Raw genomic sequence first — 72089 nt, 5'->3', positions numbered from 1 at the left:
ATGCAGTGTTTCCGAGGAGTCGGGTTAATTCAGCGGCCCACCACAGAGACCTCCGAGGCTTTGCCAGCAGCTGGGGTCATCGTGCACAGAGGGTGTGGAGCGACGCTGACACTTGGCCTGTGCAGTCAGCTGTGATGCCACGGGGGTGTGGAAGAGAGTTTCGGGACCCCAAAGCAGACACAAACTTTTGTTTTATTTTCAAAGCCCCAGTGCCTGAAGGTGATTGCAAGCACGCGGTATTCTGGGACTGGTAGTCCCCAAAACTGAAGCGAGCACCAGCCAATCAGCCCCAGGTGAGACCAACTATCGTTTGAAGGAGGAGCTCATAAGAATCCTTGTGGGAGCTATCGAGGTTTAAGGACAATGGTGTTTGAAGAAGGCACACGCCGAAACCGGTCACGCCAAAAGCCCTGAATAAATTACCTGTTTTGGAGTCCAAATGTGTCCTGAGTGGTCTTCTTGAAAGGGGAGAGAGTGAGTGCAATTCTAGCGCGGTTTCCAGTTACGCGCACGTCGGACCATCTCATAAAGTGGCCTAGCTGAAATAATTGGAGAGTAATGCAGTGTTTCCGAGGAGTCGGGTTAATTCAGTGGCCCGCCACAAAGACCTCCGAGGCTTTGCCAGCAGCTGGGGACATCGTGCACAGAGGGTGTGGAGCGACGCTGACACTTGGCCTGTGCAGTCAGCTGTGATGCCACTGGGGTGTGGAAGAGAGTTTCGGGACCCCAAAGCAGACACAAACATTTGTTTTATTTTCGAAGCCCCAGTGCCTGAAGGTGATTGCAAGCACGCGGTATTCTGGGACTGGTAGTCCCCAAAACTGAAGCGAGCACCAACCAATCAGCCCCAGGTGAGACCAACTATCGTTTGAAGGAGGAGCTCATAAGAATCCTTGTGGGAGCTATCGAGGTTTAAGGACAATGGTGTTTGAAGAAGGCACACGCCGAAACCGGTCACGCCAAAAGCCCTGAATAAATTACCTGTTTGGAGTCCAAATGTGTCCCGAGTGGTCTTCTTGAAAGGGGAGAGAGTGAGTACATATATATATATATATATATATATATATATATATATATATATATATATATATATCTCTACATATCTATTTTTTATTATGCATTTCAATCGTTCATTTGCTAGTTGGAAGTCTGCCATAATAAAATTATTCGGCCTACATATTGTTAGAGAAATATGTTAATAAAATTGGTATATGTGTTACATCCCATACATTTGAATTTGTTTTCTTGCCTTGCCTTTGGGTGTTAAGAGTTTGACCGCCCTAGGAAGTGCTGTGCAAAAAGTATACTCCATAAGTTTGGATTGATAATTTTTTCTAACCTTGGGGGAGTGTCGGTTATACTTCGACCCAGGGGAGAATTGAGTTGAAAATCTGTCCTTTTTGTGAAAAGCAGATTTTAATACATCTTGGCGTCATGACTCACAGGATAGAAGGGGTGGAATTAGGGGAAGGAGATTGTTTGCCAGAAAATCAAAGGCTGACTCCCAACTAATAACTGAAATTTCCGGATGGGAAATGGCCCCGTATGAGGTGCTTGCCCATGAGTGGGCTAATTGTGCTGGGTTGAGTGTAAATCGAAGTGCGTGTTTGGCTGATGCTGAACCAGCTCAAGTGGTTGCGTGTTTTCAAAAAGCGCCTGTGAAGAAAGGAGAAGAACTTCCTACTTTAGGAATGAGGGTTAGGATTCTCCTCGATGCTTACAGAATTATGCATGAAAAATACGTTAAATTGCAGTGTGAGTGTGAGAAATTAGAAAAACAGTGTGTTGAGAGTAAGAATACTTCTACGATATTAACTTGTCAGAATAAACTATTGATGGATAATCTAGAAACTTATCAGACTGTAACCGAAAAAGCCTCAGTACGGATTGCTAAGTATAAACATAGGAAGAGGAGAGGAAGAGTTAACATGAGGAAAGTGTGTTTAGCTATTTCAAATGCTGGAATTGATTGAGATCCTGAAACGTGGGATGGAAAAATCTGGGTTTCTTCGGAGCTCTCCGACTATAGCGGAGATGAGAATAAGGTTGAGGAGCCCGTTCAGATTGAGAAACAGAATGAATCAGTGGGGCGTAAAGTGGTTCAAGCGCATCCTATTATTCGTCGAAAAATTCAAGGTGGTCCAAATTATCCACAGGGAGTTTCAATGGATAGCATGGAAGATTTTATTCAGCAGGAGATTAATGATATTTCAGATCGGTTTCGGTCGAAACCTGGGGAATCTCTACTTACGTGAATGGTTCGATTGTTTAATCTAGGCGGTGCAGGTGTGATACTAGATCACGGAGATGAAATAAAGTTCTATACACTGAGGGGCAGATTTACAAGCCCCTTGCGCCTCATTTGCGCTGCTGTTGCATCACTTCTGTAACGCAACGGCAGCGTAAACCATGCACCACGTTGGGCCCTATTTACAATGTGACACATCTAGGGAGATGCGTCACGTTGTTAAGCCCTGCGCCACATGAAACCTGCATCAGGTTTCATGTGGACGTTCTGGAGCGGGGGGGGGGTCCGTTTAAGGAATGCCTCGGAAAAGTGCCTGAGTGAAATCTACAAGATTTCACTCAGTCACTTTTCCGACGCTGCTGCGTCATTACCTTGCACCTGCTTGAAGCAGGCGTAAGGCGTGACGCACCATGTTAAGGATAGGCAGGGTTGGAACAGTGCTAGAGTTGCATTGCACCCGCAACATAACTCCAGCACTGCGCCAACCTTACACCAGCAGATGCGACACGCATCTATTTATCCTTGCCCCATGATGCGCCGCATTGTAAATGCAGCGCATCTCTGGTGGTGCAAGGGTAAACCTGCATCACACATCTTTCCTGGTGCATCCCTGCTTATTTGCAGGGATGTTTCAGGAAACGTAAATCTGCCCCTTAGTTCAGATTCTACAGTGCAGGAGCAGTTTAGGAATTATACTAGTGATGATCAAGTTAGTTTGTTACAGTTGGCTGTAATTGGATGAAGCCACAAATATCCAACAGAATCAGATTGGCCGGTGAATGAGAAAACTTGGTATACTTTGAGAGATTGTATACAGAGATTGAAGGAAGAAGTGATGAAGTCTTCTATTTTTCTAGACCATGCACACAAACTGATGGATGGAGTATTGAACGCATCAGTGCAGAATAGAATAATTCGTAACGCTCCTCCCGCATACAAGCAAGTGATGATTACTTTGTTGATAAATCAAACTGGTAATACTTTAGCAGAAGTGGTTGAGGCTGTTCATGAGTTGGGAGAGTTAGGTGAGTGGATGAAAACTGAGAGACCTTCAAGGTCTGAGACACGTACTGACAATAACAAGCTGTCTAGGAGAGATCTGTTCATGGCTCTATTGCAGGTTGGAGTGGAGAGAAATGAGACAGATGGGATAACTACATCAATTTTGTGGCAGATATATCGAAAAAGAGGTTTGGATAGAAAGGAAGGAAACAGGAGAGTCCATAAGCAAGATAAGGCGCAACAATCGCCAGATGGCAGTGAGGGTGAGATACCAGAAAAGGAGGGGGAGAAAGCTGCCCGCTCAAACAGGAAGATTGAGAGAGACTTAGAAAGTGATAGGCTGGTAGAGAGAAGAAATAAAGAGGATTTTATTCCAAATAGGTACGAATCGATGTATCCTGATTTGACTTGGGCGAAAGACAGATATAAGGCAGACTAGGAAATAGGTCAAGCTCCAGTGCAAAGGTGGGCTTACAAAGACAACAGACCTTATGTTGATATTGAAATTTATTGGAGACATCGTAATATTCAGAGGGCCCGAGCTTTAGTAGATACCGGAGCAGAAGCCACTCTGATATCTGGAAATCCCAAAAAGTTTACTGGACAGTATTTCACTATTACAGGTTTAGGCGGCAAAGAGACCTCAGCAGTGCAGACTATAGTGCACATGAAAATAGGGAGAATACCAAAAAGAGAATATATTGCATTGATTGTGCCTCTCTTTGAATATATTATTGGAATTGATATTTTGAAGGGAATGACTTTGCATTGAGAAGATGGACATTAGCAGTTTGGATCGAAGCAGTACAATTCAGTTGGTGTTGTGAGGGTCGGTCATTTGAAAATCCCCCCAGTGAAATTGCCTCAGGCTACTAAAGTGATTCATGTGAAACAGTATAGAATTCCAGGTGAACAAAACGAAATTAGTGCGACTATTCAGGATTTGTTAGAAGCAGGTGTGATAACCCCGATTACATCTGCTTGGAATAATCCTTGTTGGCCCGTGCCCAAAACTGATAATTCTTAGTGCATGACAGTTGATTATTGTGATCTGAATAAGCATACACCTCCTTTGACTGTTGCTGTCCCAGACACAGTTACTTTGATTGAGAAAATACAAAAACATCTTGGTACTTGTTATGCGGCTGTTGATATTGCTAATGCTTTCTTTTCGATACCAATAGCCCCCGAATGTCAAGAGCAATTCAGTTTTTAATGGGGCGGTAGATAAATGACATTCAGAAATTTACCTCAAGGGTACTTCCATAGTCTCACGATCTGTCACCGGCTGGTGGCAGAGCATTTAGATGAAGTGTCAGTTATTCCTAGAGTACAGTTTTGTCATTACATTGATGATATGATGATACAGGGAGAGACGCAGGAACAAGTTCAGGTTCGATTAGACAGAATTGTGGAGCACTTACAAAGCAAAGGATGGGAGATCAATCCTGACAAACTACAGGGACCCTCTCAGAGTGTGAAGTTTTTAGGTATCCAATGGCATCAGGGACATCGAGAAGTGGTGCCCCAAGTGAGACAGAAAATTAAACAGTTTGCGGTACCGGGAAATAGAAAAGATACTCAGAGGTTCATTGGTTTATTCAGTTTTTGGAGACATCATATTCCCCATTTGAGTCTGATTTTGGTCCCTTTGTACAAAGTTACACGAAAGAAGAATGTGTTTGTATGGGATGAGCAGCAGCAAACGGCATTTGAATCAGCAAAAGAGGCAATTCAGCATGCTTTCGATTTGTGGCCAGTGAGGGATGTAGATGTTGATTTGAATGTAACAGTGCAGGGACCATATGCTAATTAGAGTTTGTGGCAAAAGCAGGGAATAACCAAAGTACCTTTAGGGTTTTGGACGAAGAAATTGCCAGACGCTGGAGAACATTATATTGCTTTTGAGAAATAATTGCTTGCATGTTACTGGGCTCTCGTGGATACGTAGCAACTAACCTTAGGAAGTGATGTGATTTTGAGACCTAAGATCCCGATACTGCCGTGGGTGATGAGTTCCCCTAAAACCCATAGGATTGGACTTGCACAGGAAACAAGTGTGATTAAGTGGAAGTTGTACATACAGGATAGGGCCGGTAGAGGTCCCAAAGGCAACGAGGTTTTGCATGAGAAGGTGGCGCAGGCGCCAATGGAGGAGACAGAGATATTCCATGGGTTGCGCGGTGTCCTGTGCATATTTTGAGGTTGCTTCCTGCAGTGTGCTCTCCAGGAGACCTGTGGGGTGGAAGGAGTGACCGATTATCTAGACGATTTCCTGTTCATATGGAGTGATGGCATGCAGGACTGTAATCAGGCCCTTGCAGACTTCGAGAAATTGACCAGCCACCTGGGGGTTCCCCCTGGCGCAAGGTAAAAAAGTTGGCCCGGCGCAGGTCTTAACTTTTCTGGGGATCAAGCTTGATACCATCGCAAGGGAGTCCAGACTGCCTTCAGACAAGGTTTGGGACCTAGAGCAACTTATTCAGTCAGTGTTTGGGCAGGACAGAGCAGGGTGTTTGCCAGGAGGCTAGCCAGGGCCACTGCCAAGGTAAAAAAGAAGCACCACATGGTGAAACTAAATAATGGAATGAGACAGGACCTGGTCATGTGGGCGGAGTTCCTTGCCAATTTTAACGGCTCTGTAATTTGGAGGGTTCCTTGGGCAGGCAGCCCTGACCTAGCACTATTTACAGACGCATCAGGCAGAGATGGTTTCGGGGCCATCCTGGATAGGGAGTGGTGTGCTGAAAAATGGCCCAACTCTTGGCATAAGTAGAGGATCACGGCCAACATCACAGTGTTAGAGTTGTTCCCAATTGTGGTAGCTTTTCACCTGTGGCCTGCAGTACTGGTGGCTAAGAGGGTCCTCTTTTGGTCTGACAACCTGGCAGTAGTGCAGGCCATCAACTTCCAGTCAGCGAGTTGCCCTCTGGTTTTGTGCCTCCTGGAGGAGTTGGTACGGGCGTGTCTGTACAATAACGTCAAATGCAGAGCGCAACACATTCAGTTCAGCGGTGGGATCCTAGGAGGAAGGCACGCCATCTCTAGATAACAGAGTATAGTCTTTCATAGTGTGGGCCAAGGACAACAAGAAGTGTCATTCTTGGATTTCAGGTCATCTTGTGGCAATTAGTCACCACGCTAGACTGTGGGGCCAGTCCGACCACACCAAATCCTTCCTGATCAGAGCAGCATTGAAAGGTTGGGCCAGGAACGAACCGAGGGCACTGGACAATAGGTCCCCCATAGACCTTGAGACCTTACAGGGGATGCTGGACTGGGCGCACTAGGCTACCCACTCTGCGTTTGAGGCAGCATTATTTGCGGCCACCTTCAGCCTGGCTTTCTTCAGGCCCTCAGAATTAGTAAACTAGTGGCTAGATCTAAGCACGACAGGTCTGGGGTGGCTTTGAAAATACAGGATACGGTGCTCTCTGGGTTCTTCCCTTAAAATAACTCTAAGAAGATCTAAGATGGACCAGTCCGAGGAAGGGAAGGTGTTCTGGCTGCACAGTTTGGGCGATGGCAAGTATTGCCCTGTGGGCCTGCTCGCCGCCTATCTGGCCCTGCGCCCGTAGTGGATGGGTATCTGCTTTTGCACGCAGATGGCATGCCCCTGACAAAGTTCCAGGTGGAACACATTATGCACGCATGCTAGGCGCTGTCCAGCACCGTGGATCTTGGCAAGCGTTTCTGCAGTCACTCTTTCTACATAGGGGTGTCAACAACAGCATTCAATGAAGGCTTGCCAGCAGAAGGGACCAAACAAGTGGAGCGGTGGGAATCCCAATGTTTCAAATGATACATACGGCCATGAGCCCACGGACGTTAATTTTGTTTCTGTCACGGAGTGCCGGGGACTGGCAGCAGTGTGTTTAGGAGTGTAATTTACTGTTTTCATGTTGATGTGCTGTGGTGTCAATAAACATTTTGCAACATCACATTTCTTTATTTGCCATGAACAAAGGTCTGAGTGATGGGCCATTCTGGCGTCTTGAGACTGGCACAGTGGGCTGAACGCCTGAAGTGGAGGCATGGTTTTTCCAACACCGAGATAATTTGGCTGGGGCACCCAGGCATGCAATGGAATGGGTTGTTGGGCAAACTGCAACAGTGCCTGGGGGGAGGCACCCATCTTCCCAATATCCTAGGTATACGTCTGGGTGGGAACGACCTGACTGCGCTGGGGAAAAGGACATTGCTTCAAAACATTAAAACCACAATGTGCAAATTGAGCAACCAGTTAGGGACATGTGAACTTTGGTGGTACGAGCCCACCCTTCGGTTCCGGTGGCATGGAGCTGATCAAAGGAGGCAATGGAGGCTGCGCGCAGGAGGGTGAATGGTGCTATGCGTAAATTCACAGGGCAGCAGGGATTTGGCTTCATTAGACATGGGTTGCTTCACACCAAATCCACAGGGTGTTTTGAGGACGATGGGGTACATCTGTCCAGAACAGGCATGGACCTGTTCTTGCTGGATCTGGGAGAGGCCCTAGAAATAGCAGGATGTAAGTAGGAATGCCGGCCTTGGTGGTCCCCGGAAGCTTGTTTCCTTTCCAGTAAAGAATTGGCTTGGTAGTTTGGTCTGCCCTGTTCCCATGATGCACTGGGCCAGGGACAGACTAATTTGCATGTAGCCAGGTTCTGAACTGGGATGGTGCAGTGAGCTAAAAAACGGTGATGGATCAAGCCCTGATCTTTTGACTGGGTATGAGTGTTCTGCTTAATTCAGATGCTCTGTCCATCACCACCCCCTTTTGTGAATCGCCTTGGTGGGCAGGCCTGGCTGCGACGGTCGCCACACCCAGGTCTATGGCTGAGTTACAGGGCGATCCAGAGTCAGAAAGGTACTCAGGGGTAAACTCTTCAGGAGCACAAAGGGCGCTGAGGCCTAATATACTCAGGAAGTCTTTGCGGTGGACCCTGAGGTGCGACGGCGGCTCGTCTGTCCTACAGACGGTTGGAAACCTGTACAATCGGGGGTCGCTTGAACGCTCCGCCCCTCGTAGGGGGGCGGGGGGCGTGAGTAAGGGTGTGGACCGATGGTTCACCAGAAATGGGAGGGGCTAGCCCCTCACCACAATTGCTAAGCAACGATTGGCTAAGGCTACGATGCAAGTTGGCCCATCAGGTGTTAGGCCACGAGGGGAGGCTTGCTTGTAAGATAATCCACCATTTTGGCATAGTTGGTATGCAAATAAACTTACAGCTATTTTTTCCACCAAAAGTTGTATTGTGTGCTTATTTATGTTACCTATGTGTTGCTGCATGAGGGCTGGTGAGTGTTGCCGATATTGGCACTATGTGGGCTGACTGACATCCCCGAAGAGGACCCTCATAAGAGGGCGGCACCTTTAGTGCCACAGGAGGGCACACTGGACAGCCTAATGTCTGGAGACCCCTTCAGGGTTCCGCTCATCACTTCCGACCGAATTGGGGGAAGGGGAGAGGTATAAGTTCCTCCCCCACAAACTTAAGACAAACTTAAGACAGACTTAAGACAGACTTAAGACAAAATCCTAACTTCTGTGAATACCAAAAGTAGTAAGTTCATTTTGTGAATGCCAAAAGTAGTAAGTGCATTCTGTGAATACCAAAATAGTAATACGTTTAGGATTGAGTCTTAAGTTCATTCTGTGAATCGGGCCCTTTGATTTCACTGCGTCACTTCTATGACCCTTTCTTGCGTCAATACTCCCCCCTTGCATACATTATACCTGGCACAGGTATAATGCGGTGCAAGGGTTTACAAAGTGACGCATCTACCTAGATGCGTCACTTTGTAAATATGGCACAACAAGGCGCATTTTTTACGCCACTGGTGCGTCACAAAAAGTGACGCACCGGCGGCATAAAAGTGACGCATAGCCTCATAAATGAGGCCCTATCACTTTTCTAACAAATGCCCCTCACTGCAGGGATATCATCTGATTTACTAAGGAAAAACACATCTGCATGTTACTGAAATACACCTTTTTGAATTTTGAAGAGACTTTATTATATTTTTACAAGTTTGTAGCACAATTTCTTAAAAAATGAACGTGTTCCTAAAGGTAATTGGTGCAGGAAACCTTCTTTTCCTTTGAGGCCCCCGGCATCTGAGAATCCCTGATCTATTGACATTGTGTCCCTTTCTGAAAACCTTTCCTGGGGAAGAACTCCCAGAGCACAAGTGGCCCATTCTTTTGGCCACCACACAAGATCACCTGAAACTTAGAAAACTTCTCAAATCCCAGGTGTTCCAAGAAGTCAAGATCCCTGGCGCTAGGAGCCCTTGAGTGTGCGTATAATAAATTAATTTATGCATTAACACTCAAAGAAAATATATGTTGATGCGCTCAATGAGCCCACGCAGGCGGCTTAGGCAATAAACTCCAAAGCCTTGCAAGGTATCAATACGTTTCTGTGGAGATTTAACATAACCCCCTTCTTACCTCACCGGAGCAGTGTGAATATTGGGATACACATTTGGAACAGTGCCACACTGCACAATTCCACGGTTCGTATCACATCACATATACTTCACTTTTTCGCAGTTTTATGAAACGCGAAATTGCCCCAAGGGCCAAATGACTTTACAGTGTTGTTTATCACAGCATGTCAAGTTTAGATCAGAGTTCGAGCCCTGTTCTGCAGGTGTAACACCCCCCCCCCCCGGCCATATCTCCACTCCGATCAACTCTACAAGTATGGGAAAGGATTTGCCAAGAATCACACAGTGCCTCGCCATGTAACAGCAAGCACTAGAAGCCATGTTAACAGATTACAAGGCCAGTCACCTGATTGATGTACCCCTCCCAGTCAGGGGGTCTGTGTCAGAGTGTTACCTCGCCCCCTCCAGCCCCCAGCTCACAGGGAGAGGGGCACTGTGGGGGAGGCCTGCTCACCAAGCCATGACCCGCACAACAATGGACGTCGGTCCGGCTTCACATCACATCAAAGTGCGCTGAAGCCTCTAAGGAGGCTGACAATACGGGGCGGTGACCTCCCCGAGCCTTTGGGCACTTCTAATCGGGTCAGCGGGAAAGCAGGCTGTGTGTTCAGGGTATCATGAAATAAAATGAAATGAAAAGAACATGTGTATAGCGCGGTCGCTACCCTGAGGCGTCCTAGCGCTGCGGACAAACGCTTTTTGGGGGGGAGGGCGGAGGGGACCTAGTCTGAATTGTTAAACAGCAGGGTTTTTAGCTTTTTTCGGAAGGACAGAAGATTGTGCTCTGAGCGTAGGTGGGGGGGAGGGAGTTCCAGATTTTGGCCGATTTGTGAGAGAAGGAGCAGCCCCCACATCTGGCTCTCTTAATTCTGGGTACTGTGACAAGGAAGGAGGAAGCCGATCTAAGCTGTCCTGTCTGTTGGGTTGGTACGGGGTGATCAGAGAGTGACTGATAGTGGCGCCCATTTTCCGGAAGGCTCGATGGGCGATGCACAGGCCCTTTAATGCAATTCTATCCCTGACGGGGAGCCAATGGAGTTTCCTAAGTTCAGCTTTAACAGAGGTTCGATGAGGGATCTGGAGGAGGGTCCGTGCCGCACAATTACGGATGACCTAGAGCTTGTTTAAGGTGGCCTGTGGGGCCCCTAGGTATTGGGCATTTCCAAAGTCCAAATGGGACAAGATGAGACCCTGGATTATGATCTGCCTGGCTTTAAATGGCAGTAGGGGGATGATTTTTCGGATAAGCCTGAGTAAACCAAAGCAGGTGGCTGAAAGTTTGGCTGCTTGATGTTTAAATCTGAGAGACTTATCCAGCCAGATGCCTAGGCTCTTGATTGTGTCCTTGGGCGTGGGGGGGTGTCCAAGACACGCAGGCAAGAGGGGGTCAAGAGTAGGATTGAGGGAGTGGCCTAGGAGCATCAGCTCGGTCTTGTCTCCGTTTAGTTTGAGACATGAAGATGTCATCCATGAGGTTACTGCTTCTAAGCAATCCCTAAGTTTGTTGGGCCCGGTATGGGGATGGTTCAGTGCCACCACTAGCTGAGTTGTGGCATCCTTCATTATGGTGTGCCATCCCTGTGTATGTGTGACTTGCTGATTATAGAATGTTATGCTTAGAATCCTATGATGTAGTTATGTTGATATTCTAATTGAGGGCCAGTACTGAATCAGTTACTGCCTGCCTGTGTCTCCTGTGGATGAGATCCTTACTTCTTGAGATATAAATAAAGAAACCTTATCATCATCCTGCATTTCCTGATTTACTGCTTCTTCACATTGGTGACGAGGATGGGATGAAAACTTGTCTTTCAACTTTCAATATTTATATTGAAGAAGAAAAGGTTTACTTTAAAAGAAAATCTCTCAAAAGGATCTCAACACCAAGCCTCACTTAAAGGTACTTTGTGCAACTGTAAACCTATTATTGGGCAGTGAAACTAGAGGAAAAGAGCATTCTTTCAATAACTTTCTTACGCTCTTCAGATTATTTTGGGTTTGAACAATTTTATTAGAGCGTACTTTTCCTGGGAGGCTTGAAAAGATCTGTCCGCTTGTTACTCCTTACGTAATGTTTTTTTTTAAAACGCGGAAGAGCGTGGCTCTGTGGTTAGAGGCGGCAGACCCGGATGCTGAGATCGGCCGTGGACCAGGGTTCGATTCCCCGCCTCGGCGGGTCTCGGGCTCAAAAATTCCACGGACTTGACAATTCTCGCTCCGGTGCCTACTCGACTCACGGGGTCACACTCTGCGACTCTGGGCAATAGCTTGCTTAATCTCCACTACGGCCCCTCGCGGCAGGATGCCTGGCTTTCACCTTGTGGATACCCTGCCGGGGTATCTCACAGGGGAATACCAGGACGGGTTCCCTAAGCAAGCGCCTTGATACCTTCGGGTGATACGTGCGCTATATAAGTCGCAATACATTTACATTTACATTTACATTTGCTTGACTCTTAAAGTACTTTGTCTTTTAATGTACATTCATCTCATTGAAGTGTTAGACATTGATCACTCGTGGAAGATTTTACTTGCTTTGGAGAGTGGTTTGTCACATGTCTGAGGGATGGCGGCAGAGTCACGTTTCTGAGGACTGGCGGCAGAGTCATTTTGGGTTGAATGACTTTTTATTAACAATTTTATGACTGAGAGCATAGCAAACTCATAAGGAAGCATCTTTTGAAAAACAAATAACTACCTTCACTCGCGCGTTCTCCATTCTCGTGATCAGTCACGCTCCAGGCTCTCCAACTCATGTCGTCATTGCGTTACCAAACAATGCACGCTTGCTTCTGACGCTCTACGTGAACGCTGCGTTCCAAACTCCTCTGCGCTGCGCTCCAGCTACGGCACACTTAGACGGAGCTTCTTCCTTGGCAACGTTTGACTTTGCTTGACTACGCCGCCTCGGAGTGAGTCTTCTCAATGACGCTTGTCTTTTCTCCTCACAGACTTGGACACTAGAAGGACGAGAGGAGGTAGTGACATTTTAATTTGAGTTTCACGAACATTTCCCAAAGTACTGTTTTATATTCGCGTCGTGAGATTTAAAGGCTCTTTCAATTTTGTGGCTACGCTGACACACTCAGCTTTATTGGTGTGTCTATGCTGATAAACTTGTTTCTTTTAACAAGGTATTTATTGTTATGCTGATACTGAACATAATTTTTTTTTTACATGCCTTTTAATTATTATTTATTTACAGGTCCATGGAAATAATTGTTTTATTTCATTTATTAGTATATTTTAAAAAAAAATATTTTTATTCAGGCCCCCCCCCTTTTATTGTACAGGGCACAAAATAATCAAGTTCATTATGATTAACATGCACCATTTTCATATAACAAACAACATACTATACAATTTAAAAAAAATTAAATTACATTGCAGGATATGTCGGAACAAATAAAACAATACCCTAAATTAAATTCCACCGCCATTGTTTTCAATGTCTCCTACCCAGGTTCCCTTTCCTTCCAGCTTTGTATCGGCTCCCATATTTCCATACCTAATTTCTTGCCTCTTCTTCCCCTCCTTGCATATATCGCTTTCTCTAAGTTATAGCCAGCTAGCAATTTCATTAGCCACTGGTGAAAAGTGGGCGGTACACGAGCGGTACACGATCTAACCAAGCCGTCGCAATACATAGCCTTAAAATAGCCATTGCCACGAAAATAAAGTATTCATACTGAATCTGCCCAGGTTTCTTCTCTATTCCGAGGAGTACCATTTCCGTCGTTAGGATAACCTCTATCCTTAATGCTCTTCTAAAAAAGACTTCAATTTCGTCCTGGGTAGACTTTAAGTGAGTACAGGTCGCAAACATATGCAACAAATCAGCATCAGAACTGTCGCATCTTGGACACGTAGTGCCCGCTACCCCTCCCCATTGCGCGATCCTGGCAGGTGTATGATACAGGAAGTAAAGCGTCTTATAGTGTTGCGCCTGGAGTGGTGCTGCATATAAGAGTTTCTGTCCCAACTCCAATGACCTGCGAAATGGTACCCCTTCTCTGCCCACCTTCTGCTCCCACTTGCCCTCATATTTTTCCAAATTGTCTACTTGATGGTCTATTAATTCATAGTAAAACCTTTTAATAGTACACTCTTTGCCATCCTGCACTATATCCAAAATGGGGTTTATACCAAAACCCATCGGCCCTCCAGTTTTTTTCGAGAGAAAACTCCTAACTTGCAGATATTTGAAAAAATGAGTTGAATCTAATCCGTATATTGCTTGAAGACTACTAAACTGCATTACCCCCTGTGCTCCTATCATATCCCCCATTTTGCTAATCCCGTGACTATACCATTCCGAAAAGACAACCCCGGAAAATATGTCCCCAGGCAGGGTAGGATTATTACTCAGCCTGGTGTAGGCATTGTACCTGCCTATGCCAAACCTTTTTGCAAACGAGGTCCAGATTTTATGGGCCGTCATAACTGTTTTAAATGTAGTTCTCTTAAAATAACTATGCTCTGTAAATTTCAAGAAACAATTCTGCGCATCATCTCCTAGCAGTAATGAGTATATTGCATAAGCTCCTAACTCGTCCTGTCCTTCGCTTTCAGACCCTCCGAATAGACATGCCATATACTGAAAGCACGCCGCCCAGTAATACATTCTCACATCAGGTAATGCCCACCCACCCCACTCCCTTGGAAGTGCCATAGATCTCAATGCCCTTCGGGTCTTTCCATGAGCCCAAACAAATCGATTTATCATATTCTCGATATCCTTAAACCACCTAGCTTCAAACAATAAGGGTATAGTCCTGAACAAATACAGAAATTTCGGTAGCAGCATCATTTTAACTATATTAATTCGCCCTACAATTGAAAAATGTATATTATGCAACCGGTCTAAGTCCTTTTTTGCCTTTTTTATTACTGGTGTTATATTTGACTCCACAAGCTTATCTAAGTCTGACATTATTGTTACACCTAAATATACACCGCTCTGCACCACCCGATGATCCAGACAGGACGTACTGCTATTTTTAATGATATGTGTTTTCTTCGTGTTTAAGGCATAACCAGACACCTCACCGAAAAACTGTGCCTCCTCCTCAACAAAGCCTATGGCTTCTGAAGGGTGAGGAGTAACAATAGCGACGTCATCGACATATGCCAAAATTTTACATTGTCCCCTTAGAGTACCTACTGGGCAGATCTTCTCATTTAAATCAATTTGCCGTATATATGGGTCCATATAGAGAGCAAACAGGAGCGGGGAGCATGGGCACCCCTGCCGTGTGCCCCTCTTAATCTGGAATGGTAGCGTGTACCCCGCATTTACTCGTATCCGAGCGGTTGGATCAGTGTATAGAACCTGGAGAGCTCTTACCAGACCACCCCAAACCCCACCCTTGCCAAAATGAGCCACAGAAAGTCCCAGGAGACCCGATCAAAGGCCTTTTCGGCATCTAGTAATATCACTGCGAACGGGTCTCCTGAGACCTCTGCAGCATCAAAAAGAGTTATGACCTTTCTAGTGTGATGTGTGGTTCCCCTTCCTGGTATAAACCCATGCTGATTAATGCTTACTAAAGTGACAATTACTTTCGCTATTCTTAGTGCAAGTACTTTAGAGTAGATTTTGGTGCCTGAGTTCATTAAAGTTATTGGCCTATATGACCCAGGTTGGTTGGCTGGTTTACCCTTTTTTAGTATTATAACAATATCTGCACCTGCCCAACTCTTCGGGATTGATGTCCCTGCCTGCGCTTGCTGCATTGTTCTACACATATCCTGCTTAATTACATCCCAGAATGTTTTATAGAATTCCAATGGGATTTGATCAGGGCCTGCAGCTTTGCCGGAGGGGAGATTAGTCAAGGCAAACAAAATTTCTTCCTCAGTAAAAGGTGCCTCCAACTTCCTTGCCTCATCTTCTGGTAGAGTATCTACCGGAGTGCCCCGCAAATACTCCCCTATTTTAGATATATCACCTGGTAACTCTTGATCGTACAAAGAAATATAGAATTTCCTGAATACTTCTCTTATCCCCTCCGGATCTACAAATGGTACTCCCATCTCATCAAGGATCTCCCTCTCCTGTCCTGTGGACACATTCTGCCTCGTGCGAATAGCAAGGGTGCGACCCACAGACTCACTAAATTCATAGCATCTTTCCCTATTCGCTAAGTATATTTTAGCGGCCTTATTAGCTATGCTTTCCTCAGCCTCCATCTTTGCTTTTGCTATTCTGACTAAAACTTGATCTAAGGGTACGCCCCTTACCACATTCGGAGTTAGTTCCTCCTCTGCGTCTACCACAGCCCTGACCAGCTCCACCTCTCTTTTCCTTCCCTCCCTCCGACTTGCCACGCTAAAACTTATTGTTTCCCCTCTAGCTGCCGCCTTGAAGGCGTCCCACACGTTCCCTACCATTGTACTTCCTCTATTTATGTCCAGAAAGCTCCCTATCCAATCAGTCATGTGTACAATATAAGCCTCTTCTTTTAGCAGCCCTCTCTCAAATGTCCATACTCGTCCCACTTCTTCAGTTGTACCGAGGTTTGCTGTTAAAATCAATGGGTTGTGGTCGGAAACTATCCGAGGATGCCTCTCGATTTTAATCTTGGATTGTGTAGACGTTGAAACAAAAAAGTAATCTAGTCTTGCACAGACTCTATGCGGGGCTGAATAGTAAGTAAATCCCTGCTCTCCAGTCCTTAAAGCCCCCCATGCATCCACTAAAGCATTGTTTCTTATTAGGCCACATAAGGAGCGCCAAACTCTCTTCTTTCTACCCTGGTACTGGCCGTTCAGTATCCCATCCACTCCCACTGCCCCATTGATATTAAAATCTCCAGTCAGGATAACAGTTGAGGACCAAGCAGCTAACTCCAGATCCATGAAATCGAAAATATCCGGATAGTCCTCCGTTGACCCATATAAACACCCTAAAGTAACCCACTCCTCATTAATTTTGAGTTCTATCAACACCCATCTCCCCCATCGATCTTCAACCTTCCTCCTTACCATGACATCTCTACGTTTTGACAATATTGCAACTCACCTATTTTTTGCCCCTTGCTTGGAGTGCGCCAATACAGTGAACCCTAACTGCTCTAATAGATAACCTTGCTGCCCCTCTATATGGGTGTTAGACCTGTCAGCCTTAGGGTGGTCTTTCCCCGTGACGTTTTGCCCTGGCCTCATTTTTTCCACCTATTTTTTTTGTTGGCCCTTAGGTCTTCGGGCACCTTTTCACAGCTAACCTGTGTTAGGGTGCAGGTGCTCTCTACTTTCAACATGGCTGCCACTGGCCCCTGCTACTGCAGCGTGGTCTTTTTAGTGTAGCACCCTAGTTGCCAGGAGCAGGCTGGGTCCCCATACAATGTTGCAACACCAGCCACCAGCCCCTGTCCATTGTTAGAGTGGGGAAGCTCCTGGAACCTTCCAGAAGGAAGGCGGACCTGACTTTTCCCACCTTAGAGAGTGGTCACCTGACCTGGGCATATATAAGCCAGGGAGGGAACTTTTTCCAGTCAGTTGGGGCATCACTGACCTGGGGAACCCACGAAGGAGTTTTAGGCGGGAGGGCCTAGTGAGGAACCTATGCTACTGGGAGTGACAGGATTTAGGTGCTGCCTCTTAAGCTCAGTGAGGTGTCCAAAGCTAGCCCCCTGATCTGGCCCAGTGGTAGGGAACCCCAGGGCCCATCTGCAGTGACTGAGGAGAAATTCTTCAAGCCCTCAACTCATTCCCCCCCCTTCAACTTCAAGAAACAAGCAACTAAGGGCGCAGAACCATCCAAGCGCCAAGAAACCTACTTCCTGGGACCAGGTACTGGACTGAGCTGCCCTGCGCATTCCCTGCCTTCAGCTGGGCCTACCTGTCTCCCCTGACTGAACTGTGTGACAAGCGCTATAATTTGCCCCCATCCTGCCTGCAGTTCTGACTAACTAACGTGCAGAGCGCTGTAATTTGCCCTTCTGTCAAGCGCTGTGACTCTGAGGCGCTTTTCACCTCAGAACACCTTCTGCTGCTGTTGCCCCCAAAGCGCCCACCTGAGCTGACTGATTTATTCCCCTCACGAGTAGCGCTGTGGCGCCCGACACTGTCTCTACGAGGCGCTAATCTGTTCCCCACTCACCACCGCAGCCCGGAGCTGTGGGAAACCATCTGAGGCCTTCGCGCTGCCCCGCGACGCCCCTGAGGTGAGGCTGCCTGGTCGGTGTGTGGCGCCTCGCGCCAGAGTCAATTGCCCTCATCGGTGGCCTCCATATGTGAGGAGAGGGCCGCCGTTCTTCGTCGTGCTGGGCCGCAGTAGGCCGAAGCCAAGCTGTCCCCGATCACGTGACCGGGGAGCTCCTCTGCCCCGCCCCCGGGTGCCGCGCTGCCATTGGTCCCGGTAGGCGCACCCTCGAGGTGGGCCACGTGGTTGGCTGGAGCCTCCCCGGCCGCATCCTGCAGCGTCCTCGGCCCGGAGCCTTGTCAGTAGGCCCTGAGTAGGCCCAACAATAACGCGGAGGGGGCCGTGGAGCCTGAGTGCCCCCTCCCCTTTAGACCCGCATATTGGCCTTGCCCCGGCGCTGGTGCCCAGAAGCCGCAGTGACACCGCGCCAGGCTGAGGGAGGCCCTGGGAGGGACGAACACCGCTTCCCTCTCTCCAGAGCCAGCATCTTCGCAAGGGCCCCGGAGGGCCCGAAGAATAGAGGTAACCCCCTGGGGAGGAGGGCGGTAGGCCGAGAGAGGCCCGAGGTCGCCCCTCCCCGGGGTTAACTGTGACTGGGCCCAGTTGGCCCCCTTTTGAATGTGCCTCACTATATCGTTTTACCTGCATATTTACAAGCCTGAATTACTCATCGTGACCATATTTACAACCCCGAAAGGTTCATCGTGTACTGTATTTACAAGCCTGTTAATGAGAGGCAGAGTCACTTCACTGTACTGAATTTTCTTGCAGAGGTGGACTTCCATAATATTCTGTTGATCTGATCTGGGTCGCAGCCGACCTGCATTCACAAGAAGAAAGGCTTGTCATGGATGACTAAAGGCTGTGTTCTTTGAAGTTATTTGTTAGACTGATAAGTACTTGCTGATATGTTTTGTTCCTTTCTAGGAAAAGCGACCATGAGAGGTTTGATGTGCTACTTAGATGCATTATAATTGTCGCTTCTTGTAGGATCCTCCAGGTTTATACCATTACCCCTTTGCCTGTCAAAGAGTCTGATGCGACAGGCGGGGTCAGTTAATGTTTCACAGCATAGATGAGCTGGCTGTTATTTTAATGAAAAGCCTTACTGAAATGTTTACTCTTCACAGGAAATGAAACCTGCACGAGATATATGAAATGTCTTAATGAAATGCTCATTTGATTTGAAATGCTAGTGAATTACCAATGCCTTGCTCTAATTGAAAGCCTATATAAAAGATCTTGATTTTTCAAATACAACATCTGGTGTGGTCTCCATTTTTGCGCCACTGTGTGTTACATTGGATGTGTGTGTTAAGTAGCTGCTTTACACATAAGCCCCTGGCCGCCTTCCTGATCGAGCCATGCTACCCCCCGGAGAACTGGCGGTCCCAGTTCTTACATTGGTGCCGAGCGGTGGGATCCAGGACCTGTAGCTACCTAACACCCTCCAGTGAGACAGGGTGTGCTGCACTTAATTGGACACCTATCGTGCTACAAGCAAACCCAATTGCTCACGACTGTCTAGCCTGCAGCAAAGTGTGTTGAACCAGTATTGTTGCCCACGTCCTAGAATTTTTTCTTCCAGGTTATCTAGGTCCTCACCTGATAAAATGGAGTTCCAGCTGGCTGACCTTGATAAGTATACGGCAGTGCAGTTAAGGGAGTTTTGTCAGGGGATGGGGGTGCCTGTGGGGACGAGAGCTGTAAAAGAAGAGCTGCGTACCGCCTTAAGGGCATGGGTAAGGGCCCACCCAGAGGAAAAAGAGGATGGAGAACAGGTCATACATGGGTAGGTGGACACTCAGGAAGACCCAGGCCTGCTCAACATTGACATGTCAGATAAAGTGTTGCCAGGACCACGTTCCAGGGCAGGGAGCAATGTTTCTAGGAAGAGTGTGTCACCGCAGGAGTACGAGGACAGGAGGGAGGAAAGGCGATTGAAGTGGGAGCTTGCCAAATTAGAGCACGAGAAGGAGAGAGAAAGGGAAGATAGGCAGTTTGCTTTGGAGAGAGAGAAATTAGCGTTGGAGGAAAAGAAGCTAGCGCACGAGCTACAGCTCAAGGAAATGGAGCTGCAAGCATTGCAGTTGAGTGCGCCAGGAAGTCCTAATGGTGGCAGCGGACCAGAGGCTCAGCAGGAGCCCAGATTCTGGTTACCCAAGGAGGTGATAGCGAGATACACCAAGGGGGATGACATTGCCAGGTGGTTGGAGGCGTATGAAGTGGCCTTGACTGCCCATGGCGTGCCTGAGAAACATTGGGGAGGTGGTTTGTACCGGTATATACCTCCTGATGTCAGGGACTCACTTCTGTATTTGGAGAAGGCGGACCAGTTTAGGTATTCCCCCATGAAGGAGGCGCTTATCAAACATTTTGGCCTCACCCCTGTAAGGTATCGCCAGAGGTTTCGTGGCAGCCATAAGCTGTCCACGCAGAACTGGGTGGATTTTTTTGAGTATGCCCGAAAGGCTCTGGATGGTTGGGTGCGTGGCAGCGAGGTGCGTGATTTTGAGGGTCTGTATAACCTTTTTTTGAGAGAGCACCTCTTGGATAAGTGTTTTCCTGAGTTGCGCCAACATTTGTTGGACCGCAAGCTTACTGATTCCCGTGAGCTCGCGGAGGAGCCGGATATTTGGTTTAGCACCCGGGTGTCACACAAGGGCCCCGGGGGAGATGGCCCGAAAGGTGGACAGGGTGCCCCTCAGAAGAAAGAGGGTGGTGATAAAAGAACAGAGTTCTCACGAGGCCCACAAACTAGACAGTTTGGGAAAGGAGTAGGTACCCCACCTCAGAACCGTTCCCCAAAACCTACTTACCCTGACAAGAGTCAGCAGCCAAAAGTGGTCCGGTGCTATGAGTGCGGAGAGGTCGGACACTACAAGGGAGACCCCCAGTGTCACAAACGACCCCCAGCCCCCACTGGTGGCAAGAGTCCCGGGGTGGCTAGTATAGCGCTTGGGTTGGAGCTGCCCCTAGATAGGGAAGGGGAGTGGAGAGGCCTGACCTTGGTTTCACTCGGGGATAAGGAGATGGTCCCAGTGACGCCCTTACCATCGAATACTGCTAAGTACCAGCAGAGGGTGAAGGTCAATGGGGAGGAGGTGGACGCTCTGAGGGACACAGGAGCCAGCATGACGACCGTAGTGAGGCGGCTGGTGTCCCCTGAGCAGGTTGTTCCTGATGTGTACCATCCGGCCGTGTTGGCTGACGGCTGAATGAGCTACTATCCCGTGGCTCAAGTTCCCTTTGAATGGGGAGGAGTGTCAGGCCCGTTGAGAGTTGCGATCAGCCCTGCCTTGCCTGTGAACTGTCTGCTCGGTAATGACCTCGAACATACCGCCTGGAAGGAAGTGGAGTTTAAGGCCCACACTGAGATGCTGGGATTACCAGGGTGGACGTGCATAGTCACGCGGTCCACGGCTGCCCGGCAAGAAGCTCAACCCGGGTTGGAGCCTGAAACAACGGCCCAACCCACTGTCGGTCCAGAGGAGAGTGTTGTGGAGGACACACCCCGTGTGACGGATGGGGAGCCCGCGGAGGTAACCCCGGAGTCCGTGGAGGTGGATGTCGTTCCTGTGGGAGATTTGCCGACCCTTGCCGAGTGGCATGTGGAAGGAGATCCTACCCGGGAGGAATTCTGTCGGGCGCAGAAGGAGTGCCCCACGCTTGAAGGCATGCGGCGACAGGCCGAAGCCCAAGTGGTGAACAAGGAGACCGGCAACTACCACGTGTATTGGGAGGATGGCCTCCTGTACAGTGAGCCAAGGGTCCCGGTGCATGGATCTTCGAGGGCCTTAGTGGTCCCCCAGTGCTACCGAGCCTTTTTGATGGAACTGGCGCATGAGATACCTCTAGCCGGACACCTGGGCCAGGACAAGACCTTTGCGAGGCTAGTCCCACATTTTTATTGGCCTAGGATGAGAGTTGCCTCTGACACGTATTGCAAGACCTGCAAGACTTGCCAGGCCAGTGGCAAGACTGGGACCAAATTGAAGGCCTCATTGGAACCACTCCCAGTGGTCGGGACCCCTTTCGAGCGGGTCGGTATTTACATCGTTGGGCTGTTGGACCCTCCGACCTCTGCGGGACATCGGTTCATTCTGGTGTTAGTGGACCACGCCACTCGGTACCCGGATGCCATTCCTCTGAGGACCGTTACTGCACCTGTGGTGGCGCGGGCCCTGATGGGGATATTCACCCGAGTGGGATTCCCCAAGGTCGTGGTGTCAGACAGGGGCACAAATTTCATGTCGGCCTACATGCAGGCCATGTGGAAAGAGTGCGGTGTGACCTATCGATTCTCCACTCCTTACCACCCCCAGACTAACGGGCTCCTGGAGCGCTTCAATAAGACTTTGAAGGGGATGATCCGGAGTCTGGCAGAAGACCTGAGGCGGAAATGGGAGATCCTCCTCCCTTGCTTGCTGTTCTCGTACCGCGAGGTACCCTAGAAGGGAGTCGGGTTCAGCCCCTTCGAATTGCTCTATGGTCACCCCGTTAGGGGACCCCTTAGTCTGGTCAAGGAGAGTTGGGAGAAGACTTCGAAGAAGCTTCCCCAGGATGTTGTCAACTATATGCTGGTATTCCGCAGCCAGATGGCTAAGCTGTGGAAGGAAGCCTCAGACAACCTGGAGGCTAGCCAAGCCGTCATGAAGGAGTGGTATGACCACAACGCTCGGACGGTGGAGTTGGACACTGGACAGAAGGTGTGGGTCATGGAGCCTGGGAGCTTAGTGCCCTCTAGGACCGGTGGACTGGACCGTATGAGATTGTGGCGCGTAAAGGCCAGACCACCTATGTCGTGGACTTGAAGACCCCCCGACAGCCCCACCGGGTGCTCCACGTCAACCGCCTGAAGCCTCATCATGAGCGTTCGGAGCTTTCTCTCCTCATGGTGACGGATGGGAGCGAGGAGGAGGAAAGTGAGCCTCTCCCTGACCTTCTAGCGGCTCAGGAGAAGGATGGTTCAGTAGAGGGAGTTGTCCTCTCTCCATCCTTGACCCCAGAACAACAGAGGGACTGCCGCCAGGTTCTGGCGCAGCACGCCGTGTTGTTCTCCCTCACGCCTGGAATTACGCATCTGTGTACCCATGATGTGGACACAGGGGACAGTACGCCAGTGAAAAGCAAGTCTTACCGGCTGTCCGACAAAGTAAAGAACAGCATCCAGGGTGAGGTGACCAAGATGCTGGAGCTGGGAGTAATCGAGCCCTCCAGCAGCCTGTGTTATTTACAACAAGGGGTGGTGATGGACAGAGTCTCCGAATTAAGCAGAATACTCTCACCCAGTCAAGAGATCAGGGCTAGATCCAACACCATTTTTTAGCTCATTGCACCATCCCAGTTTCGGAACCTGGCTGTATGCAAATTAGTCTGTCCCTGGCCCAGTGCATCATGGGAACAGGGCAGACCAGACTACAAAAGCCAATTCTTATACTGGGAAGGAAACAAGCTTCCGGGGACCGGTTTCTGGCATTTCAGCCGTCTTCGGCCCGGCTTGCTTGAATCCTGATGGTGCAATGAGCAAGGGACTCACATCTGAGTATACCCTTCCACGCTTAGGGTGGACAAAATTATTTACAACAAGGGGTGGTGATGGACAGAGTCTCCGAATTAAGCAGAATACTCTCACCCAGTCAAGAGATCAGGGCTAGATCCAACACCATTTTTTAGCTCATTGCACCATCCCAGTTTCAGAACCTGGCTGTATGCAAATTAGTCTGTCCCTGGCCCAGTGCATCATGGGAACAGGGCAGACCAGACTACAAAAGCCAATTCTTATACTGGGAAGGAAACAAGCTTCCGGGGACCGGTTTCTGGCATTTCAGCCGTCTTCGGCCCGGCTTGCTTGAATCCTGATGGTGCAATGAGCAAGGGACTCACATCTGAGTATACCCTTCCACGCTTAGGGTGGACAAAATTATTTACAACAAGGGGTGGTGATGGACAGAGTCTCCGAATTAAGCAGAATACTCTCACCCAGTCAAGAGATCAGGGCTAGATCCAACACCATTTTTTAGCTCATTGCACCATCCCAGTTTCAGAACCTGGCTGTATGCAAATTAGTCTGTCCCTGGCCCAGTGCATCATGGGAACAGGGCAGACCAGACTACAAAAGCCAATTCTTATACTGGGAAGGAAACAAGCTTCCGGGGACCGGTTTCTGGCATTTCAGCCGTCTTCGGCCCGGCTTGCTTGAATCCTGATGGTGCAATGAGCAAGGGACTCACATCTGAGTATACCCTTCCACGCTTAGGGTGGACAAAATTATTTACAACAAGGGGTGGTGATGGACAGAGTCTCCGAATTAAGCAGAATACTCTCACCCAGTCAAGAGATCAGGGCTAGATCCAACACCATTTTTTAGCTCATTGCACCATCCCAGTTTCAGAACCTGGCTGTATGCAAATTAGTCTGTCCCTGGCCCAGTGCATCATGGGAACAGGGCAGACCAGACTACAAAAGCCAATTCTTATACTGGGAAGGAAACAAGCTTCCGGGGACCGGTTTCTGGCATTTCAGCCGTCTTCGGCCCGGCTTGCTTGAATCCTGATGGTGCAATGAGCAAGGGACTCACATCTGAGTATACCCTTCCACGCTTAGGGTGGACAAAATTATTTACAACAAGGGGTGGTGATGGACAGAGTCTCCGAATTAAGCAGAATACTCTCACCCAGTCAAGAGATCAGGGCTAGATCCAACACCATTTTTTAGCTCATTGCACCATCCCAGTTTCAGAACCTGGCTGTATGCAAATTAGTCTGTCCCTGGCCCAGTGCATCATGGGAACAGGGCAGACCAGACTACAAAAGCCAATTCTTATACTGGGAAGGAAACAAGCTTCCGGGGACCGGTTTCTGGCATTTCAGCCGTCTTCGGCCCGGCTTGCTTGAATCCTGATGGTGCAATGAGCAAGGGACTCACATCTGAGTATACCCTTCCACGCTTAGGGTGGACAAAATTATTTACAACAAGGGGTGGTGATGGACAGAGTCTCCGAATTAAGCAGAATACTCTCACCCAGTCAAGAGATCAGGGCTAGATCCAACACCATTTTTTAGCTCATTGCACCATCCCAGTTTCAGAACCTGGCTGTATGCAAATTAGTCTGTCCCTGGCCCAGTGCATCATGGGAACAGGGCAGACCAGACTACAAAAGCCAATTCTTATACTGGGAAGGAAACAAGCTTCCGGGGACCGGTTTCTGGCATTTCAGCCGTCTTCGGCCCGGCTTGCTTGAATCCTGATGGTGCAATGAGCAAGGGACTCACATCTGAGTATACCCTTCCACGCTTAGGGTGGACAAAATTATTTACAACAAGGGGTGGTGATGGACAGAGTCTCCGAATTAAGCAGAATACTCTCACCCAGTCAAGAGATCAGGGCTAGATCCAACACCATTTTTTAGCTCATTGCACCATCCCAGTTTCAGAACCTGGCTGTATGCAAATTAGTCTGTCCCTGGCCCAGTGCATCATGGGAACAGGGCAGACCAGACTACAAAAGCCAATTCTTATACTGGGAAGGAAACAAGCTTCCGGGGACCGGTTTCTGGCATTTCAGCCGTCTTCGGCCCGGCTTGCTTGAATCCTGATGGTGCAATGAGCAAGGGACTCACATCTGAGTATACCCTTCCACGCTTAGGGTGGACAAAATTATTTACAACAAGGGGTGGTGATGGACAGAGTCTCCGAATTAAGCAGAATACTCTCACCCAGTCAAGAGATCAGGGCTAGATCCAACACCATTTTTTAGCTCATTGCACCATCCCAGTTTCAGAACCTGGCTGTATGCAAATTAGTCTGTCCCTGGCCCAGTGCATCATGGGAACAGGGCAGACCAGACTACAAAAGCCAATTCTTATACTGGGAAGGAAACAAGCTTCCGGGGACCGGTTTCTGGCATTTCAGCCGTCTTCGGCCCGGCTTGCTTGAATCCTGATGGTGCAATGAGCAAGGGACTCACATCTGAGTATACCCTTCCACGCTTAGGGTGGACAAAATTATTTACAACAAGGGGTGGTGATGGACAGAGTCTCCGAATTAAGCAGAATACTCTCACCCAGTCAAGAGATCAGGGCTAGATCCAACACCATTTTTTAGCTCATTGCACCATCCCAGTTTCAGAACCTGGCTGTATGCAAATTAGTCTGTCCCTGGCCCAGTGCATCATGGGAACAGGGCAGACCAGACTACAAAAGCCAATTCTTATACTGGGAAGGAAACAAGCTTCCGGGGACCGGTTTCTGGCATTTCAGCCGTCTTCGGCCCGGCTTGCTTGAATCCTGATGGTGCAATGAGCAAGGGACTCACATCTGAGTATACCCTTCCACGCTTAGGGTGGACAAAATTATTTACAACAAGGGGTGGTGATGGACAGAGTCTCCGAATTAAGCAGAATACTCTCACCCAGTCAAGAGATCAGGGCTAGATCCAACACCATTTTTTAGCTCATTGCACCATCCCAGTTTCAGAACCTGGCTGTATGCAAATTAGTCTGTCCCTGGCCCAGTGCATCATGGGAACAGGGCAGACCAGACTACAAAAGCCAATTCTTATACTGGGAAGGAAACAAGCTTCCGGGGACCGGTTTCAGGCATTTCAGCCGTCTTCGGCCCGGGTTGCTTGAATCCTGATGGTGCAATGAGCAAGGGACTCACATCTGAGTATACCCTTCCACGCTTAGGGTGGACAAAATTATTTACAACAAGGGGTGGTGATGGACAGAGTCTCCGAATTAAGCAGAATACTCTCACCCAGTCAAGAGATCAGGGCTAGATCCAACACCATTTTTTAGCTCATTGCACCATCCCAGTTTCAGAACCTGGCTGTATGCAAATTAGTCTGTCCCTGGCCCAGTGCATCATGGGAACAGGGCAGACCAGACTACAAAAGCCAATTCTTATACTGGGAAGGAAACAAGCTTCTGGGGACCGGTTTCTGGCATTTCAGCCGTCTTCGGCCCGGCTTGCTTGAATCCTGATGGTGCAATGAGCAAGGGACTCACATCTGAGTATACCCTTCCACGCTTAGGGTGGACAAAATTATTTACAACAAGGGGTGGTGATGGACAGAGTCTCCGAATTAAGCAGAATACTCTCACCCAGTCAAGAGATCAGGGCTAGATCCAACACCATTTTTTAGCTCATTGCACCATCCCAGTTTCAGAACCTGGCTGTATGCAAATTAGTCTGTCCCTGGCCCAGTGCATCATGGGAACAGGGCAGACCAGACTACAAAAGCCAATTCTTATACTGGGAAGGAAACAAGCTTCCGGGGACCGGTTTCTGGCATTTCAGCCGTCTTCGGCCCGGCTTGCTTGAATCCTGATGGTGCAATGAGCAAGGGACTCACATCTGAGTATACCCTTCCACGCTTAGGGTGGACAAAATTATTTACAACAAGGGGTGGTGATGGACAGAGTCTCCGAATTAAGCAGAATACTCTCACCCAGTCAAGAGATCAGGGCTAGATCCAACACCATTTTTTAGCTCATTGCACCATCCCAGTTTCAGAACCTGGCTGTATGTAAATTAGTCTGTCCCTGGCCCAGTGCATCATGGGAACAGGGCAGACCAGACTACAAAAGCCAATTCTTATACTGGGAAGGAAACAAGCTTCCGGGGACCGGTTTCTGGCATTTCAGCCGTCTTCGGCCCGGCTTGCTTGAATCCTGATGGTGCAATGAGCAAGGGACTCACATCTGAGTATACCCTTCCACGCTTAGGGTGGACAAAATTATTTACAACAAGGGGTGGTGATGGACAGAGTCTCCGAATTAAGCAGAATACTCTCACCCAGTCAAGAGATCAGGGCTAGATCCAACACCATTTTTTAGCTCATTGCACCATCCCAGTTTCAGAACCTGGCTGTATGCAAATTAGTCTGTCCCTGGCCCAGTGCATCATGGGAACAGGGCAGACCAGACTACAAAAGCCAATTCTTATACTGGGAAGGAAACAAGCTTCCGGGGACCGGTTTCTGGCATTTCAGCCGTCTTCGGCCTGGCTTGCTTGAATCCTGATGGTGCAATGAGCAAGGGACTCACATCTGAGTATACCCTTCCACGCTTAGGGTGGACAAAATTATTTACAACAAGGGGTGGTGATGGACAGAGTCTCCGAATTAAGCAGAATACTCTCACCCAGTCAAGAGATCAGGGCTAGATCCAACACCATTTTTTAGCTCATTGCACCATCCCAGTTTCAGAACCTGGCTGTATGCAAATTAGTCTGTCCCTGGCCCAGTGCATCATGGGAACAGGGCAGACCAGACTACAAAAGCCAATTCTTATACTGGGAAGGAAACAAGCTTCCGGGGACCGGTTTCTGGCATTTCAGCCGTCTTCGGCCCGGCTTGCTTGAATCCTGATGGTGCAATGAGCAAGGGACTCACATCTGAGTATACCCTTCCACGCTTAGGGTGGACAAAATTATTTACAACAAGGGGTGGTGATGGACAGAGTCTCCGAATTAAGCAGAATACTCTCACCCAGTCAAGAGATCAGGGCTAGATCCAACACCATTTTTTAGCTCATTGCACCATCCCAGTTTCAGAACCTGGCTGTATGCAAATTAGTCTGTCCCTGGCCCAGTGCATCATGGGAACAGGGCAGACCAGACTACAAAAGCCAATTCTTATACTGGGAAGGAAACAAGCTTCCGGGGACCGGTTTCTGGCATACCAGCCGTCTTCGGCCCGGCTTGCTTGAATCCTGATGGTGCAATGAGCAAGGGACTCACATCTGAGTATACCCTTCCACGCTTAGGGTGGACAAAATTATTTACAACAAGGGGTGGTGATGGACAGAGTCTCCGAATTAAGCAGAATACTCTCACCCAGTCAAGAGATCAGGGCTAGATCCAACACCATTTTTTAGCTCATTGCACCATCCCAGTTTCAGAACCTGGCTGTATGCAAATTAGTCTGTCCCTGGCCCAGTGCATCATGGGAACAGGGCAGACCAGACTACAAAAGCCAATTCTTATACTGGGAAGGAAACAAGCTTCCGGGGACCGGTTTCTGGCATTTCAGCCGTCTTCGGCCCGGCTTGCTTGAATCCTGATGGTGCAATGAGCAAGGGACTCACATCTGAGTATACCCTTCCACGCTTAGGGTGGACAACATTATTTACAACAAGGGGTGGTGATGGACAGAGTCTCCGAATTAAGCAGAATACTCTCACCCAGTCAAGAGATCAGGGCTAGATCCAACACCATTTTTTAGCTCATTGCACCATCCCAGTTTCAGAACCTGGCTGTATGCAAATTAGTCTGTCCCTGGCCCAGTGCATCATGGGAACAGGGCAGACCAGACTACAAAAGCCAATTCTTATACTGGGAAGGAAACAAGCTTCCGGGGACCGGTTTCTGGCATTTCAGCCGTCTTCGGCCCGGCTTGCTTGAATCCTGATGGTGCAATGAGCAAGGGACTCACATCTGAGTATACCCTTCCACGCTTAGGGTGGACAAAATTATTTACAACAAGGGGTGGTGATGGACAGAGTCTCCGAATTAAGCAGAATACTCTCACCCAGTCAAGAGATCAGGGCTAGATCCAACACCATTTTTTAGCTCATTGCACCATCCCAGTTTCAGAACCTGGCTGTATGCAAATTAGTCTGTCCCTGGCCCAGTGCATCATGGGAACAGGGCAGACCAGACTACAAAAGCCAATTCTTATACTGGGAAGGAAACAAGCTTCCGGGGACCGGTTTCTGGCATTTCAGCCGTCTTCGGCCCAGCTTGCTTGAATCCTGATGGTGCAATGAGCAAGGGACTCACATCTGAGTATACCCTTCCACGCTTAGGGTGGACAAAATTATTTACAACAAGGGGTGGTGATGGACAGAGTCTCCGAATTAAGCAGAATACTCTCACCCAGTCAAGAGATCAGGGCTAGATCCAACACCATTTTTTAGCTCATTGCACCATCCCAGTTTCAGAACCTGGCTGTATGCAAATTAGTATGTCCCTGGCCCAGTGCATCATGGGAACAGGGCAGACCAGACTACAAAAGCCAATTCTTATACTGGGAAGGAAACAAGCTTCCGGGGACCGGTTTCTGGCATTTCAGCCGTCTTCGGCCCGGCTTGCTTGAATCCTGATGGTGCAATGAGCAAGGGACTCACATCTGAGTATACCCTTCCACGCTTAGGGTGGACAAAATTATTTACAACAAGGGGTGGTGATGGACAGAGTCTCCGAATTAAGCAGAATACTCTCACCCAGTCAAGAGATCAGGGCTAGATCCAACACCATTTTTTAGCTCATTGCACCATCCCAGTTTCAGAACCTGGCTGTATGCAAATTAGTCTGTCCCTGGCCCAGTGCATCATGGGAACAGGGCAGACCAGACTACAAAAGCGAATTCTTATACTGGGAAGGAAACAAGCTTCCGGGGACCGGTTTCTGGCATTTCAGCCGTCTTCGGCCCGGCTTGCTTGAATCCTGATGGTGCAATGAGCAAGGGACTCACATCTGAGTATACCCTTCCACGCTTAGGGTGGACAAAATTATTTACAACAAGGGGTGGTGATGGACAGAGTCTCCGAATTAAGCAGAATACTCTCACCCAGTCAAGAGATCAGGGCTAGATCCAACACCATTTTTTAGCTCATTGCACCATCCCAGTTTCAGAACCTGGCTGTATGCAAATTAGTCTGTCCCTGGCCCAGTGCATCATGGGAACAGGGCAGACCAGACTACAAAAGCCAATTCTTATACTGGGAAGGAAACAAGCTTCCGGGGACCGGTTTCTGGCATTTCAGCCGTCTTCGGCCCGGCTTGCTTGAATCCTGATGGTGCAATGAGCAAGGGACTCACATCTGAGTATACCCTTCCACGCTTAGGGTGGACAAAATTATTTACAACAAGGGGTGGTGATGGACAGAGTCTCCGAATTAAGCAGAATACTCTCACCCAGTCAAGAGATCAGGGCTAGATCCAACACCATTTTTTAGCTCATTGCACCATCCCAGTTTCAGAACCTGGCTGTATGCAAATTAGTCTGTCCCTGGCCCAGTGCATCATGGGAACAGGGCAGACCACACTACAAAAGCCAATTCTTATACTGGGAAGGAAACAAGCTTCCGGGGACCGGTTTCTGGCATTTCAGCCGTCTTCGGCCCGGCTTGCTTGAATCCTGATGGTGCAATGAGCAAGGGACTCACATCTGAGTATACCCTTCCACGCTTAGGGTGGACAAAATTATTTACAACAAGGGGTGGTGATGGACAGAGTCTCCGAATTAAGCAGAATACTCTCACCCAGTCAAGAGATCAGGGCTAGATCCAACACCATTTTTTAGCTCATTGCACCATCCCAGTTTCAGAACCTGGCTGTATGCAAATTAGTCTGTCCCTGGCCCAGTGCATCATGGGAACAGGGCAGACCAGACTACAAAAGCCAATTCTTATACTGGGAAGGAAACAAGCTTCCGGGGACCGGTTTCTGGCATTTCAGCCGTCTTCGGCCCGGCTTGCTTGAATCCTGATGGTGCAATGAGCAAGGGACTCACATCTGAGTATACCCTTCCACGCTTAGGGTGGACAAAATTATTTACAACAAGGGGTGGTGATGGACAGAGTCTCCGAATTAAGCAGAATACTCTCACCCAGTCAAGAGATCAGGGCTAGATCCAACACCATTTTTTAGCTCATTGCACCATCCCAGTTTCAGAACCTGGCTGTATGCAAATTAGTCTGTCCCTGGCCCAGTGCATCATGGGAACAGGGCAGACCAGACTACAAAAGCCAATTCTTATACTGGGAAGGAAACAAGCTTCCGGGGACCGGTTTCTGGCATTTCAGCCGTCTTCGGCCCGGCTTGCTTGAATCCTGATGGTGCAATGAGCAAGGGACTCACATCTGAGTATACCCTTCCACGCTTAGGGTGGACAAAATTATTTACAACAAGGGGTGGTGATGGACAGAGTCTCCGAATTAAGCAGAATACTCTCACCCAGTCAAGAGATCAGGGCTAGATCCAACACCATTTTTTAGCTCATTGCACCATCCCAGTTTCAGAACCTGGCTGTATGCAAATTAGTCTGTCCCTGGCCCAGTGCATCATGGGAACAGGGCAGACCAGACTACAAAAGCCAATTCTTATACTGGGAAGGAAACAAGCTTCCGGGGACCGGTTTCTGGCATTTCAGCCGTCTTCGGCCCGGCTTGCTTGAATCCTGATGGTGCAATGAGCAAGGGACTCACATCTGAGTATACCCTTCCACGCTTAGGGTGGACAAAATTATTTACAACAAGGGGTGGTGATGGACAGAGTCTCCGAATTAAGCAGAATACTCTCACCCAGTCAAGAGATCAGGGCTAGATCCAACACCATTTTTTAGCTCATTGCACCATCCCAGTTTCAGAACCTGGCTGTATGCAAATTAGTCTGTCCCTGGCCCAGTGCATCATGGGAACAGGGCAGACCAGACTACAAAAGCCAATTCTTATACTGGGAAGGAAACAAGCTTCCGGGGACCGGTTTCTGGCATTCCAGCCGTCTTCGGCCCGGCTTGCTTGAATCCTGATGGTGCAATGAGCAAGGGACTCACATCTGAGTATACCCTTCCACGCTTAGGGTGGACAAAATTATTTACAACAAGGGGTGGTGATGGACAGAGTCTCCGAATTAAGCAGAATACTCTCACCCAGTCAAGAGATCAGGGCTAGATCCAACACCATTTTTTAGCTCATTGCACCATCCCAGTTTCAGAACCTGGCTGTATGCAAATTAGTCTGTCCCTGGCCCAGTGCATCATGGGAACAGGGCAGACCAGACTACAAAAGCCAATTCTTATACTGGGAAGGAAACAAGCTTCCGGGGACCGGTTTCAGGCATTTCAGCCGTCTTCGGCCCGGGTTGCTTGAATCCTGATGGTGCAATGAGCAAGGGACTCACATCTGAGTATACCCTTCCACGCTTAGGGTGGACAAAATTATTTACAACAAGGGGTGGTGATGGACAGAGTCTCCGAATTAAGCAGAATACTCTCACCCAGTCAAGAGATCAGGGCTAGATCCAACACCATTTTTTAGCTCATTGCACCATCCCAGTTTCAGAACCTGGCTGTATGCAAATTAGTCTGTCCCTGGCCCAGTGCATCATGGGAACAGGGCAGACCAGACTACAAAAGCCAATTCTTATACTGGGAAGGAAACAAGCTTCCGGGGACCGGTTTCTGGCATTTCAGCCGTCTTCGGCCCGGCTTGCTTGAATCCTGATGGTGCAATGAGCAAGGGACTCACATCTGAGTATACCCTTCCACGCTTAGGGTGGACAAAATTATTTACAACAAGGGGTGGTGATGGACAGAGTCTCCGAATTAAGCAGAATACTCTCACCCAGTCAAGAGATCAGGGCTAGATCCAACACCATTTTTTAGCTCATTGCACCATCCCAGTTTCAGAACCTGGCTGTATGCAAATTAGTCTGTCCCTGGCCCAGTGCATCATGGGAACAGGGCAGACCAGACTACAAAAGCCAATTCTTATACTGGGAAGGAAACAAGCTTCCGGGGACCGGTTTCTGGCATTTCAGCCGTCTTCGGCCCGGCTTGCTTGAATCCTGATGGTGCAATGAGCAAGGGACTCACATCTGAGTATACCCTTCCACGCTTAGGGTGGACAAAATTATTTACAACAAGGGGTGGTGATGGACAGAGTCTCCGAATTAAGCAGAATACTCTCACCCAGTCAAGAGATCAGGGCTAGATCCAACACCATTTTTTAGCTCATTGCACCATCCCAGTTTCAGAACCTGGCTGTATGCAAATTAGTCTGTCCCTGGCCCAGTGCATCATGGGAACAGGGCAGACCAGACTACAAAAGCCAATTCTTATACTGGGAAGGAAACAAGCTTCCGGGGACCGGTTTCTGGCATTTCAGCCGTCTTCGGCCCGGCTTGCTTGAATCCTGATGGTGCAATGAGCAAGGGACTCACATCTGAGTATACCCTTCCACGCTTAGGGTGGACAAAATTATTTACAACAAGGGGTGGTGATGGACAGAGTCTCCGAATTAAGCAGAATACTCTCACCCAGTCAAGAGATCAGGGCTAGATCCAACACCATTTTTTAGCTCATTGCACCATCCCAGTTTCAGAATCTGGCTGTATGCAAATTAGTCTGTCCCTGGCCCAGTGCATCATGGGAACAGGGCAGACCAGACTACAAAAGCCAATTCTTATACTGGGAAGGAAACAAGCTTCCGGGGACCGGTTTCTGGCATTTCAGCCGTCTTCGGCCCGGCTTGCTTGAATCCTGATGGTGCAATGAGCAAGGGACTCACATCTGAGTATACCCTTCCACGCTTAGGGTGGACAAAATTATTTACAACAAGGGGTGGTGATGGACAGAGTCTCCGAATTAAGCAGAATACTCTCACCCAGTCAAGAGATCAGGGCTAGATCCAACACCATTTTTTAGCTCATTGCACCATCCCAGTTTCAGAACCTGGCTGTATGCAAATTAGTCTGTCCCTGGCCCAGTGCATCATGGGAACAGGGCAGACCAGACTACAAAAGCCAATTCTTATACTGGGAAGGAAACAAGCTTCCGGGGACCGGTTTCTGGCATTTCAGCCGTCTTCGGCCTGGCTTGCTTGAATCCTGATGGTGCAATGAGCAAGGGACTCACATCTGAGTATACCCTTCCACGCTTAGGGTGGACAAAATTATTTACAACAAGGGGTGGTGATGGACAGAGTCTCCGAATTAAGCAGAATACTCTCACCCAGTCAAGAGATCAGGGCTAGATCCAACACCATTTTTTAGCTCATTGCACCATCCCAGTTTCAGAACCTGGCTGTATGCAAATTAGTCTGTCCCTGGCCCAGTGCATCATGGGAACAGGGCAGACCAGACTACAAAAGCCAATTCTTATACTGGGAAGGAAACAAGCTTCCGGGGACCGGTTTCTGGCATTTCAGCCGTCTTCGGCCCGGCTTGCTTGAATCCTGATGGTGCAATGAGCAAGGGACTCACATCTGAGTATACCCTTCCACGCTTAGGGTGGACAAAATTATTTACAACAAGGGGTGGTGATGGACAGAGTCTCCGAATTAAGCAGAATACTCTCACCCAGTCAAGAGATCAGGGCTAGATCCAACACCATTTTTTAGCTCATTGCACCATCCCAGTTTCAGAACCTGGCTGTATGCAAATTAGTCTGTCCCTGGCCCAGTGCATCATGGGAACAGGGCAGACCAGACTACAAAAGCCAATTCTTATACTGGGAAGGAAACAAGCTTCCGGGGACCGGTTTCTGGCATTTCAGCCGTCTTCGGCCCGGCTTGCTTGAATCCTGATGGTGCAATGAGCAAGGGACTCACATCTGAGTATACCCTTCCACGCTTAGGGTGGACAAAATTATTTACAACAAGGGGTGGTGATGGACAGAGTCTCCGAATTAAGCAGAATACTCTCACCCAGTCAAGAGATCAGGGCTAGATCCAACACCATTTTTTAGCTCATTGCACCATCCCAGTTTCAGAACCTGGCTGTATGCAAATTAGTCTGTCCCTGGCCCAGTGCATCATGGGAACAGGGCAGACCAGACTACAAAAGCCAATTCTTATACTGGGAAGGAAACAAGCTTCCGGGGACCGGTTTCTGGCATTTCAGCCGTCTTCGGCCCGGCTTGCTTGAATCCTGATGGTGCAATGAGCAAGGGACTCACATCTGAGTATACCCTTCCACGCTTAGGGTGGACAAAATTATTTACAACAAGGGGTGGTGATGGACAGAGTCTCCGAATTAAGCAGAATACTCTCACCCAGTCAAGAGATCAGGGCTAGATCCAACACCATCAGCCTGTGGGCTAGTCCGGTCGTTCTAGTGCCAAAAGCGGCTCTACCGGGCACCACACCAGAACTTCGGTTCTCTGTGGATTATCGGAGGTTGAACTCTGTCACCAAGACAGATCCTCACCCGATACCACGGGCAGACGAGCTGATTGACCGGCTGGGAGCAGTCAAGTACCTCAGCACCATCGACTTGACATCAGGGTACTGGCAGATTGCCATGGCCGATGGAGCGAAGGAGAAGACAGCGTTCTCCACCCCCGAGGGTCACTTCCAATTTCGAGTGATGCCCTTCGGGCTCAAGAATGCTCCGGCCACCTTCCAGCGGTTGGTGTACCAGGTATTATCTGGCCTGGAGTCCTTCTCAGCAGCTTACCTGGATGACATAGCTGTCTTCAGTAGCACCTGGGAGGACCATCTGCAGCATCTCCAGGAGGTGCTGCGGGCGTTACAACGGGCTGGCTTGACCATCAAAGCTAGCAAGTGCCAAATTGGACAGGGCTCTGTCGTGTACCTGGGACACTTGGTGGGCGGAGGTAAGGTGCAACCCCTCCAGGCCAAGATTGAGACCATCATGGCCTGGGAGCCCCCCAAAACTCAGACTGAGGTCCGAGCTTTCCTCGGCCTCACTGGCTATTACCGCAGATTCGTCAAGGGGTTTGGTACCATCGTGGCCCCCTTGACCGAGTTGAAGTCCAAAAAGCAGCCACGTCAGGTCATCTGGACGGCTGCCTGCCAGGAGGCATTTGAAACACTGAAGCGCGCGATGTGCACCGCTCCGGTGCTGGCCACTCCGGACTTCCAAAAAGAATTCATCGTGCAGACAGATGCCTCAGAGCATGGCGTAGGCGCCGTGCTGTCGTAACTCAACGATGATGGCCAAGACCAACCTGTGGCCTTCATCTCCCGAAGACTCCTTCCTCGGGAACAGCGATGGAGTACCATCGAACGAGAAGCCTTTGCTGTGGTCTGGGCTTTGAAGAAGTTGAGGCCATACCTCTTTGGCTCTCACTTCCTGGTTCAAACCGACCACCGACCCTTTCGCTGGCTCATGCAAATGAGAGGCGAAAACCCAAAGTTGCTAAGGTGGTCTATTTCCCTACAAGGGATCGACTTTAGGGTGGAACATCGGCCCGGAGCTGACCACGCCAATGCTGAGGGTCTCTCCCGGTTTTTCCGCCTTAGCGACGAGAACTCCCTAGAGGTTGGGTAGCTCTCCCCACTTTCAGCTGGGGGGATGCATGTTAGACCTGTCAGCTTGAGGGTGGTCTTTCCCCGGTAATTTGTTGCCCTGGCCTCATTTTTTCCACCTATTTTTTTTGTTGGCCCTTAGGTCTTCGGGCACCTTTTCACAGCTAACCTGTGTTAGGGTGCAGGTGCTCTCTACTTTCAACATGGCTGCCACTGGCCCCTGCTACTGCAGCGTGGTCTTTTTAGTGTAGCACCCTAGTTGCCAGGAGCAGGCTGGGTCCCCATACAATGTTGCAACACCAGCCACCCAGCCCCTGTCCATAGTTAGAGTGGGGAAGCTCCTGGAACCTTCCAGAAGGAAGGCGGACCTGACTTTTCCTGCCTTAGAGAGTGGTCACCTGACCTGGGCATATATAAGCCAGGGAGGGAACTTTTTCCAGTCAGTTGGGGCATCACTGACATGGGGAACCCACGCAGGAGTTTTAGGCGGGAGGGCCTAGTGAGGAACCTATGCTACTGGGAGTGACAGGATTTAGGTGCGGCCTCTTAAGCTCAGTGAGGTGTTCAAAGCTAGCCCCCTGATCTGGCCCAGTGGTAGGGAACCCCAGGGCCCATCTGCAGTGACTGAGGAGAAATTCTTCAAGCCCTCAACTCATTCCCCACCCCTCTTCAACTTCAAGAAACAAGCAACTAAGGGCGCAGAACCATCCAAGCGCCAAGAAACCTACTTCCTGGGACCAGGTACTAGACTGAGCTGCCCTGCGCATTCCCTGCCTTCATCTGGGCCTACCTGTCTCCCCTGACTGAACTGTGTGACAAGCGCTATAATTTGCCCCCATCCTGCCTGCAGTTCTGACTAACTAACGTGCAGAGCGCTGTAATTTGCCCTTCTGTCAAGCGCTGTGACTCTGAGGCGCTTTTCACCTCAGAACACCTTCTGCTGCTGTTGCCCCCAAAGCGCCCTCCTGAGCTGACTGATTTATTCCCCTCACGAGTAGCGCTGTGGCGCCCGACACTGTCTCTACGAGGCGCTAATCTGTTCCCCACTCACCGCCGCAGCTCGGAGCTGTGGGAAACCATCTGAGGCCTTCACGCTGCCCCGCGACGCCCCTGAGGTGAGGCTGCCTGGTCGGTGTGTGGCGCCTCGCGCCAGAGTCATTTGCCCTCATCAGCGGCCCCCATATGTGAGGAGAGGGCCGCCGTTCTTCGTTGTATACTGCTTGGGGGTATTTTTAGAGTTCAGATATCAGGGGCGCACTGCCTCAAATCTTACGTTAATGTGTGTAGTTCGAAATTGGTAGCTGTGTAGTGCGTTAAGAGCAGACGGAAAAACACCCTTAACCGTCTAACAAGTCAGAGACTCTACGATAATTATACAGCTGTGCTCTCGCAACTACAATAGAGTGTTACACAATTGATTACAATAGACAAGTATCAATAATGAAATAGAAGCAGATTCTTTGGTGTGTTTCTTGTCCCAGCAGGGTGAAGATTTATTGTATCCAGACTTGAGGAATATCACAATATGCCGACACGTGTTTCGTCGTGTGCCGTTCACGACAGACGGCCACCGGGAACCAACGGAGGAGGGATACTAAACTACGGCATACCGCCTATCGAGAAAACGTACCAGTTTTCTGAGGTTTTCTACTTGATGGATCCCCTCCCGGTCAATACCTGAAACACACCGCTATTCAGTCTCTCTCTAATTCACCCACGTGAAACATTACCATAATTTCCAGACTATTCTCAACCCACATCCAGGAGTTGAGTCTGAAGCCCTGAAGAGTCGTGTTGACTCAACGGCACACGACGAAACACGTGTCGGCATATTGTGATATTCCTCAAGTCTGGATACAATAAATCTTCACCCTGCTGGGACAAGAAACACACCAAAGAATCTGCTTCTATTTCATTATTGATACTTGTCTATTGTAATCAATTGTGTAACACTCTATTGTAGTTGCGAGAGCACAGCTGTATAATTGCCGTTCATCGTTGTGCTGGGCCGCAGTAAGCCGAAGCCAAGCTGTCCCCGATCATGTGACCGGGGAGCTCCTCCGCCCCGCCCCCGGGCGCCGCGCTGCCATTGGTCCCGGCAGGCGCGCCCTCGAGGTGGGCCACCCGATTGGCTGGAGCCTCCCCGGCCGCATCCTGCAGCGTCCCGGAGACTTGTCAGTAGGCCCCGAGTAGGCCCAACAATAACGCGGAGGGGGCCGTGGAGCCTGAGTGCCCCCTCCCCTTTAGACCCGCATATTGGCCTTGCCCCGGCCCCGGCGATGGTGCCCAGAAGCCGCAGTAACACCGCGCCGGGCCGAGGGAGGCCCTGGGAGGGACAAACACCCCTTCCCTCTGTCCAGAGCCAGCATCTTCGCAAGGGCCCCGGAGGGCCGAAAAATAGAGGTAACCCCCTGGGGAGGAGGGCGGTAGGCCGAGAGAGGCCCGAGGTTGCCCCTCCCCCGGGGTTAACTGTGACTGGGCCCTGTTGGCCCCCTTTTGAATGTGCCTCACTATATCGTTTTACCTGCATATTTACAAGCCTGAATTACTCATCGTGACCATATTTACAACCTCGAAAGGTTCATCGTGTACTGTATTTACAAGCCTGTTAATGAGAGGGAGAGTCACTTTACTGTACTGAATTTTCTTGCAGAGGTGGACTTCAATAATATTCTATTGATCTGATCTGGGTCGCAGCCGACCTGCATTCACAATAAGAAAGGCTTGTCACGGATGACTAAAGGCTGTGTTCTTTGAAGTTATTTGTTCTTTCTAGGAAAAGCGACCATGAGAGGTTTGATGTGCTGCTTAGATGCATTATAATTGTCGCTTCTTGTAGGATCCTCCAGGTTTATACCATTACCCCTTTGCCTGTCAAAGAGTCTGATGCGACAGGCGGGGTCAGTTAATGTTTCACAGCATAGATGAGCTGGCTGTTATTTTAATGAAAAGCCTTACTGAAATGTTTACTCTTCACAGGAAATGCAACCTGCACGAGATATATGAAATGTCTTAATGAAATGCTCATTTGATTTGAAATGCTAGTGAATTACCAATGCCTTGCTCTAATTGAAAGCCTATATAAAAGATCTTGATTTTTCAAATACAACATCTGGTGTGGTCTCCATTTTTGCGCCACTGTGTGTTACATCGGATGTGTGTGTTAAGTAGCTGCTTTACACATAAGCCCCTGGCCGCCTTCCTGCTCGAGCCATGCTACCCCCCGGAGAACTGGCGGTCCCAGTTCTTACAATGGGTCTCCTGAAGGCACACGAAATCCACATTTAAAGATCTTAACCACACCGCAACCCTTTGCCTCTTATTCCGATCATTTAGACCACAAACATCCACCATCATTATACGTGTACCCATTAATGCACCTCAGATAATTGCCCCAACAAGTTTTCATCAGCAAAAAACATTTTTATGACATTTCTCCGTTGTTGTCTCTTCAATAGCTATTTACCAGCATTTTCATGCATGCATCCACCCGACCCGCAACCAGTGTGCCCTGTACCCCCTCCCCCAACCACCCGGCCCCCGACCCCCTCCCACCCCCTTACAGGCAAAAAGGTCAGTCCTGACCTATGCGTGACAGCTGTAGTCCCAGGTGCCAGTCACCCCTCCGAACCCCCGCTCCTGCTGACTCCGTAACGTGCCTCTATCCTTTACCTATAACTATATCATGACATGCCACATCCATCTTATTAAATACTGTTAGATGCTATAAAGTGCTGCAAAAATATTCTTCCTTCCTTAGTTATAACTACTTTCTGCCATTGATCATTTTCCCTTTGGTTGCCTTAAGGAGACTGTCGTGGTTTTTGAGCCACCTTTCCTACCTTTTATCTCATCCAAATAAGCCTGTGCTTTAATCTCGGAGAAAAAGATCTTACCCTGCCCACCACTAACTACTTTGAGGCGGGATGGAAACATTAAATAGGCCTCATGGCCTATATTCTGAAAAGGGGTTATCATTTGCCTCATGCGCCATCTCCTTTCTACTGTCGCATGACAGAAATCTGGGCGGGCAAAAGACGTCGTACCATTGTACGACCGCCTCGCATCCGGCTTGGCTTTATCCATGATTTCCTGCCTCAATAAGAAATTTCCAACAGATATCAGAATTGCCCTCGGTTTGTCTGCTGCCACCCCTTTTCTCTACACCAGAGGGAACCTATGGGCCCTCTGTATCTCATTCTCCCAACTCCAAGAGGTCAGCTCTGGGAAAGCCCCCCTAAGCAAATTCACCACAAACCCCCGGACATCCTGCCCTTCTTTCCCTTCAACCACCCCAAGTAGTCTAACGTTGTTCCTCCTCTGACGATTTTCATAGTCCTCGAGCTTCCAATGTACATCAGCCGCCCATTTTTCTTGCTCAGTTTTAAACTCATTCCAGTTCCCAACATCTTCTTCCAGCCTTACAGTTCTGGCCTCAACCTCCGTTACCCTTGCTGCCATGTCTGCATAAAGTTTGTTCACTTTTCAGATTGAGCCCTGTATTGTTTGGCTGGCCTGCTTTTCCCTTCGTGATTCGTTCCCGGCCCGACCTGCATTTGCTTCAGCGTATCATGCAACATATCCATAGTGGTTGTCTGACTTGTACCATTAGTCTGTGTGTTCAGTGCATTGCTTCCTCCTTCTTGGTAGAGCTGGGAGGTGGCAGAGTAGTCCCAATCCAATTTTTTTGTCACTTCAGTATGTACAGGGCTCACCGACGGGCTTACCCTGCTACGGGACCTACCCTTCTTGGTTCTCCTTTTGGTATATGCCTTATGCGAAATCTCACTCTCTGGTGTTGATACTATCGAGCCTGACTCCACTTCTGAACTATCAGCCTCACTTTCTGTTATGCCATCAGCAGATACCTTATCCTCCTCTTCCTCCATCTCAGGTAAGGAGAAAAAGCATTCATCACTCGGGGAACCAGGAATCATAGCTCCCCCTGCCATCCCTTGTACCGTGGCTGTACCATCATCATATTCCTTGGGGCCCAGACCAACCACATTTTGTCCCTGATTAGTATCCTTGCGGCATGTTGCCTATTCTGCGCCCAGACAAGGCCCCCTAGTAGCTTCCAGACCTGCTGACTTACTCGTACCAGTTGTGGAGTTATCTTGTAGAGTTGGTGTCACACATACAGCTGCCCCCTCTGCGCTACAGTCTGTTTCTACAAGTGTGCTGTCATCATACTCAGTCATTGATTTAGCACTGGAGCCCTGTCCATTCTGGGCGGCTTTACCATCATTCGTGCCCCCATATCCATTATGTTGATCAGTGCTGATACTGTATCACCACCTACACACTCCTTACCAGGAATATCCATTTGCAAATCTGAGGGTTCAGCCTGCTTGCTCTGATCACTCGGAACGTTCCGCACCTGTCCCGAAGAAAGTGCGGAGAGAGACGCCAATCTGTTCGACTCTGCTGCACTCCGCACACCGTGCTCCCCGCCTGCGGCTCCCGTCATCGCCTGATCATCCGACAGATCCGGGCTCGGCTCTCCAAAGACACCCACATTTCCATTCGCCAAAGCCTCCTCCTCTCGCGCGTGGGATGACACCGGGCCCGGTGCAACGGTTACAAAGGACTCAAGGAGAGTAGGTTGCCTAAATTTTCCCTCCTTGTTAGAGCTTTCACTGTTCTGGCACTTGGGTCCTTTTTTATTTAACGGGTTCTTCTTTTCTTTTAGCTTTTCAAGTTTCTCGAGTCTGACAAAGTTCTCATTTGTCTCCGGGTTTTCCTTCCGCACTTGGGCCGTTGACCTTAGGGTCGCGCTAGTTGTAGCCATGACAGCCATTCCAGGATCACTTGAGACAGCTTTGTCTCTGTCTTTCTCTTTCTGTACCTCTCCTCGCGGCTTTGGCATTCGAGGGGCCATATTCTGCATTACCCCTTGCAGAATTTCTGTTGTTAGTTCTCCGGTCCAGTTAAACGCTCTCGGCAGCTTCCGAGATATAACTTTTACTTTCTCTATCCAAAAGGCAAAACAGCTTATTACATCAAGCGAGAGCAGCATGCCTTAACATCAAACCTCCCAGGCGGTCAGAGGCATTTATTCCCTCGACTCCGTCCGACTTCACCCACACAGCAGGAGCAGAGACAGGAGCGACTGTTCCCTACGGCCTGTCAGCGGCCATCTTGCCCCGCAGACCCCATTTATTAGTATCTTATGATACTTTGATTCACTAAATTCTCTTCAGTTTATTATACTGATATTGGGCCCGATTCACAGAATAAACTTAAGACTCAATCCTAAACTTACTACTATTTTGGTATTCACAGAATGCACTTACTACTTTTGGCATTCACAGAATGAACTTACTACTTTTGGTATTCACAGAAGTTAGGATTTTGTCTTAAGTCTGTCTTAAGACAAACTTAAGACAGACTTAAGACAGACTTAAGTTAGGATTTTGTCTTAAGTCTGTCTTAAGTCTGTCTTAAGTTTGTCTTAAGACAAAATCCTAACTTCTGTGAATACCAAAAGTAGTAAGTTCATTCTGTGAATGCCAAAAGTAGTAAGTGCATTCTGTGAATACCAAAATAGTAGTAAGTTTAGGATTGAGTCTTAAGTTCATTCTGTGAATCGGGCCCATTGTTTTAAAGCTTTAGTGGTTAATTTCATTACTGTGAAATTACTTTGTTTTATTTCTGTGCTTTTCTTGTACTCTGTTAGGAATGCAGAACGTTACAGCTGCACCTTTTTTCCTATCGAAACCAGGTGATCCACCCATTCATTGGTCAAATGGAAAAAGGTATTTCTAAATTATGCGAGGGTGTGTGGTACACCTCTCTCTGCGGAAAGGAAGTCTGCACTTTTAATGCACTGTTTAGGCTCTGAGGGGCAAGAGGTATTTGAACATTTACTTGAATTGACTACTGAGGAGGCGAACAACTTAAATGAATTTGAGATTAATCTTAAAAAATTGGACAATCATTACCTACCAAAGGTGAGTACCATCTTAGAAAGGTACCACTTTGGCAGGCGTATGCAGAAAGATTAGTCAATAGAGACTTATGTCACGGCTTTACGCAAATTGGCTGCCACTTGTAAATTTGATGGGACCCTAGAGGAAAGAATACGTGATCAATTCATGTTAGGATGTTGTTTGGAAAAAATTAAGGACGAGCTGTGGCAAAAAGATGACCCAGCTTTAAATGAGGTCATCACTATAGCCAAAAGACTTGAACATACTCTTGCCTGTGTAAAAGTTTTTAAGAAGGAAAAGTAAACATCTGAGGAAAAAGTCCTAATTGTTAATAATGTTCTCTTGAAAAAACAGACCCTAGAGCAACAACTAAAATTACTAAGAAACTGTCTAACTTCACTCCTTCTTCTTCTAATTTCTCGAGACCCTCTACTAGTTCCAAATTGAAGTGCTTTCGTTGTACTGCCTCAGACCATCTGGCCAATGATAGTTCATGCCCTGCTTTACCTTCTAAATGTAGCAACTGCGGTAAGGTGGGACATTACTCGAAGGCTTGCAGGTCTCAAACAAATGGCAAGAGTAAGCGAGTGAAAGAAGTTATAATAGATGAAGACTCTGATTCTGATTCTGATGATTTACATTGTGGTGAAATTTCCTTATCTGATGGGAAAAACTGTAAAGGTGCTATTGATGTGGTACGTATTGATAATTGTGAAGTCAAGATGTTATTTGACTCTGGGGCAAAAATCACTTTAATACCCAAAGTTTTCTTTGACAAAAAACTTTATGGAAAGGTAAAAGTTTTCAAGCCTGATATAAGGCCACTAGCCTATGGCAGACAATCTATTATACTTGTAGGTTATTTCAATGGTCAGATTGACTACAAGGGAAGACTCACTGCAGGGAAAATTTACAACTCCTGCAGGGGGGACAGCATTCTAAGTTGGTTTCATCAGGCTGACCTACATGTCTCCTTAGTTCCTGGTGGGAACCCCTGCATTATTCTAAGAGACATAGGGGCAGATTTATGAAGGCCTTGCGCCGCCGGTGCGTCATTTTTAACATGGGAAGGCAAGGCCTTCATAAATCTGCCCCATAGTATCTCACACTGGTGTGGATAATGCTGTGTTAAATGATGTGTCTCCATGTGCAACTGGCTGTGATGTGGTTGGTGTACAAAATGTTACTAATTTGACTTTAAAGGAAGTGTCTTATCCTGATTGGCGTACACAATTTAAGAATGTTTTTAGTGACAAACTAGGTTGTCTTTCTGGTTATATTCATAATATTACCTTGAAGACAGATGCAGTTCCAGTGGCATGTAAAGTGCGTAGCGTTCCTTTAGCCATGCAGGAACCTATGCGGTTGGAATTAGAGAAACTCTTGAGTCATGGGATCATTGTGAAATCGGAGGCAAGTTATTGGGTTTCGCCTGTTGTTTTAGCGCGTAAACCCTCAGGCGAGATTCGTTTTTGTGTTGACCTTAGGGGTCTTAATAGGGAGGTTGTGGCGGATAGATATCCTCTTCCCAATATTAATACCATGTTAACTCAACTTGGGGATTCCTGCATGTTCTCCACTTGACCTTAGGGCTGTGTACCATCAGGTGAGGATTGATGAGACGTCCATGGGTCTCACAACCTTTATCACACCCTTTGGCACATATAAGTTTACTCGCTTACCTTTTGGCTTAATCTCTGCGGCCTCTGTTTTTCAGAGAGTAATGGAGGATGTATTAAAGGGTATTACTGGTGTTAAAATTTATCAAGATGATGTGCTTGTATTTGGTTCATCACAAAGTGAACATGATCTTAGAGTTAAATCTGTTCTGGAGCGTTTTGCGGACAGAGGATAGACATTAAGGGAAAACAAGTGCAGATTTAATTTGACTGAGATTGACTATTTAGGTCACTATTTGACTCCTGATGGTGTAAGAAAAGTTGGTGAAAACTATACACAGTTTGCCTACACCAAAGTCTAGAGTTGGTTACTTTCCTAGGTATGGCGGAGTATTATAATAAGTTTGTGCCTCATTTTGCAAATAAAACCCTTAATATGAGAGCTTTATTAAAACAAGCATTTACAATGCAACAGTCTCGCCTTTGCCAAACTTAGAGCTATTGGCATTGTAAATGACAATATTTTTATTTATGTGTCTATCGCATCACCACAGCATCACTCAGCACCACCACAGCATCACTCAGGGGCACCACAACATCACTATGCGCTACCACAGCATCACTCGTCGCTACCACAGTATCACTTGTCACCACAGCATCACTCGTCGCCACCACAGCATCACTCGTCGCCACCACAGCATCACTCGTCGCCACCACAGCATCACTCGTCGCCACCACAGCATCACTCGTCGCCACCAAAGCCTCACTCGTCGCCACCACAGCATCACTCGTCGCCACCACAGCATCACTCTGCGCCACCACAGCATCACTCTGTGCAACCATTCAACAACAACTGGTTCAAATATGTTCTCTCAATGTTTCAAGCTTTATTACAAATGTCACAATTTTTTTTTAATATTTCACTTCTGTTCTTGGATTTTCGTCACAATAAAATACACTGAACATAATCTTCACAAAAGTTATTTACAAAAGTTTAAGATATTGCCTTTATAACTTACAATAACATTTATTTAAGTATTAATTATTTAAAAAAAAACAAAAGCAATTGTTATTTGTAATATCAATACATCTAAGTCACGTAAATACAACACATATTGCATTACAAAGGCTATAGGTGTCACATTTGCGAAAGTATAACTATTGGCATTGTAAATGACAAAGCTATTAATTTAGCTATTTTCAAAACCAACATATAAATAAAAAATGTGTCATTTACAATACCAATAGCTCCAACTTTCCTAATGCGAGACCTATTGCATTGCAAATGCTTGTTGACTCTGTTGTGAATGGTCTGAATGAAATAGAAAGTTGCCATGCCCATCTGGCAACTATCTGTCCTTGAATCTATCCTGTCTTCAAATTTGGTCTTTCATTCTCTCTCTAAAGTTGCTATCGAGGGCTTTGATTTTTGGACTGAACAAGACGAATTAACCCTCCTGCTTTTGAGAGGTACTGGCTGTAATATGCCCATATAAATTCTTTCCCTGCAATCCCTGCCTTTCCCTAGCTAAAAATGACTTGCTATCTTTCTTGAAATGTACTTCTGATCTATACTGGAGCTTTTACCCTCCTGCGATGAGAGGCACTGGCTTCAATTTGCCAATATATAAATTATTTGGACAACCTTTTTTTGAAGGATGACGTGTTAGACCATTGAAGGTTTCCTCAATCCGAACAGACGCTTTTACTCTCCTGCGATGTGAAGTACTCGATAGTTCTGTGGCAACGCACTAATATGCTCGTTTGTCTTTAGTAATTTCAAGAAAACTTTATAAATGATTGACCTCATTACATTTTGACCCTCTGTCCTCTCATATCCAGCGATACGGGTTTGACACAGCTTTTGCACCCCAGTGAATTAGAGCCGCGGCCTAAACTATTGGACTGTGATACTTTATGTGCACTCACCCGCACAGTGGGCTCTATTCCAGTAATCGGTCATCTACTATGGCACATGATAGTCTCTGTCCTTTTAAGTATATGTATTTTTTATGTCTATGGTGTCAGTGTCACCTAGGCAACCACATCAATCAGGCTAGCGTCTGCATCGACGCGCAACCACTCCCCCTACCACCTGTAGGTTTCACGCATCTAGCATTGGCGTGACGTCCTCGCGCTCATCAAGCTCGTGAGCCAAGTGAGTAAAGCCTGTATACTTTGCCTCGGAGTGTGGCTGTTTGTGTTCATACCCCTCCATGCGGGGTCCCACTCTTCAATACTGAGTGGGCTGGTGTAGTTGCGGTCCCCGGACCGCCACAACTATTTTAAGTGTTGGCCTTTCCATTTCAGACCACGTCCTGTGCCGACCTGCTCCTGGCGGCACCCGCACTTCTTGAATACTGTGATTATCACGCGGGGTGAGTATATTGAGTAACTGCCTACCTTGCTGTTCAGATTGCTTTCCGTAAACACGCATAGGATTTAGTTCTTTTATCTTTTATTTTCCTCCTCCAGACACCCATTTATGTCATCTCTTCTCGCTTTTGGAGCCCTGCGGGCCCATTAATACCATGTAAATCCCACATTGTGATACTGCTGATCACGGTAATTAATCCTTTTTGCCACATTAGCTACCATTTATTGCCATTTAGTGAGCCTACTCATATATTGATTTGTTGCCTTTGTCTCCCAGGTTCCCGGCCCCCCCACACCCCTGTATTCCTCAATCCCTTTTTGTCCTGAAGAAGACCCTTTCCTAAATTCATACTGCTACCTAGAACCTGTGGGGTTGAAACATTGACGCTCATCCTATGTGCCTGCATTTTGACCATATTGTTGATTTATTTGCAATGGTTTCCCTTCTGATGGCTTATGATGCAATTGTTTGAACATTCATGTTATAAGTGTGGCTACATTTCTTAGTCAATACGGTTTTAACTATTCAAGGAAGTAGGTCACCCTGACCAGCACTCCTTTCCGATTTCCCAGCAAACCTTCGCACTTACCTTGCACTGACCTCACCTTCCCGTCTCCACCCTCCCTGGGGCACTTCTTTGTTTGTCGTATTTTGGACAACATAATTTATGACTCAATAATCTGCATATGAAACCTATGTTTGGATTCATTGTGATTAAATAACATTGAATCTAAGTTGTATGTATATTTGTTCTGCTAAAAAACTTTATTTTCTATTCAACCTTTGCTTTCAATGGTTCTGTACTGGGACCCCCTACTTATGTACTATGTTCTATAAGTCAGCAGGTTTCTCCCCCATGGCCAAGCGTATAAAGTTTTGAAGCACCGTCCATAGAGCTCTTCATCACACTGGTCCCCTTCCACTTCGACAACAGCTGCAACGCTATCTTCCAACTAGGTCATTACACTCTGCGAATGCCAATTTGCTCAGAGTTCTCAAATTTAAGAACGCTCACCTTAGTGGTAGAACATTTTTTGTATAAGTGGCTTGGCTATGGGACAGTATGCTGGACTATCTTCATTCTGTTAGCTATCTCTGTGCCTTTAGGAAAGCCTTAAAGAGCGGGCTCTGTAAGCTCTAAAGCTCTTACATGTCATGTCTGGATGGGTCTACGTTTAGATTAGTGTCAGGATGACTTTTTTTTAGGTGACAGTTTTGCCTCTACAAATAATAGAACCTGGATTGGAGCAATTCATAACTCATGGAAATGGGAAACTTCGTAGGGCTATGGTTAAGGAGGGCCGGGAGCACTAGACTGCCCACAGCCTATGCCTGCCAGCCAGTGGGTGACTGGTTCTCTTCCAGGGCAAGCTGCAGGCAGTAAACCACTTCCTCCCCTTTTCCTGCTCTTCTCTTATCCTCAGAAGCACAGAACTCTGCCTCACTGCATAACCTACAGATTGGTCACAAGTACTAGGGACAGGTCAGAAGGTCGAAAGCAGGACCATCGTAGGTAGCACTTTAGTGTGCTGATGGCTCAGCAAAGCGCTAACGGCCCTACTAACCCTGGAGGCACTCAGAAGAGTTTTTTAATCCCCTTTGTTGCGTCGCCTTTTCTCCCATGATCCCAAAAACTGGGGTGATATATCTTACACCCATGGGTGGAAGTCCTGCCTGCTGGTTGTAGAGGTGGTAAACAGGATAAGGAGGTGAGAAAGTGTGGGCACGTTTCAGCTCTCCGCTTCAGAATGTATCATACAAATGCACTTATCATTACCAAATTTGTCCTTCTGGCATTGCCAGATGGGCCAGTCGGCATAGGTACCTTGTGATGGCCAAAAAGCAGTCCGTCTTTCATTCACCGAATTCCCTTTCCATTCTAAGCTAACCCGAGGATGTAAGACGGGGAAAGAGATGACGGTTCATTCCATAGACACGACATGCATACAGTATCGCTGTGCTAGCAGAGCTGCTTTAAACCCATGCCTGCAGACCCCCGGCGCCGTAATGAAGTGTTTTCAAGCGTGGTCATCTCATGAACAGATTTAGACGACCGGGTCGGAGCACTGTGACGTGATCAGAATGACTTGCTTCGAAGTGCGACTGTAAATGCTCATTAAACATCAGTTTACAGGCAATAAAACACACAATCTGCTTCTCATACCCCTGGAAGACCTTCATAAACTCTACATTTTCTGAAACGTTTTCGGGTGGGAAAAGATTGGGCAGATTTTTAGGTCAGGTTTGACTGATGTAGCGTTTAGCCAGTGTCTTGTAATAACAAGCATTTACGAGGCCAACATAGATAAAGCTATTAGGGAGGTAAGGGGGTGGGGGGGTTAAGCTGCATAGCAGAATGGTGTTGGGAGACAGAACTGAACAGGCACAATTAGAAAACAGTGCTGATAAAAATTAAGCTTTGCATGCAGCACTTTATAAAATATCAATTAACTTTTCATCTCTGGAACATCTAGTGAACAGAAACTGTACTAAAAGAATCCAGCACGTAACTAGTTAAGCACGGACAGGAGCAACAGAATGTTTCCCTATACACATGCAGAGGATTCACGCAGCCTGAAGTGAACGTACCAGGGAAGGAAAGCAGAATGGTCTGGGCTGATTCAAGGATAAAGCATAAATGCTGCAACGGCGGCTAAAGGCTGACGCGGGTCAGGTGGGGGGGGGGATTCGGGGGGAAATCGGAGTGGCCTGGGTGCTGCATTTTCTTAATAAGGATTTTGGCAGTGCATGCTATAAGAAAGACACGCTGCCGCCGTATGCACTGAAAATTATACAATTAAAAACAAAAGATTTGGGTGACCTGCTTTATATGAAGCCACTCGACCGCCATTATTCAAGATTAAATGGGGAATGGGAGATAAGAGAAGTAAAAGTTAACGGAGCCGCGAAATCGATCGTGGGGACGCGCTCTGTGGTGGTGGAGGGGCGGAGCGAGGCGCGCTGCAAGGGTGCTGCGAGGAAAGCCAGATGGCGGCTGTGCACGTGCTCGCACACGTAACCGCAAGCTTGAGGCCAGCAAAAGTGTGTGGTTGGACTTTTAAAAGCCCACTTACTAAATGTCTCGCCAGCGCAGCGTATGCGCTGGCTCAGGAGAGACCTAAAAAGCAGTACTAATGTGAGACTACTAAATATCCAGATGACGTTGGATGATTAACCGAAACAGCACCATTTTCCAATCGAAAAGTCGCTTTCCTGATTCAAAGCGGTATTACTATGAGACAACTTAAAATTAACAAAAGAAGCCAGAGCTGTTCCAACAATTCCTACTCCTGAAGGAGCCTTTCCATCTACTGCAATATTGCTAAATTAAGGCAAAGGTGGTAACCATCTCTGGTGGATAGAGTGCTAGATAGCAAAACTGTACTCTGCTTGCACTCCGCGATTTTAAAAAGTTCAATGAAGATTTAGAACAGCATCCCTACAGACACAAATGCCTCATATTGCTTATGACAAAAGTCTGAAAGAGTACCTACTTGTATGGATTCTATCCATCATTTAAAACCCCATACCTCACTGATTCCTCAAGAATCGGTCCTACTCTAGAATGTTCTGAACCGCTCTACCTAGTCGCAACTGCCATGCCCCAGATAACTCACCTATCTTTGAAATTATCTTCTCTTAACTTAAAGAAATTGCAAGCCCCAGCTTACTACTATGTGCTGAACATTATTAACTAAGGGAATTGGTTGATAACCTTGTGTATTACTTGTGTTACTTTACTATTATTTGGCTTGTAACGTACTACATCAGTTATGTAAAAAGCACTTAAAACAATCTTATCTATTAAGGAAATCCATCATGCCTCACAACAAAGACCATCATCGACAAAAAAAGAAGGGAAATGGGAATACTTCGAAATCAGCTTGAAGAAGAAGGTTGTTGCAATACTGTGAAAAAGGAAATCTCGAGAAGAATCAGTTTGTCTCTAGACCAGATATGCTCTCGCCTTAAACTAAAACATCAGCAACGACCAACAATCCTTACACGCATCCACTAATATTCCCAATGCAACCCCCCCTATATGAAACAGTTTATCCATGTGACTTTTCCCTTCTTACTTACTTTGGTATCAGGGACGCAGGCGAGCCGTTTGCCACTATGGATTCAAATGCAGACTGTCCACTGCCACTGCTGTCATGCCGTCTGTAGAAGATGGACAGAGCATAAGCAAATAAAATAGGAGACAACAGAACAAGATTCCATTTCAGAAACAATCACAACTATTCTAGAGATACTATACATATCACATAGAAATTAAAGTACTTTAAGCATACCACAGTCATGGTAGAATACAGTCCATATGGGCCGTGAGAGAACACAATCCCTAGAGCAAAGCCAGTAACCATCTACTGTAGGGAAATCCACAAGCCACATTAAAAGACGAGCTGAATGCAACATGCTTCATCACTGATCACTTCTGCGTTTATTAAATTATAACACGACAACTAGTACTAAAAAGGCTTACAATGTTAAAAACATGGAAGAGTCATGGCAGCAAGACGGACCCCACAAAGCGGCTCAATGAAAACTGAATCATAGTTAGAAGGCTGCTGAAAAAATGGGCTTTGTAACTAGGATCCCTATCGCCCTTAAGGCAATACCCGTTTACCTCCGTTTGTTTTCCTGGCCATCTAAACGTGTTATATCTTCTTCCACAACCCTCTTTCGACTTGCTTTCAGGGCATTAAGCACAGTCTCTCTCGCACATGGGTCTGGTGTGACGTTTTCCACAGATTTAAATACTGGAGATGTCAACTGGTCAAAGCTGCAGAGACAAGAATTCAGTGAGACGACTAATTTTACATTTTTGGCAGTGATGCTATTTCGTGCTTTTTTTTAAATTTATTTTTACTTTTTATATATTGAAGTTTTATATAGCGCTGGCTTCACCCAAGGGTATCAGAGCGCTTTACATTGTAGGTATGATAGTAAAAAGAATACAGGACAAATGTATCAAAAAGAAAAAGCAAACAAGTACAGTACACAAAAATAACAATGAACGAAATGGGTATTAGAGAGATGAGCAAGAAAATATAACATTAAGAGGATGTCGTAACATTATTATACTATACGCATTCAGCTAGATTAATTTAACAGACTCAGGCTGGCAGGTATGGTGCATGAATAAGGTGAGATGAGAGTTGAATTGAGTTGCAAAGATTAGGGTAAGGGTTATAGGGGGGGGAGTTGGGATGTGTGGAGAGAGGTAGAGCTGGGAGGGATTTTCTCGTCAGTTTATGTTGCCGGGCATATATGGTTTGGGGAGAGGGATTAGGGTAAGGGGTAGAAGGGTGCTCCCAACTATATAACAAAATCCACTTTTAGATCATCAACAAATGGAAAACAGAACAGGTTATAAGAATTAATTGCAAAAAAGCATGCAGCAATTTAAGCAAGCTTCGAGTTGCACAACAGCTATAAAAAAAATGCACAACGCTCCAACAAAAGAACCATCGGTACCACCAACAGTTTGATTTAAAGTTGAAGTCTACAAGACATCAGGAGCAATCACAGCAATGCATACAGGAAGCCGCAATGCATACAGGAAGCCAAATATGTAGACAATTGAACAAGTGTTGAATAAGTCACTTAAATTAAAAAAATCACATTCAATGCAAGGATAGCTACAAAATATTAATGCTTATTGAAAATGTACAGCTGTCTGCACAAAAACAGCAAATAGACGCTATACACTTACATGGGAGAGCGGGCAATCTTGCTATCTGGGGAGCAATCTTCACTGTAACTGGAGTGTGGATCACTGTTCTTGCGTTAGTAGCCATACCAGGGCACCATAGGCATTGCCCCAGTCACAGCATACTGCGTCTGTTGAATAGGATACCGCCGTCTAGGTGTCAGAGCAAAGCGATTCATACATGGGAGCTCTCTAAAAAGAAAATAATGAAATTCTGGGCAACTAAGCAAGGCCATTCAAGCAGGTTAAATTATCAGATGCTGGAGAAAGCAGCAGCAAACTCCGAGACTCGCCAAGCATTATAGTTAATACAATCGTGTGTAGAACAGAGACAATGCAATGTATTTAGATGTTAAAGATAACCGGTGACAAAGCGACGGGTCAAGCGACAATCTCCAGCTCTGCACTACGTGAAGAAATATATCCCCCTCATTAGAAAATTACTTTGCAAACTTTAATATTTGTAATCCAAAGAACTAGCCGGGAGCCTCTAACCTGGCAGATGTTGAAAGGAGTGCTTCGTGTTCACCCTGGCATATTGATCCGCACACTTTCAACCCCACCCGCCCCACAAACGCGTTCATCCTTCGAAAATATATTGCTAGGTCAGTAGGATGTGATGCAGGGCTTGGATTGTTTCGTCACAAAAACAGTGCGCAAAAGATCTAAAACATGCGCCACTCAAGACGTGTATTACCCGCAGGTGAACTTTATATAGCTTTTGTCAGCACCGTCATTCGCAGACACCTATCAAGAATCAAGTATACATCAATCACATCCACAGCAGAGGGCAACATTTTCTACTCAGAGCGGATGTGTCCTGTAGGACTTACAGTAGCAAACAGGTACTCTGAAACAGTGAATGCCTTTCTTGTAATCACGGTTACTGCCGGCTGTCATAATAAAGCTTCATTTATCGAACCGAACTCCTGCGGACCTGCTTCATTATTACAAAAGTATTTTATTTCTATGTAACGCATCGCCTGTAACCCAACAGACGTGCCAGTAAATATTGTTCACCTACTCAAAATGAAAACAGTATCATAACGGCTCACGTGGCAATTAGAATTGCGTCCCAAGAAACACCTACAGAGTGCTCACTCAACATCCGGCAGCAGACACAGCCCCGGAGGCCCAGTGCGCAGGCACCAAGCGCCGCCCGCAAACAGCAGAAGTGACACCACTGCCCAGGCGGGTAGGAGCAGGCCAAATCCGAGCAACAGAAACGTGGCCCAGAGAGCCACCTGCGCGTGGTGCCGCACGAGCACCAAAGTCGCGCTCAGGCGCCCGGCTGCAGGATTCATCACGGGCCGCGCGCGGGACCACCTTAAATATCCCGACCTGCCCCACGCTAGGGAGCAAGGCCCTGCGGGATGTATGACGCTACATTGCGATCAGCTAGATCGCACGCTGTAACATCGTGTCTTTTACATCGCTTCCTCTATTACATCGCGTTCCACCACATCGCATCCATTTGCAACGCGATTGCATTGCTTCCCATTGGCCTGACACTTACCCCGCAGTACATTACGCCGCATGTCAAAACAGCGCGTTTTTTTGTGCTTGCCGCGTGATCCCGTCTCTACCCTCTCCCCCCAAATAGTTGGCAAGACCCACAGACCTCTAGAAAGTAGTGATATGGTTTTACAATAAGAAAAATACTGGAGCCACTGCACTATTTTTTAAATATTACATTTTGCAGTGTAAATGACTTGATATGAGGGGTAAAGACCTCTAGAAAGTAGTCATATGGTTTTAAAATAAGAATAATACTATAGCCATTGTTGATTAAATATAACATTCTTCGCTGTAAATGACTAGATATGAGGGGTTAATAGGAGGATCGAACCTTGTCTGACAGCACCAAAGTCAGCATAGGTATCAGTCAGACCACATCCTGTTCCTGTTATTGACGCGTGGTAATGATAACATATATATGTACATGTTGTCAGATGTTTCTTAATTGGACGTTTTGTAGCACACCTTGGCATATTTGTTTTGCAAAATTTGGGTACGTTTCATGTGCGCTGTAGCACAATTTGGCATCGCTATATAAAAATAAACAAGTTTTGTAGCACACCTTGGCATGTGAATGTTTTTTTATATATGAACAATAAAAAACAGATTAATGTATATGTTTGGCATCCCTTGGGCTTAAATCTTAGTTTATAAAAAGTTTATCATGTGCGCTCTAAAAAGAAACACAATACACAGCTAGCGATGTATCTCCGCTATAAAAATAAACACAATACACAGCTAGCGATTTAGATATTTGGCATCCCTTGGACGCGCTGAAATATGTAGGCACTGCTGCTTAATACAGATTCTCATGTGCGCTTTAAACAAAGATTATCGATATCCCTTCAGAAAAATTGCTACATATTGCTAGCGATGTAGGTAGCGTTAAAAAACATATTAAATATGAAAATAAAATAAATTACAATTAAAATAGATATCCCTTTATGAAATATTGCTACATATAGCGCTATAAACAATCACTTGCATCATGTACGCTTTCTACAAAGATTATCATGTACGCATCATCACTTGCACTTACTGGAGCGTAAACACTTGCCCCCGTCATGCTCCACCGCTTTTAATGTGCTATCAAGTGCGATTCCAGTAAGCACTATAAACAATCACTTGTTAAAAAACATATTAAATATGAAAATGTGTCAGCAATAAAAGTCGATATCCCTTTATGAAATAATGCTACATATGGCGCTATAAACAATCGCATCATCACCTGCACTTACTGGAGCGTAAACACTTGCCCCCGTCATGCTCCACCGCTTTTTTAAAAAACATATTAAATATGAAAATGTGTCAGCAATAAAAGTCGATATCCCTTTATGAAATATTGCTACATATAGAGCTATAAACAATCACTTGCAGATTATCATGTATGCATCATCACTTGCACTTACTGGAGCGTAAACACTTGCCCCGTCATGCTCCACCGCTTTTATTGTGCTATCAAGTGCGATTCCAGTAAGCGCTATGAACAATCACTTGTTAAAAAACATATAAGCGATTCCAGTAAGCATAGATTAACCAGCAGGAACACAGACCGCCGGCGAACTGCTGCACGCGCACCAGCGCGAGACACCGCAAAAACGATCCCGTTCCCCAGGTTCAGGCATGCGTCGTGCACGAGGTGGGAGCGCACGAGACGTCGCCGTGAGCGTGCACGCAAGCTGAGGAGGATGCCGAGAAGACATGGAGCCCGATGCCGAGACTGACCTGCTGCGGAGGGAGAGGGACACGTGGAAAGAGCCCGGTGAGTGGGGGGGGAGGGAATGTGTGTGTGCGCGTGTCTGTGTGTGCGGTGTGGGGCTTAGTTGTAGGGGGGAGGGGATGTGTGTCTCTGTGCGCTTGTGTGTCTGTGTGTGTGTGTGTCTGTGTGTGTGTGTGTGTGTGTGCGTGCACGCGCGCGATTGAAAGGCTGACTGGCTGTGCACAGTTGGAGCAAGAGATGTGCACGGCTCCGGGGGGCTGGGCGTGCGCGCCCACGGTGTGAAATCCATGCGTGTGCACAGCTCTGTCTCCCTTCAGAGGCAACTCAATAGCAATAGGTCGAGAGAGCTCGACCTAAAAAGGAGTAAAGTTTTCTTGGTCTCAGGTGTGTCAAAAGGAGTATGAGCTTGTCAAACAAGATTTAAGTCTAGCTCCATCTTAACAGAGTTTTGATGTGAATTATGATTCAATTTTGGACACAGATGCCAGTTCCCGTGGTTTGGGGGCTGTGCTCAAGCAAATGAAGGATGGGATAGAGATTACCATCTTGTTTCTGTCTAGATCTTTAGTTGGTCCAGAGTTGTCATATTCTGTGATTGAAAAAGGGGCTCTTTGTATTTATTGGGCAATTAGGAAATTAAAAAAGTTCCTGTGGGGTAATTCGTTTGTGGTTCACACTGATCATAAACCGTTGAAGGATGTTTTTTATAAAAAGAGTTTGGATGCTATTTCTTCACGTATTTGTAAATGGGTTATCGCTCTTCAGGATTTTGAATTTGAAGTGAGATATTTACCAGGTGTGAATAATAAGGTTGCAGATTGTCTCTCTAGATTAGTTTTGGAGCAAGATGACCGAACTTCATTGTCACCTGAAGATTCTTGGGAAGTGGATGAGTTTAAGGTGTGTGAAGTTGTTGAAGGCATTGTTCAAGAGAATGATTGGAGAGAGGCCATGAGTACTGACACTGAGTTACAGGAAGTTGAAGGATGTTTTTTATAAAAAGAGTTTGGATGCTATTTCTTCACGTATTTGTAAATGGGTTATCGCTCTTCAGGATTTTGAATTTGAAGTGAGATATTTACCAGGTGTGAATAATAAGGTTGCAGATTATCCCTCTAGATTAGTTTTGGAGCAACATGACCGAACTTCATTGTCACCTGAAGATTCTTGGGAAGTGGATGAGTTTAAGGTGTGTGAAGTTGTTGAAGGCATTGTTCAAGAGAATGATTGGAGAGAGGCCATGAGTACTGACACTGAGTTACAGGAAGTTTGTGATTTGATTAGTAAAGGGTGGCCATGTCTTAAGAATTTGAGTGTTAGTGCCAAGAGGTACTGGAATGTTAAGGACGAACTGTCTTTAAAGGATGGTTTGTTGTGGAGAGGTACTAGACTTATCCCACCTTCTCTGATTAGGGAAAAAATTCTTCACTTAGCTCACCAAGGACATCAAGGGATATCTAAGACAAAGGAGAGAATTCGGTTACATTTCTGGTGGCCAGGGAAAGATATTCTTGCGGAACGAATGATACGTGATTGCATTAAATGTAACTCATCTGACAGGGTGTGTAAGACAAGAACACAACCAATGATTATTAGAGAAATGCCGGTACGTTGTTGGCAAGATGTAGCCTTAGACATTCTGGGGCCAATTTCTTGTGGTAATGGGCAACGGTATGTGTTAGTCTTGATTGATATGTTCTCGCGACGGCCAGAGATAAGAATCACCCAGAATATTGAGACCAAGGATGTAGTCAAATTTTTACAAGATGTGTTTGGTAGGGAAGGGTTCCCCGAAACAATCCTTACAGATAATGGTGTACAGCTGGTATCAAATGAGATGGAGGATTTCCTGGCCAACAAAGGTATTAAGCATAAGCGTTGTTCACTTTACCATCCGGAATGTAACAGAATGGTGGAGAGGTTCAACCGAGTACTTAAGGAATCTATTCAGGTTTCTAAAGATCAGGGGTCAGATTGGAAAGATAATTTGATGGAAAGAGTAATGGTGTATAGAGTTACACCACATTCCACCATAGGAGAGATTCCTTTTGTGCTTTTCCGAGGTCGCACACCGAACACTTACATGTTTCAAACTTGGATGAGGAATCTAGGGGTGGAAACAGAGAATCATAACAGGGGTCTAGGTTTGTTGAAGCAGAAGATCAAGTCCAAGCTTAGGAAGAAGAACTTTGATATCAGTGTGTGTTGGGGATCGGGTGAGAATTCGTCTTCCACTTAGATCTTCAGGTGCAAAGTTCTCTTCTCCTTTTTATGTCACAAAACTCTTTCGTAATGCTGTTAAACTAAATGATGGAAGGATTTGAAATTTGAATCGAGTTGCTTCATTTTCAGGTTCAGCTTCGAAAGACAAGAGTTTGAACAGTGGTGTTATTTCTGCTGGGAAGACTTTAACAAATAACAATTCAACCGATAAGGAGGTTCATGCTGAGTCTGATATTCCTGTCAGGAAAAGTACACGTTTGACCTGTGCTCCTGCAGCTCTTAGTGACTATATTTTAAAATAATAATTTGGTGTTTCAGGGGAAGGTGTGTGGTATCCTTCATTATGGTGTGCCATCCCTGTGTATGTGTGACTTGCTGATTATAGAATGTTATGCTTAGAATCCTATGATGTAGTTATGTTGATATTCTAATTGAGGGCCAGTACTGAGTCAGTTACTGCCTGCCTGTGTCTCCTGTGGATGAGATCCTTACTTCTTGAGATATAAATAAAGAAACCTTATCATCATCCTGCATTTCCTGATTTACTGCTTCTTCACATGAGTGTTATCCGTATAGGTGACTGTTTTTATCCCAAAAGGGCGGACGATCTCAGCAGAGGGGCTCATGTAAATATTAAAGAGCGTTGGGCTCAAGGAAGATCCCTGCGGTACACTACAGCCGAGTGGCTTACTGGGGAGGTGATGTCGCCCTCAAAGACTTGGAAGGATCGCTCATATAGGAAGGATTCGAGCCAGGTGAGTGCTTTCAGTGACACTCCTAGGTTGGTAAGTCGTTGCAATAATATGCTGTGATTTACAGTGTCGAAGGCGGCACTTAGGTCAAGAAGGATGATTGCTGCAGTGTCTCCTTGATCCATGATCTTCCTTGCCTCTTCTGTCACAGTGATGAGGGCGTTCTCAGTCCCATGCATGGGTCGGAATCCTGTTTGGGAGGGGTCAAGCAGCTGGTGGGTCTCTAGAAAATCCATCAGGGTCTTGTTGACGTGTTTCTCTATGAGCTTGCTAAGCCAGGGTAGTAGGGAGATTGGTGAATAGTTCCCTGGGTTGCTTCGATCTAGGTTGGGTTTTTTGAGGAGGGCTCTGACCATGGCCCGTTTCTATGGGGCGGGATGATTCCCATGGCTAAAGAGGCATTGAGTAATTCTAGAATAGTGGGAAGAATGTGTGCGGCAACTGTAAGAAAGGAGCGCAGTGGTGCTGGGTCATTTGGGGAGCCAGATTTTACTTGGAGCATGATGGATTGTAGCGAGGGGGAGTCAAGAGAAGGGAAGCTGGCGAGGGTAGCTGGAGTGTGAGACTCTAGCTCAGGAGTTTTAGACTGGTGTGAGGGTCTGAGTGTGAGGAAATAGGTATAGATGGTTTGTATTTTATTGTAAAAAAAATCTGCTAGGTCATTATAGCAGGGTTGGGCGTTAAAGGGGTTTTGAGGGTTTTCTGGAAGTTTGAGAAGGGTTTTTGCAATTTTATAAATTTCTTTGGGCTTAGATGCAGTTACATTGATCATGCTTTCGAAAAAGGTTGCTTGGGCAGGTCTAATTTCATTTTTGTAGGTTTTTATCGTAGCTCTGTTCACAATTTTTCTGGGGAGAGAGTAGTCTAGACGCCAGTTCCTCTCCAGTTTTTTTACAATGGCGTTTCTTTTCACATAAATCCTGGGAGTACAAGGGGGCCGGCTTAGTGTTGCGCTTTGGTTCAATGGGTTTTGTGGGAAGGACAGCATCTAAAGAGTTTGAGATCCATCTGTTGAAATTTTCATTGGTTAGGATAGTTGCAGGGTGGTCTAAAGGAGTCTAGGGTTGCTGCCCATTCCGCTTGGGAAAGTTTGGACCAGTTACGTTCCCTCCGGGTGACTATAGTGGGGGCACGGTGGGAATGTGGGGAGCCCCAGGAGACGGGAATCAAAAAGTGGTCCGTCCATGGCAGGGAGGACGGGTTTCCCACTAGAAGGTCTGGGCAATTGGTGAAAATGGGATCTAGAAGGGGTGTAAAGTGGTTCAAGCGCAACCTATTATTCGTTGAAACATTCATGGTGGTCCGAATTATCCACAGGGAGTTTCAATAGATAGCATGGAAGATTTTCCTCAGCAGGAGATTAATGATATTTCAGATTGGTTTTGGTAGAAACCTGAAGAATCTCTACTTACGTGGATGGTTCGATTGTTTGATCCAGGCGTGCTGGTGTGATGCTAGATCCCGAGATGCAGAAAAGTTTTGTACACTTAGTTCAGATTCTACAGTGCAGGAGCAGTTTAGGAATTATACCAGTGAAGATCAAGTTAGTTTGTTACAGTTGGTTGTAGTTGGATGTAGCCACAAATATCCAACAGTCAGATTGGCCAGTGAATGAGAAACCTTGGTATACTTTGAGAGATTGTATACAGAGATTGAAGGAAGAAGTGATGAAGACTTCTATTTTTCTAGACCATGCACAGAAACTGATGGATGGAGTATTGAACGCATCAGTGCAGAATAGAATAATTTGTGCCGCTCCTCCCGCATACAAGCAAGTGATGATGACTTTGTTGATAAATCAAACTGGTAATACTTTAGCAGAAGTGGTTAAGGCTGTTCGTGAGTTGGAAGAGTTAGGTGAGTGGATGAAAACTGAGAGACCTTCAAGGTCTTAGACACGTACTGACAATAAAAAGTAGAGATCTGTTCATGGCTCTATTGCAGGATGCATGGGCGTCCGCAGAATTTTTTCCAGGGGGGGGGCAAAATGTTAACGTCATTACCATCCTCCGACATGATGTGTGCCAGGTGGGGCACAAGAAAAACTGGGGCGCAGGAGGAGCAGGAAGCAGGCCGCATATGATCTCATACACCATAATAACAGAAAAACGTTCAACAGCACACTCTAAAACCATGAAATAAATAAATCAGTCAGTCCTGAATTAAAACTTGCGACATGAATATTTATGCACTCATGAGTCACATATTCTGCCTTGTGGCGTGTTAGTTTTTCAAATCCCCTTCTGCTCCAGGGAACCCATGCAGGTTTCTTCTATTTCTCGTCTGTGGTTTCCACACCCTTTCTATTCCGAGAAAAGAAAAATCGAAATATTTTCTCGCTAATTACAATGTTTTTCGAGTCACTTTCTAATACCAAGACGCGTTACTAAAGGTGATTTTCATAGGAATGAGCGGCGAGGAGGGTGAAGGAAGCGTTGCGCGCTGCACGTTTCCCGCCCAGTGCACGCGAGAGCGCGCGACCGCTGCCGACGCCTTTTCACCTCTAACATTAACGATAATGAAGCGAACACCAACGTGCCTTCCTGTTGTGTTTATTCACTCCACACACGCTGCATATTCACAAAAGCTCGCCCCAGAGTGGAAACATTCCTGTAGTTTACTCCCGGGGATCTGTTGCTATTAGGTAACGTCGCGTGTCGCACTCCCGAGGTTTACGCAAACAGCGGGGCGTCTCAAGAGGAATACGGTACGGGCGCGCCTATTATCCATCTAACACACGCAAGGTGTATTTCCATTACAGAAAACACATTATTTTTTCGACTACGGATACACAATGGTTATTCAGTCCATTGCTGGGGTCTCGTGGAATTCCCGGAGGATTTTTTTAATTCCACTAGGGCGCTACCAGCAGGTAAACTCCCAGCAAGGATATTGTGAATAGCCTCGGATCTTGCTTAACCGCACTCTCCATTTGTGTCTTGAGTACACGGTGGACTGCACTCAACCATCGAATGCCTTCGGGTACATACAAAGACAAAATGAGGAAGATACGTGCTTTCTGTTCTTGACTAAGTCATTCTTAACAAGCGTATTTAAAAGGCGCAATACGTTGTAACTATTTCAAGTTTTTACATCATCTAGACTGTCTCCCATTCACCTATGAGTAACCAGATAATCGATTACCAAAGTGCAAAATAGTGAAGTATAGAGAACTGTGATCTAGGGTACGAAAGTGTGGGGGCGGGGCAGTAACACTGGGGGCTGGGCGAGGGAGGCATGCACTTGAAACAGTGGCTATCAATGCATTACTATTACTTCATACGTGGTTCCTGTTACTTCCCGGTTACAGACTGACATCCGCAGCAGGTGGAGTAACATACAGAGCTGAGCAATCTTTCTCAAGTAATTAGCAGAACTTTCCAGCAGGTGCATGAACCCCCCACTCACTGTACTATCTCCAGGTTACGAACAGATCTGTGCTGCAGGTACATCAGTCTACTGAGCTACCTTGGAACATGCAAATGAGGACGTGGATAGCTCCACGCGGCTTGCACAGGATATCTCTTGTGCAGTTTGGACATGCTATGACTCACTTACTTTCAACTTCAAGCTGTGGATGGGAGCAGGCAAGCGCGGGCCTTCAATCGCGCTGTAATCTTGGCGGCCGTTTTCCTGAATTCCTGCTCCTACGGTGTCACGGCCCTGGCCTGGAAACAAACACCACTGACTGCACTCCACTGTGGGGGTGGGGGCTGTGACCTTACGCGCGGGCATGGGCGTGCGATACTTTGCAGTGTAAGTTAGGTGGGGCACTGGGGCTATGCAGCGTAAGATAGGTGGCGCTGCGCGCAGCACTCTCCGTCTGCCGCCATGATGTCATAGGGATTTCCATGGTGCTGCTGCCTGCTGGCCTAAAATTATACAAAAAAAGCCTGCCTGCTCACAAAATTAAAAGTTCCGATCTCCGATCATCATCCATTCTAATATATAACAAACAATGCATGGAAATAAAAATGGAAAATAAAAATGCCACTGACTCAGCACCAGACATTGCAGGCCGGGTGATCATCCAGGGGCGGGCAAGTGCCCCCCCCTTGCCCCTCCCTGCAGATGCCCATGGCAGGATGGAGTGGAGAGAAATGAGATAGATGGGATAACTACATCAAGTTGGTGGCAGATAAATCGAAAAAGAGGTTTGGAAAGAAAGGAAGGAAGCAGGAGAGTCCATAAGCAAGAAAAGGCGCAACAATTGTCAGATGGCAGTGAGGGTGAGATACCAGAAAAGGAGGGGGAGAAAGCTTTCCGCTCGAACAGGAAGATTAAGAGAGACTTGGAAAGCAATGGTTGGTTGAGAGAATGAAGAGGATTTTATTCCAAAAAGATACAAATCGATGTATCCTGATTTGACCTGGGCGAAAGACAGATATAAGGCAGACTAGGAAATAGGTCAAGCTCTGGTGCAAAGGTGGGCTCACAAAGACAACAGACAGACCTCATGTTGATATTGAAATTTATTGGAGACATTGTAATATTCAGAGGGCCGAGCTTTAGTAGATACCGGAGCGGAGGCCACTCTGATATCTGGAAATCCAAAAAAGTTTACTGGACAGTATTTCACTATTACAGGTTTAGGCAGCAAAGAGACCCCAGCAGTGCAGACTAAAGTCCACATGAAAATAGGGAGAGTACCAAAAAGAGAATATACTGCATTGATTGTGCCTCTCTTCAAATATATTATTGGAATTGATATTTTGAAGGGAATGACTTTGCATTTAGATGATGGACATTAGCAGTTTGGATCGAAGCAATACATTTCAGTTGTTGCTGTGAGGGTCGGTCATTTGAACATTCCCCCAGTGAAATTGCCTCAGGCTACTAAAGTGATTCATGTGAAACAGTATAGAATTCCAGGTGGACACAAGCAAATGAGTGCGATTATTCAGGATTTGTTATAAGTAGGTGTGATAACCCAGATTACACCCGCTTGGAATAATCCTTGTTGGCCCGTGTGCAAAAGTGATAATTCTTGGCGCATGACAGTTGATTATCGTGAACTGAATACGCATACACCTCCCTTGACTGTTGCTGTCCCAGACACAGTTACTTTGCTTGACAAAATACAAAAACATCTTGGTACTTTGTATGCGACTGTTGCTATTGCTAATGCTTTCTTTTCGATACCAATAGCCCCCGAATGTCAAAAGCAATTCAGTTTTTCATGGGACGGTAGACAAATGACATTCACAAATTTACCTCAAGGGAACTTGCATAGTCCCTCGATCTGTCACCGGCTGGTGGCAGAGCATTTAGGTGATGTGTCAATTACTCCTGGAGAACAAATTTGTCATTACATTGATGATGTGATGATACAGGGAAAGATGCAGGAACAAGTGCAGGTTCGATTAGACAGAATTGTGGAGCACTGACAAAGCAAAGGATGGGAGATCAATCTTGACAAACTACAGGGATCCTCTCAGAGTGTGACGTTTTTAGGCACCCAATTGCATCCGTGACATCGAGAAGTGGTGCCCCAAGTGAGACAGAAAATTAAACAGTTTGCGGTACAAGCAAATAGAAAAGATACTCAGATGTTCATAGGGTTATTCGGTTTTTGGAGACTGAGATGATAACTCGGCATGTTATATCAGGCGCCCTCCCTTTCTATTCAAAGCAATGAGATAAGGGACCGCACAAGACCACACCACGCCCCAGGGGGTCAGTTAGACCACAAGAGACCACACCACGCCCCAGGGGGTCAGTTAGACCGCAAAAGACCACACCACGCCCTACTCCGCAGACGGCCAGTTTGACATTCAGTAAAATTGTACCAAAGCTGAGGCGGCATCTAACCGCTCAATAGCAGAGCTTATTTCTGGGCAGTTGTTATGATGTTAATTTTATCGCCCTTGAAATGATGAAATTCTGATTTGGTGGTGTTAAAAGAAGTGTGTGATATGCAGGTGCCTACAGTAGGTGAACAAAATAGAATATCAGAGGGTCTGAAATACCAAGGAAGGGAACGCTATGTATAAATCTAGAGAGGACTAATCACGACTACCCTCATCAACATACCAATGATGTAAGGGTCACCCTCACAAGGAGTCTACTCAGTGATCATGTGAGGATTCCCATCAGTCACCACACGGAACCGCCCTTCATCATTTGGGTTCCTCTTGAGACCACTATAGGTGTTGTCTATTCTATTTCACATGGAGGGGTCTGATAACAAGATACCCTCTCATGATCAATTAGATTAACGTGGTCTCTTATCTCAAACGGAGATGATGTTATAGAGAAGGGACTGACATCGTAGTGCAAAAATAGGTAAAAGAAAAGCTAAGTGTGTGTGAATTAAAATTGGTTGAGGGGGTGCTGAATGTAGCTTTATTCTGTTGCTACCCACTCTGCCAATGTTAAAAGAAGTAGACAAGAATAATCCAATAATTCTTGGATCATTTCATGTATTCTGGGGTCAACATGTTTCTGCAATGTGTGACAATAGTTGTCATTGCTTTCATCAGGACCATCATACAACATACGCTACTACGAATTGGTGCTCTCAAAGTAAAAAACAAAGAGTGCTCGAAATTATAAATAAATAATGAATAATTCAAACCCTATACTAGAGTCACCTGAGTCCACTAGATGTCTGTATCGGTGGTTTCATCGTTCCAATGAGGATATTACTAAAAATAATAATAATGGAAGTGTGAAGTTGTTATATTATAGTCATCTAGAACAAACATACCATTCCCGTACTTGTACATTTTGTACTAGATCAATCTCATGTAATCCTAGTGGGAAGTAACATTCTTCCAAGCACACTCATAATGTCATTTGCCATAGTGCACTGCTCTCAACTTTAGAAATGAATTGTCAAATTGGCCAAAGGAGATAAACCTCTTACCCCAATTGGAGGATGTATAGACTTCACCCCACCTGGCCTCGGCTCAGGATGAAGGGGAAGCACCGCTCTGAAAAAAGGGCAAAAAACAGCAATGCTGAAAAAGCCACTTAATTCTACTGTTTTGCAGACAATCACAGAAATACACCTAACGCGCTGCCATATGCCCCTTAAACATATCATGGATAGCCTGTAAGCATGATTCGATTGAACTATTATGCTTATACAGCTGTTGCAACATAGGATATTCACCCGATCAAGGAATTATGTCCTGCATCTTGTTAGGGGCGTGGTGAGTCACTCGCACTTAGCAGTACCGGTGCCAAAGATAGTTCTCATTCCCTCTGGATTAGCGCTAAAGATATATGCAGTAACAGATATGCATAGAGGGAGCAACTTGCAGCGCTTACAGAGCTGGTAAGGAACAGACACACACAATGGCGGTAAACCGCAAAAACATATACATCTCTCTCACCTAACCGTCGGTACTTCGCGTTGGCGTCTGAGCCGATCGGGGAGGTGTGGGAGTCAGCCTGAGCCGCTGTATATAACGGCGTGTATGATTAGATAGTAGCGTGTCACATGGGCTATTATGTGAAACGCGGTTGGTTAATCCAAGGACCAATGATGTTGCGGTATTCTCGTAATCCTCCCAGGTAAACAATGAAAGCAAACGGGTGCTCGGTATGTGTATAAGAATGATATATCGCCCATACTCATATAAAATACAGCCCAGACTGCGTTAGTTTGGCAAACGTTCCCCACGATATTGCTATAACTTGGAAGGTGTAGGAGTCCGCCTAAGCCGCTGTATAGAGCGGAGTATCAGGTTGAATAATAGCGCGTCACATGGGTTATTGTATGGAACGCGATTGGTTGGTCTGAGGACCAATGATGTTACTGTATTATCGTAATTCAACCAGATAAACAGTTAGAGCAATCTAGAACTCGGTGTGCATATTAGGATGACATATCGCCCTTGTTTGTATACAACAGCCCAAAATAATTAGTTTAACAGACATTCCACATGGCACTGCTATAACTACTCTAAAAACACAACTGATATCAAGGGAATATCCGAAGAAGTTAGTACAGCGTTCACTGAAAAGAGCTAGAAACAACAATCGCTCAGCTCTTCTTGAACCCCCAGTGCAGAAACCTCCCCTTGAAAGACTTACTTTTGTTACCACCTTTGGAACTTTGTCCAATAAAATCCAGAGAATGGTTAAACGTCACTGGTCAATTCTGAATTCTGATGAATCCACAATTCAGATGCCTTTGTTTTCCTTCTAGAGGGGCCCTAACTTGAAGGATCGTCTTATCCATACGAGACCACGCAATAGGGAACCCAGGGCTCTGGGTACACTATGGGACCTTCCTCCGGTGACAGGCCAACATCCATGTGGTTCGTGTCATTCCTGCCCCCAAACGAAGAAATCTACAGAAATAGATATAGGCTCATCACGGCCTTGGATTCAAACCAAGTTCGCAAACTGTAATAGCGACAACTTGATATATCTAATTACATGTCCCTGTGGACTAAGATACGTGAGAATGACCACCCGGAAAATCCGAATAAGGATATCGGAACACAAAAGCACCATTAGGTGCAAGAGGCAAACTACGAAACTAACGAATCATTTCCTTGAGGCACGCCATCCTGCCACTGCACTACAGTGGACAGTTATTGAACAGCCTAACATTCCGCAACACATCACTGACATAGGCAGATTTCTGCTATTGAAAGAACAAAAATGGGTTTTTAAATTGGGCACCAATAATGGAGGGCTGAATGACGATATACCATGGGTTAACTTGTAAAATTGTGTCTTACCTGATGGTACCATCTTCAACCTATAATCCTTGACAATACTGTGGGCCTAGACCCAATGAATTGATCTGTACTACCTTTTGTCTTGATATGTCACTTAATGTCTGATACACAGGACATGTACGATTTAACAAACCTCTACATCTTTAAACCATTATCCATGGTTGAACATGTTGCGCAAAAGCTTTATTCATGTAAAATAAGCACGTTGACTGACAGGCATTACTATCTAAGTTATAGCAGTGCCATGTGGAATGTCTGTTAAACTAATTATTTTGGGCTGTTGTATACAAACAAGGGCGATATGTCATCCTAATATGCACACCGAGTTCTAGATTGCTCTCACTGTTTATCTGGTTGAATTACGATAATACAGTAACATCATTGGTCCTCAGACCAACCAATCGCGTTCCATACAATAACCCATGTGACGCGCTATTATTCAACCTGATACTCCGCTCTATACAGCGGCTTAGGCGGACTCCTACACCTTCCAAGTTATAGCAATATCGTGGGGAACGTTTGCCAAACTAACGCAGTCTGGGCTGTATTTTATATGAGTATGGGCGATATATCATTCTTATACACATACCGAGCACCCGTTTGCTTTCATTGTTTACCTGGGAGGATTACGAGAATACCGCAACATCATTGGTCCTTGGATTAACCAACCGCGTTTCACATAATAGCCCATGTGACACGCTACTATCTAATCATACACGCCGTTATATACAACGGCTCAGGCTGACTCCCACACCTCCCCGATCGGCTCAGACGCCAACGCGAAGTACCGACGGTTAGGTGAGAGAGATGTATATGTTTTTGCGGTTTACCGCCATTGTGTGTGTCTGTTCCTTACCAGCTCTGTAAGCGCTGCAAGTTGCTCCCTCTATGCATATCTGTTACTGCATATATCTTTAGCGCTAATCCAGAGGGAATGAGAACTATCTTTGGCACCGGTACTGCTAAGTGCGAGTGACTCACCACGCCCCTAACAAGATGCAGGACATAATTCCTTGATCGGGTGAATATCCTATGTTGCAACAGCTGTATAAGCATAATAGTTCAATCGAATCATGCTTACAGGCTATCCATGATATGTTTAAGGGGCATATGGCAGCGTGTTAGGTGTATTTCTGTGATTGTCTGCAAAACAGTAGAATTAAGTGGCTTTTTCAGCATTGCTGTTTTTTGCCCTTTTTTCAGAGCGGTGCTTCCCCTTCATCCTGAGCCGAGGCCAGGTGGGGTGAAGTCTATACATCCTCCAATTGGGGTAAGAGGTTTATCTCCTTTGGCCAATTTGACAATTCATTTCTAAAGTTGAGAGCAGTGCACTATGGCAAATGACATTATGAGTGTGCTTGGAAGAATGTTACTTCCCACTAGGATTACATGAGATTGACCTAGTACAAAATGTACAAGTACGGGAATGCTATGTTTGTTCTAGATGACTATAATATAACAACTTCACACTTCCATTATTATTATTTTTAGTAATATCCTCATTGGAACGATGAAACCACCGATACAGACATCTAGTGGACTCAGGTGACTCTAGTATCGGGTTTGAATTATTCATTATTTATTTATAATTTCGAGCACTCTTTGTTTTTTACTTTGAGAGCACCAATTCGTAGTAGCGTATGTTGTATGGTGGTCCTGATGAAAGAAATGACAACTATTGTCACACTTTGCAGAAACATGTTGACCCCAGAATACATGAAATGATCGAAGAATTATTGGATTATTCTTGTCTACTTCTTTTAACATTGGCAGAGTGGGTAGCAACAGAATACAGCTACATTCAGCACCCCCTCAACCAATTTTAATTCACACACACTTAGCTTTTCTTTTACCTATTTTTGCACTACGATGTCAGTCCCTTCTCTATAACATCATCTCCGTTTGAGATAAGAGACCACTTTAATCTAATTGATCATGAGAGGGTATCTTGTTATCAGACCCCTCCATGTGAAATAGAATAGACAACACCTATAGTGGTCTCAAGAGGAACCCAAATGATGAAGGGCGGTTCCGTGTGGTGACTGATGGGAATCCTCACATGATCACTGAGTAGACTCCTTGTGAGGGTGACCCTTACATCCTTGGTATGTTGATGAGGGTAGTCGTGATTAGTCCTCTCTAGATTTATACATAGCGTTCCCTTCCTTGGTATTTCAGACCCTCTGATATTCCATTTTGTTTAGTACTGTTGGGGCTATATCAGAGTGTGGTCTTTAAAATCCCCTTTGACCCTCTCTAAATGTTTGTTGTTGTTGCCTACAGTAGGTGCTCAACCTATCGAGCTGTCTCTCAGGCCTGGCGTTAGCCGTTTGCGTTTACAGTGAACAGTGAGAGCCAGGCATTCCATACAAGTGAATAGTCCTCGTCGCCACTGTTGACAGTTAATGCATATAACAGCACAGCACCGGTCTTGCTGCACAGGACAGCAGTGTATATAAGAGCACAGCGTCACAGTTGGCACACAGGTGTAATGACTAGCACAGAACTGGCATATCTCCATAAGACTGCATTGTATGTAATACTATAGTCCTGGCATACGTGCACAAGGCCACAATGTACGCCATAGTCTGGCGCTGCCCCAGCTGCACAAAGTGCAGCATATGGAATAATGTAGCACTGGCATATTTGTGCCTATTTTTTGGAATCCAAACAGGGTCACTGAGTTATTCGGCAGTGGAAGGTCCAATAATGTGTCAGTGATAATATAATTATGAGGCAAGACAAGGCAAATTATGTGGCATACTGCATCATAGTCTAAAGCAGTAATATTTCGTTTTTTTGTCATTTCAACAATTATTACTACTGTTTGGTAAAAGGTGCGCTCCAATAATTTGAGTTTAAGCCGACTACAGCAATTAGCAACTGAACGTTGAATAGTTAACCATTGCAAGTGTCAGCTGTAGAATCATCTGTTGCACTTTTCATTTAGTAACTATTCATCCTTATGAACTAGACACAAGGGGCCTAATTTATGAGGCTATGCGTCAGTTTTACGCTTCCAAAGCATCGGCAGCGTAAAACATGCCTCCTGTTGCGTACTATTTACAAAGTGACGCATCTAAGCAGATGCGTCACTTTGTAAACCCCTGCGCTACATTATACCTGCGTCAGGTATAATGTATGCAGGGGGGGCGTTCCCCCGCAAAAAGCCTAGTAGATGTGACGCAGTGAAATCTATGAGATTTCACTGTGTCACTTCTAGGACGGTGTTGCGTCAAAATCTTGCGCCTGCCTCACAGCAGGCATAAGACTGACGTAGGCCCTTTCACATGCTTTTTACTTTTTTTTAAAAACAGAGCGAGCTCTTTCCCAGGCGCTCCTCTCGCCGAATGAGTGGTGTCTGCCTTCCTCAAGCGCGTCCGCTGCGCGTCTTGATAGGCATCGTTTTTTAAGCTGTGTGGACTGACAGCTGCAGGCAGCTGATTGGTCGTCTGGCCTGGAAGTCGTTAATCGCTTCCTGGAGCCAGGATCTCGTCCTACGTCCCTCCACACAAACTAAACGATTGGCGGTGGACCGGGAAGCTTGGAACAGGTAGGAAAGTGCAAACACAGTACAAACACAGGCTAGTAGGGTGAATTTAAAAATAGACTTTTGCTTTTTACTTTTTTTTAAAAACAGAGCGAACCCTTTCCCAGGCGCTACTCTCGCCGAATGAGTGGTGTATGCCTTCCTCAAGTGCGT

The 72089-nt window shown here is 46.6% G+C and overlaps 1 long non-coding RNA gene across 1 annotated transcript; it reads right to left on the bottom strand.

Annotated features, from left to right (window-relative positions):
• Nucleotides 1–12304: 12304 nt before the first annotated feature.
• On the bottom strand, nt 12305–53610 carry LOC144771485 (uncharacterized). The gene is made up of 4 exons (XR_013599307.1): nt 53478–53610; nt 52389–52544; nt 51842–51922; nt 12305–12645 (listed from the first exon to the last, which is right to left on the bottom strand). It is a non-coding gene; the product is annotated as an uncharacterized LOC144771485 (long non-coding RNA).
• Nucleotides 53611–72089: the final 18479 nt, after the last annotated feature.

This window comes from Lissotriton helveticus, chromosome 8 (assembly GCF_964261635.1).
Source record: "Lissotriton helveticus chromosome 8, aLisHel1.1, whole genome shotgun sequence".
Lineage (NCBI taxonomy): Eukaryota > Metazoa > Chordata > Amphibia > Caudata > Salamandridae > Lissotriton > Lissotriton helveticus.
This window is presented reverse-complemented; position numbering and strand designations above follow the sequence as displayed.